Source organism: Lepisosteus platostomus, chromosome 1 (assembly GCF_059453375.1).
Source record: "Lepisosteus platostomus isolate fLepPlt1 chromosome 1, fLepPlt1.hap1, whole genome shotgun sequence".
NCBI lineage: Eukaryota > Metazoa > Chordata > Actinopteri > Semionotiformes > Lepisosteidae > Lepisosteus > Lepisosteus platostomus.
Genome location: NC_142611.1, coordinates 2,977,174 through 3,033,441, shown reverse-complemented (window position 1 = coordinate 3,033,441; position 56,268 = coordinate 2,977,174). Strand labels below are relative to the sequence as shown.

The 56,268-nt window shown below is 42.1% G+C and overlaps 3 protein-coding genes across 5 annotated transcripts; all 3 read left to right on the top strand.

Annotated features, from left to right (window-relative positions):
• The first annotated feature begins 3,076 nt into the window (after positions 1-3,076).
• Positions 3,077-9,812, top strand: tlr3 (toll-like receptor 3). 2 transcript variants are annotated; one of them, XM_088640821.1, is made up of 5 exons: positions 3,077-3,233; positions 4,443-4,910; positions 5,219-5,410; positions 6,201-8,041; positions 9,075-9,812. In XM_088640821.1, the coding sequence occupies exons 2-5, from the start codon at positions 4,476-4,478 to the stop codon at positions 9,301-9,303; spliced, it is 2,697 nt and encodes an 898-aa protein (XP_088496947.1). In that variant the 5' UTR covers positions 3,077-3,233; positions 4,443-4,475; the 3' UTR covers positions 9,304-9,812. The 2 variants fall into 2 exon arrangements, with proteins under 2 accessions (XP_088496947.1, XP_088497027.1); XM_088640901.1 differs by lacking the exon at positions 3,077-3,233 and having other exon boundaries at positions 4,555-4,690; positions 4,779-4,910.
• An 8,870-nt stretch (positions 9,813-18,682) lies between these two features.
• Positions 18,683-37,067, top strand: fam149a (family with sequence similarity 149 member A). Of its 2 annotated transcripts, none has more exons than XR_015940245.1 (15): positions 18,683-19,399; positions 23,366-23,476; positions 25,608-25,740; positions 25,830-25,972; positions 26,418-26,540; positions 27,330-27,497; positions 28,365-28,543; positions 29,322-29,470; positions 29,673-29,776; positions 30,240-30,524; positions 30,665-30,788; positions 30,971-31,099; positions 31,574-31,652; positions 32,805-33,121; positions 34,727-37,067. XR_015940245.1 is itself a non-coding variant. In XM_088640707.1 (15 exons), the coding sequence occupies exons 1-15, from the start codon at positions 19,284-19,286 to the stop codon at positions 34,801-34,803; spliced, it is 2,070 nt and encodes a 689-aa protein (XP_088496833.1). In that variant the 5' UTR covers positions 18,683-19,283; the 3' UTR covers positions 34,804-37,067. The 2 variants fall into 2 exon arrangements, 1 of the variants encoding a protein (XP_088496833.1); XM_088640707.1 differs by having other exon boundaries at positions 32,805-32,954.
• Positions 37,068-37,748: 681 nt separating this feature from the next.
• On the top strand, positions 37,749-49,888 carry LOC148677496 (cytochrome P450 4V2-like). Its single transcript, XM_088640319.1, has 11 exons — positions 37,749-38,219; positions 39,094-39,206; positions 39,679-39,764; positions 41,182-41,372; positions 41,657-41,726; positions 43,202-43,328; positions 43,719-43,910; positions 45,743-45,845; positions 45,961-46,095; positions 46,773-46,952; positions 48,712-49,888. The coding sequence occupies exons 1-11, from the start codon at positions 38,036-38,038 to the stop codon at positions 48,870-48,872; spliced, it is 1,542 nt and encodes a 513-aa protein (XP_088496445.1). The 5' UTR covers positions 37,749-38,035; the 3' UTR covers positions 48,873-49,888.
• Positions 49,889-56,268: the final 6,380 nt, after the last annotated feature.

Below are 56,268 nucleotides of genomic sequence, written 5' to 3'. Positions count from 1 at the left end.
AAACTTCTGTTGTGCTGTAGGAATTTCCTCAAGTCCACCCTTGAAAAAACAATTGATGGATACAGTGCAGTAAGACAGGTAGCCTTTTTGATTCTGACTACACATCCCTGCAGAGACTGCTGCGAGCAGTACCCTGCAGTAATGTACCTGCTGGTGCTACATGTACTGCAAGTGGGCACTTTCAGCTGACTCAGCTTAAACACATTTTTACACATCTGTCACGTATTTCTGAGTTAAGAGGATCAGAGCTTAGCAGTGGAGCTGAACAAATTTTTGATTCATTTTGCATTTAGCATAAGGAAACTGCTGATAACCCAGTAATAATGATATAATTAATTTGACATACTGTATATTACAGTGGGCTTACTCCAAAGTACTCCATGCATTCCAAATTTGTGGCACACCCTCTTCCCTGTGAAATTTGCATTATTCACATCTGAGAGATACCTCTGTACCCCAAGCTGAAACAGTAATAGATCTAGGAAATTGTTTATCCCCCTCTGTAATTTCACTTTTGAGTAATGTAAAATAATTATCCCTTTTATTATAGTTTTCATAGGGTGCGCTCCTGAAATTGTATTTGCCCTGACCTCTTTGTTGGTGATGGTTGTTGTGTTGTATGGTTGCTGCAAAACAGACTTCCCCTGCGGGGTGATGATAAAGTTTGAATGTGCAATTTGCAATTAAAGTCTTAATAAGTCACAGGAGACCACTTGTTTATTCTGATGTTTACACTGGACTGAGTAGAGATACAGTAGAGATACTGATGGAAAAAAGAAGCGCAACACCTCCTCCTCCACACTCTGGCCCTCCCGTCTGCGTGGAACAGGCTGAAGAGAGACTCATCCATGAAGAGGGCCTGATGCCACTGCTGACGAGTCCATCGCAGCCTCTGTCTGGCCCAAGCCAGTCAGGGTGACGTCTAGGAGGTGTGAGCAGAGGGCCTTTGACAGGTCGCCTTGCTCTAAGGCCAGCTGCATGGAGCCTCACTGTCCTGTCACTGATGGGGGCATTGTGTCTGCCAGCAGTTTCAGCAGCGGTACAGGTGGCAGATCTGAAACGATCTCTCAGATGGACCAGTCTGATGTGTCGGTCCTGCTCTGGTGTGGTCACTCGAGGGCGACCGGATCTTGGACGGTCATCTGTCCTGCCGATCTGCTGAAACCTTCTCTGCAGTCGGGACACAGTGGAGCGGATTACTCCATAGTGTCTGGCAACACTGGCACACGACATGCCTGCCTGCACCTTGCCAATGGCCCTCTTCCTTGTTTCTGTGGCGAAATGAGTACAGCTTTCCCCCTGCTCTTGCCGGGCTCCCAGCATGCACAGAGCCACTCTCTAGACAGCGCCAGCGCGTAACTCTGTCACACCCACAGAGCCTAAGAAAATACGTACTTTATATACCCGACTAAAGTGCTGATTCCGCTTTCACCTCTACAGCAGCGGGCTTAGATATGGCAAATGTTCAGTTCCTGTGCAGACAGTCAGGATCTGCTTGCTCACTGATCCTCTTTCACCCCGCATCGGATCAGCAGGGATCTGGCACTACTAACGATCCTGTGATCATTATTAATAACAGCTTTGCATGTTTTAAATCCGCATGCACTGGACAGTGAGAACTTTGAGCTCTACTCCTGTAAGAGCAGTTCTTCTTATCTCGGGTCCACTTTGTCATGTCAGTGTGTGCCAGAATGAGGAACTGTGGCTCGCTTGCTGGTGAGATCAGAGGTTGGCCCTAGTTCCTGCTGGCCCTGGTTATTTGCGACGCTGGTCTCGGCTTGGCTTGGCTGGAGAGTTTCCCGAGTTAGGGAGTCGGTTAAATGGAAGCCTAACGTACTGATAAACAACAAGTACGATAGAGATAACAAGCCTTAACAACATCCTCAGAACACTAACATATCGACAACACCTGTGGTTCTGAAAACGTTTGTTGGTTTATCGCGGTCTTTAGCACTAAGCAGAAAAAAATAAAGCTTAGTTGAGAAGACAAGGATACAGTAAATGGCAGTTATTTCGCTCGCCATATTTTGTTAGCCCTTGAAATCCCCAGAAAAGGGTGAAGGCGGAATCAGCAGACAGGACTGGAGACACAACTACAGTATTGCCGGCCTACTGTCCCATACAGTGTAACAAGAGCAAAGGGAATGTGACGAATTTTAGATGGATGCTTTAGAAGGTGTCGATGTGCATATGGTTACGAGAATTTCGCTTCTGAACATTTGCAAAACGGACGTAGAAAAGGGAAATTAAAAAAAAACGGACGGGACAATAGGAATTAGCCTATTTTCTAATGCACAGCTAAAATGTTTAATCATGTCTCTTAACTCTTATCCTAAGGTTGCGTATCGGGGTTCTTCAGCACTGCCGTTTAATTAGGGTGACCAAACTGTTTTTTGGTTTTCAAAAAAGAGGACGGGGGGATTTAATCGACACTCGACACATGCCTCCGAAGTAATGAATCTTTATTACTTTTTCTAATTAAAAAAATCTATTTAAATTCTCTAGTTTTTATTAAACTTCTTAGTAAACTTTTGAACAGTTGCAGGGTTGCTATTTCTCTTCCATAACGGCAAACAAGGGAAAAAAAACAAGAATATAGCCCTATTTTAAACTTAGTTGTTTTTTTTTTCATTTTAACACAACAAAAGTCTTAACATCTGAGGAAACAACGAAGCCGTCATAGCTTAGGAGAAGTCCTCATTGTTTGCGAAAATTAACAATTTTAACTAAACATTTTGAAATATAATGAAACAAGTTAAACATCGTTATTTCCCATGGCCATAAAACGGCCACACACACACAAACCCTTTTCAAGCTACTGTACGCTGCGTGTAAATTCTGAGTAACGACCAAAACAAAATCCCGGACAATTTTTTAACTTTTATAAATCCCTTTTATAAATATCGGACCGATATTTTAGGTCTAAAAAAGAGGATGTCTGGTCACCCTCGTTTAATACAATATTTTTAGACAATTTGTAGCGAAGCCACGGTACTCCGGTACTTCACAGGACCTGCGTAACTGAAGCGCATCCGAGATCGGGTACGAATATACAGCAACGCAGTGAAGTTTTTTAACTTTTGATATTTTACACTACATCATAGAAGCAGGGATCTCTGGTGCCCAAAAGTGCCAAGTCCGGCTCCGCCCGCTTTCTAAATACTGAGTCACAGGCGGTTGAAAGCTTGAAGCAAATTTCACTCGCAGGAGAAGAGTGATTCTCGTTTCCAGAGGTAAGTGCAGAGCTTCCTGTTTTTTGCTTTGGCATTCCAGAACAAGAGACGAAAAACGTGGAAGCGAGGGGTCGTGTTTGTTTTAATACGAAAATTGTTTTAGGCCTCGACTGGGATAACGAAAACAAATGTTTGTCGGCATACAGTAGCCTGCTCAGTTTGCATTTGTTACCCCAGGCTAAAAAGTTTCAGTGCGCCGCAGCTAAAGATATTAAAAGAAGAGCTGTTTTTTTTTACTTTCTCAGAATGGGGTGGGGATGCTTAAAAATGTAAAAAGAACCTATTTCGATTGCATTTGTTTTCAATAAAAAACGAAAATACCCAGCTTCGTAGGGTCATTTTGAACCGAGCTGAACTAGTTGTGTTGCTGTCGTTATTTTTTTTTGTGCAGTAGTATTAATACTGATTTTAGAAGTTTTGTGATGATGGGGGGGATTAACGATGTCTATTTTATTGTTTCTTTAAAACCCCAGACATTACGGCGCTGCGTCTGTTACAAAGTGTTTGGTCTGTTGCTTGCCGGGCAACAGAAAAATATTATGATGAAAACAAAAGCGTCCGGAAGCAATATTAGTGCTTTTGGATTCCGATGACGTACAGTATAATGAAGCATTGTTAAAAGCAGTCCTTTCTTGTACTAATTATTGTAAAGATTTACAGGAGGTTATTTCTGCCCTGGTGTCAATAACGTTGACTATATTCGTAACGTTTTTATTTGATATCATTGATTAGGTGCTACTCTGAAAATTCGCGAAAGTTAACAGCAGCTGTACACAGCGGTTAGGGCTGCTGCCACCTCACAGCTCTTGAGTTCTGCGTTTGACTGTGGTTTAGGAAACCTTGGGTTGAGCTCGCCTGTTCTCTCATGTATGTCCGAGTTTGGTTTCTTCCCTCCTCCCAAAGGCAGGTGGTGTTTCTAAAGTGTGCTTTGCAAAACACCGCTGTCACATTCCTGGCAGCAGTTCTGCCTTGCACTATAGGCTTCTAGGATAGACTCTGGGACCCTGCAACTCTGACCAGGAAGATACTGCTTTCTGATAATAGGTGGACACAAAGCAGATGAACATCACCCATTTGTAGCACCTGAAGTGGAACGACTGTCAATTTAAAAATGACTCTTGTGCATGGTATCCTGCACAGCACTACGTTTTTACCTCTACTAGTTCATTTGAGATGCATAATATTCGTGCTCTTACTGATATCTTTCAGGGTGAGCCTTTCGGAGATCACGGGAGAGGGAAGATGATTCTGTTTCTTGTGATTGTTGAGGTGGCGTTTTTCACACCAAAGGTTTGCCACGCGGACCAGAAAAAGACCCACTGCGAGATTAAAAATCGAAAGGCTGACTGCACTCATCTGAAACTTCAGAATGTCCCCTCTTATCTACCAGAGAACATCACGGCTCTCGACCTCTCTCACAACCAGCTGAAAACACTGCCCTCTTCGGCCCTGTCCCGGTACCACCAGTTGTATTATCTCGATGCTGGTTTTAACAGTATCCAGGCAATCGATCCCCAGCTGTGCCTTACACTTCCTCAACTGCAGGTCCTGAAGTTGTACCACAATGAAGTGCACGTCCTGACGGAGGCCATGCTGCAGAACTGCACCCACCTCACTGAACTGTACTTGGCGAGCAACAGGTTAAAACTGAAAGGCGAACCTTTTAAAAGTCTCCAGGTAGGAGACTCCATTATGGGATTTTTTTTGCTTGGCAAGACTTAAAACAGTACATTTTTTTTCCCCAAAAGGAGGGACCTACGTTTTCTTGAAATTCTGATTATCTGAACATATATTTAATATCCACAGTTTCACAAATCCAGGATCACAAACATTTCTTAAGCAAAACAGGTCACTTAAGTTTCATAATGGATTAAAAAGAATTGTTTTGAAAGTATTGAAAGTAACAAATATTGCCAAGGTAAAATCATACCCAAATTCACCAGCTGCATTTCACACTGTCTATTGTGATTCTCTTCTTCTGTTAGAGTTTGAAAAGGCTTGACGTGTCTCGCAATGACCTGACCTCTGCAAAGCTTGGCACACATCCTCAGCTCCTGAACCTTGAAGAGCTCATACTATCTGGGAACACAATCTCTGTTCTAAAGGCCGATGACTTCTCTTACCTCAGCAACGCCTCACTGAAGATCCTGAAACTATCTGCTCTCCCTCTTAAAAAGGTAGTGCTTTCTATCCTGTTGTGGGGTTCATATTTAGGCAGGTTGCAGTTAAGGTAGCGGTCAAAAGTAGAATTTTCATGTGGAACTGAGGGTTTTATGCAGTAATTGTGTTTGTGCATGTTCTGAATATGCATTGTATTACAGCAACAGTGTATAGAGATAACCTGCAAGAAATAAGTTGCAACTTTTAACAGTATATTAATTTTATTTGGCTTAGTATACCAGCCAGAAGCCTTTCAAATACACTATAGTGCATACTGATGCACCACACCTCTCCTGCATGGCCAGACAACTTTGTAGAACTGAAGGCTTCTCTGGGTTAGATTATACAGTACATGTATACATTAACAGATTATTCAAGAAAAAGGAAGTGGAATTTTACCAGGCAGGTATTTTAATGCACCTTCAATGTGATGTGCTGTTACCACTCATCTTCGGCAAGTGTTTTAAGTCAATTTTATCCATTCAGGTCAAACTCACTCTTCTTAGCCACTTCAAGGCATTCATTTACCTTCAAAGGTTAAAAAGATTATGAACAGGTTAGATTTTAAGAGTCAAGCAGGTGCTAATCCATTGCTAATCAGCTGGTCTCACTCTCATGAACACAAGTGAATACAATCATAAAATCATTTGGAGAGTACAGTATGTGCAAATGCAATGGAACCCAAGTCTGGTTTGGTCAGACGATTCTATGAGGTTTATCATGCAGGACGTGTTCCTTATTAGATAGAATAACCCTTGTTGGATTAAGATAGTTGTTTTTCTAACTACCGTGTTCTTCTTTTCTCAGTTTGAGCCGGGCTGCTTCCAGTGCATTGGAAGACTCAGTGTCCTTGTTATGGATGGCAGTAAACTGGGTCATCCCCTGATGGCCAAGCTGTGCTCTGAATTGTCGGAAACCAAGATTCGTAGCCTTTCGCTGCAGGACACCTCGCTATTGACCTTGCTGAACACCACTTTTAAAGGACTGCAGTCTACTAACCTTACGTCTATGGACCTCTCTAAAAACGAAATACCTGCAGTGCAGCGTTCTTCTTTTCAGTGGCTTCACAGTCTAGAAAATCTATCCCTTGCGGAGAATAACTTTAAACGTTTTACTAAGGACATGTTTATTGGTTTGGGTAGCCTAAAATTTTTAAATCTCACCAAGTCCCTTAAAAAGCACAAGTCGTCTTCTTATCCGGTGATTGATGACTTTGCTTTTCAGAATCTGTTGAACCTGGAGTTTCTAGCTATGGAAAGCAATGCATTCAGAGAAATCACAGGTAACACTTTCACAGGGTTAAAAAGCCTAAAGTATCTGAGTTTGAGCCACAGTTATTTTAACTTGAAAACTGTGACTAATGTGACATTTTCATCTCTGGCCCAGTCTCCCCTCAAGATCCTTGACCTCACGAAAACAGGAATCTCATACCTGGATGTTGGAGCTTTCTTTTGGCTTCGAAATTTAAGTAAAGTATACATGGGTCAAAACAAAATTTCACAGGTCTTAGGAGGAAGGGAATTTGAAGGACTTAACAACATAGAAGAAATTTTCTTGTCTTACAACAAAAAAATCACTTTGACCCCTTCGTCATTCAACTACACCCGCACTCTGAGAACCCTGATGCTTGGAAGCAATCTGATTGACAGTCTGGACCTGCATCCTTGTCCATTTCAGCCTTTAGGGAATCTCACTGTATTGGATCTCAGTAATAACAATTTAGCTAACATAAATGCTGGTCTGTTTAGTGGCCTTCATGATCTAAAGATTCTGAAGTTACAGCATAATAATTTAGCTCGCCTGTGGAAAAAGGCCAATCCTGGGGGACCTGTACTCTTTCTCAAGGACTTGCCTCAGCTTGAAGTACTTCAGCTGGACTCGAATGGATTTGATGAAATCCCTGTTGATGGCTTCAAAGGATTGTTTCACCTTCTGGAGCTCGACCTGGGTTTGAATTACCTGAATGTACTTCCGGACAACGTTTTTAATGACCTCACGTCCGTGAGAGTGCTGAAGCTGCAGAAGAATTTCATCACGTCTGTGAAAGAGACCGTGTTTGGGCCAGTCTTCCGCAATCTGAGCGTGCTGCATATAGAGAAGAATCCTTTCGATTGCACTTGCGATAGTGTCCTGTGGTTTGTCAACTGGCTCAATGTGACCAATGCCAGTGTTCCTCAGTTAAGCTCCCAATACGTTTGCAACACACCTCCTAAATACTACAACAGCTCACTTGTCCTGTTTGACACATCGCCCTGTCAGGACCAGGCCCCATTCAAACCCATGTTCGTTACCACCAGTAGCTTTTTGCTCACATTCATGGCAATGGCCCTTCTCATCCATTTCCAGGGGTGGAGAATCCAGTTTTTCTGGAATGTCCTGGGTAATCGGATTCTTGGGTACAAGGAAGTTGACTTGGGGGAAAACAGGTTTGAATATGATGCTTATATAGTCCACGCCCAAGAAGACTGGGAATGGGTGGAAAGGAATCTTACTCCCTTAGAAGAAAATCCTTTTACATTTTGCTTTGAGGATCGGGACTTTCTGCCTGGGACACCACACTTAGAAAATATTGTTGAGACAATTCGCCAGTGCAGAAAAATAGTATTTGTTGTAACCGAAGCTCTTTTAAAGGACCCTTTATGCAGAAGGTAAGTGACACCATGAATTTATTACTTCTGATCATTGACCACTGATATATAATTGTAAACAACAGCCTATAGGAGTAACTCATGCCAGTCATCTGAACTACACTAACATCAGTCAAGGTGGCTGACACAAAACCTCTGGACCACATTAACGTGAATCAGGGTGGTTAGTAAAAACTTCCTGAACCACTATCACATGAATCAGGATGGAGGACATAAAACATTGATTTGCTGTAAAAACAGGGCTCCACTTGCTGCAGGGTCCACTAGAGGTTCTGCTCCAGCATACCAAAGGAACAGAGGTGCTGCTCTCTTGATAAGTGGGGTATATCGGTTGCTTTCTAGGTCTTTTTTGCTTGAATTTCACCAGACTTGACATTTAACAGATCATTTGTTCCCAATGAAATCTTACACAGATGTGGGGACTTTGTGCTTCTTCAATGGTAAAAGCTGCTGGAGTGTATTACAGGCAGTCATGAACAATATTAATAATAATAATAATAATAATAATAATTGCTTACACTTACAGTATACAGTATAGTGCTTTTCTGGACACTCCACTCAGAGTGCTTTAGTGCGGACTCCCCTCCACCACCACCAATGTGCAGCCCCACCTGGATGATGCGACGGCAGCCATAGTGCGCCAGAATGCTCACCACACATCAGCTCTCAGTGGGGAGGAGAGCAGAGTGATGAAGCCAATTCATAGATGGATAGATGACTAATCAACTCATCAGAATGTCTCAAAAAGCATTTTGGCTGTGACTGTCGAAAGTGGTGCAACTGTTTTTCTGCTTGATGTCTGTTGACTGTTGGGTATACTTTTTCAATTTAGAAAACATGTTCGCAACGGTGAAGTTTCCAATGGTACCGTAATGAGACTTAAAAACTAAATAATTTAAAGGGCAGCATAAGATGAAGTTACACAGTGAAAAAAGGTCGTCAAAAAGATCATTATGACCCAGATTTGAAGCGTCTCCGTCTCTTAAGAAAACAGCTCTTGTCAGTGACGTCTGCCTGTGGTTTTTCTCCACAGGTTTACGGTTCATCATGCTTTACATCAGGTAATCGAGGAGAGCCGTGACTCGATTGTTTTGATCTTTCTGGACGACATCCCGGACCACAAATTAAATCACTGTCTGTATATCCGGCGGGGCATGCTGAATTCACGCTGCATTTTAAACTGGCCCCTACAGAGGACACGCATTCCAGCATTTCACCAGCATCTGAAGGTGGCACTGGGTCTGAGTAACAGAGTGCATTAACCCTTTTGTTTTCTGTGGTGTTGTGCTTCTCTTCATTTGGTCAAGAAGCTGGTGTTCTTGAGTTCACAAAGATGCTTGTGCTGTATGCAGAGAGAGGGAAAGTCAGCACACACCTGCTTTACACAACGCTTGTACTGTACGTGTTGTTCAAGTGCACTTCCATCTCAAGAACACGCCAAGCGTCAGGCTGCAGCCTGTTACAGAGCAAAGCTGAATAACATGTTTGGGGGTATTCTGCTGTGGCCAGAAAATCATTTCTGGGGAACTGTTTTAGAGTCCTGAACAGAAGTAATAAAGAAATAAATTATGCCGTAGAGATCCTTGCACCAACGGGGCTGTTCTGCCCTAATGGGACAAATAATTATGTCTGAGACCATTGTTCTAACAGTAATCCTGCTTAGGATTTGCTCCTGTGTCAAGTGGTCGTTTTCCTCAATATAGGACAATACCATTTGTGTTCTCAGTGTCAAAGAGATTGCAATGCAGAATAAAATGTGATGGAATGATGATCTAAGACTGATTTCCTTTTTTTCCCTCCATGCTTCTGTGCCTGAGACCAGTATTGGGACTGGGAAAGGAAGCTGAAACCTCACAGTCACAGCTTTTTGTTGGCATATTGAAGCTGCAGGATCTTGCTTGGAATGTGTGTGGATAAACCTGCAGCAGGATGCTGTACTGTATGGACGTGTGGTTGATGGTTCAAGCAGTTGATACGGCTATCGCCTGTGGGCAGCTGTGAGGTTCATACCATTGAGGCTCGAGGTGAAAGCAAATGAAATGCAAGCCTATGGAGGCCCGTTAAAAGGTGATACTGAAGTGCATATGAATTAGAAACACTCTTATACCTGAAAATGAGTCTTTTAACACAACCCCTTGACCTATTAAGTGTTTTCAGCAGTTGGAGCTGCATCATTTGGATGCAAATAAGCTCAGTATTTAAAAACCCTTTCTAAAATGCAGCAGCAGAGAAAAATGCAGCAATCGCTGTGCCATAATCAATCAGCCTGTGATGATAAAATTATGAATGTACTGTATACAGTATTTGTGAACAGACTCAACATATTGTAGGTAAGGCTTTCACTGGTATAATTGGTTGTAGCTGTCTGGACGGTTTATTTAAAATAGGAGGTTCAATTTACAGCTATGCTGATAACTGAAGATGTTAACCTGGTGAAAACATGATCTGTACAGAAAGGCTTACTTATCGGGTTTCCGGCTCCCTTTGTTTCCAGGTGACAGTTTTCTGTTCTATTTTAATACCAGGAAAGCCGAGACGGGCGACTGTTGCAAACTAGACATCAGTAGAAAAGACAGCAAATTGCAAACGGAGCTATTTAAAGGTCACTGTTCACTCCTATACTCTTTATACTGTATAACACGTGGACAGCTAACGTAATGGAGATATCTGCAGGGGTTACAATTACAGAAGGGAAAATAAAAATCAATATAGATTTAGTTATACATACTATATATTAATCTTTTTCAAAGACTTCGCTTTTGTTGCCATTTAACTGCGGACTTTTTCGGGATCACTTTTGAACCTGCCAGAGGGTTCTGTAATAGAAATTGAGCCATTCACGCCTTCATCCATTCAAGTACCCGCTGAGGTCGGAGACCGTTCTGCTCTGTGTTTTGACTTAAGGTACGTGAGCAATTCTTAAAAATGTGTTTAGAGTTACTATTGTGCTGGAAAACAATTTTCTCAGAAGCAAAAGAAGTCCTTTCTTTTGTAACGTGCTTTCTTTTTTTATCTTACAGTGTCATCTCCTGTTTGCGCACACGTCAAATAGCCTCACACCTTCCCCTTAGCGGTTCCCCGGTGTTTAATTCTTGATCTTGATCATCTTAAACTTATAGATGTACAGTATATATCATTTAAAATAATTCGGGTGGGCAGCTGCGTCAGCATGCGTAGGCTGTAAAGGAACAGGTAAAGGTTTATTCCTGCTGAAAAGAGAAGAAAGAAAACACAACATTTCGGCCGTGGAGCCTTCTTCAGGTGTGCGAGGAGAAGCACGTTAGAAAAGGAAAGACTTATTTTGCTTCTGAGAAAATTGTTTTCCAGCACAATAGTAAAACACCCGAAGAAGCCTCCACGCCCGAAACGTTGCGTTTCCTTTCTTCTCTTTTCAGCAGGGAATAAACCTATTACTCGTTCCTATATAATTTAAATATTAATACATCGCATAGAGAACATTACTGATTTTGTTGACTTGCTTTACACCAATATGCAATACTAACTATGATGGTTTATATTTTACTGACCCGTTTTTAGCGGTGTATGAAGTACGGACTCACTGTCGCCGGAATATGTCTGTGCTTCCCCACACCTTTTCGCGCGGATGAAGGGAAAAGAGCACCACGACGCGAGAAGGTCTAATCGGGACTTCAGCTTTTGTTGTGCATAGCAACGGGTCCTGCTCCTGCCACCCGACTGGAGTATGATGGCAAGCTCCTGTTCCTTCAAGACAGTTATTGCTTTGCTGTATAGACTGACAGACAGCTACAATTTCCTTATCAGATATAAATCGGTAATAGTATATGAGCGGCAAACCTGGAGCGGTGCGCGCAGTATCAGGTTAACACCTGGATACCCACAAGCTGTGAGGTTTGTAGCTGAAATACAACTACCGGGAGGTTTTTCTTTTTTTAGATGTTCCCTAGACAGAAACGAAAATAAATCGAAAAAGATGCGATATTGGTGGGTGCTTAAGGTTATTTTCTACTATTAGCACCATCATTTTTTTTTAATCACCGCATGGTTTTCGGTTCAAGTATGAAGATTGCAGTACTGGACCTGGGTACCATATTTGAAAAGATCTTCAAAACTTCACCACCGCCCGGTGCTTCAGAAACACCCAACGCCGCAAGACACTCGGTCCTGTCCGCAGTTCCTAAGGGGATGTCGCTGACTTCTTCGGTGTCCGCCGTGACAGTGAGGACGTCTCCCGTGTCTAGCCCGAGTCACACGTCGGCGGGCAGCCCAGCCGTGCCTGTGAGGACCCGGGCTCTCCCTCCTGCACACCCCGGTGGGTCGAGCTCGGGCGCTTTCACGCAGATCCCAGCCCACGTCCAGCCACCCCAAAGTCTGAAATCCTTGCATTTCAGTTCTGCCAAACGCAGCTCCGCAGTTTCCAGCGGCACTGTCGGCACAACGAGACCCACACCTACAGGTATCTTACCCGATTCATCGTCCTGGAAAGCTTCTAGCAAATTACAAGCGCTGATAGAGCGGGGGACCGGAGGACCGGAGCCCGAGGCCAGTCACAGTCAGAGGTGAGGTGTTCTTCTTTCAGGTTGTTTTCTGATGCTGCTGCAGCAGTGGTGGGAGTAGTGATAGTAATTGTTAAGAGGACAGTTCAAAGTAATTCTCCAAGATTTTGCACATCTGTTTCAAATCTTACAATGTCCCAGTCGTTTAAAAGAAACGAAGCTGATAAAAGCCTACGGATAGCTACTGTATCTATAAGCACGTCTTTCTTCAAAAGATGCCTTTAATCACCTATGCGTTAAACGCAAAACCGGGTTTCTATAAGCGCCGTGGTAGAAAAGAAACTGAACATCTAATGAGGTTCGTCTGTGTTTAATGATTGCATGACGCCTGGGCGGGTTTTCATCGTAACGCATTTTGATTAAAGAGGATTTTAATAATAATAAAAAAGTTTCTCAAACAACCTCTACGAAACACGTCTTCAAACCTAAGATTCAAGACCGCTCCGGTGCCGTGCAGTGAGAGAAGCTATTTTCTGCGGTGTTCTGTAATTTTCTTTTCGTAAGATGGATGGGGGCAGCTGACAGGGATCCGTTTCACATCCCGTTTTTCAACAACGGACTCCTGGTTGGGACCACACCACGCTCCCGATGCAAGGTCCTAGATTTATTCTGGCTACACAATCAGTACGCCCAACAACATTTGCTCAGGTCTCCAACCTCCTGTATATTTTATATTGTCTGGGCAGTTCCTTCCTTTAACACAGCTGACATTTGTACAGTATGCGAAATGACATTACATTCTACACAGGCACTCGAGATTTAGCTTACAACTGTACTGTTGATTTATTCAAATATGTCCTTTACTCGATCTTGGCACTGTGACCGCGGACTTCAATATTTAATTACATAATCCCCACAAAAGCCAGACTCAAGATAACTAATTAATAAAATGCTAATGTCGAAGAACCGGAGTGTATAGTCTTTCCTTGGGTACAAGCAGTATCTAATTGCTCCTTCTACACCTCCAATTTAATTATAACCTTTGTCAATTTTTAGTATTTTTTGTTTTGTTTATTGAACAGGAGCTGTAGTGCAAAACTGTTTTATCTTAATATTGTAAGATTTTAAAAGATTTAAGTCACACACAAGTATTTGGAAAATCCATTTTAAAACCTTCTTTAATAATTGAATCCTTGTAAAAATGTTTTAGACTAAAATATACTTATTTGACAAAGTAGGTTATCGGTTTATTGAACCCTCATGACTAGAGTTTGCTTGTGTTACGTTTCTGAAGTTGAACATCCACGTCCAAGACAAGATTATCCACTTTGCATGTAAACAATGCTTTCATGTCAGAATAACCCTAGATGTTGCATTTCGACGACTAAAATATTTGAAAGAAAAAAATATTTTTATTGTAAACTAATCACAAAAAAGAAAATGCCATGCATTGACAAATGATAATGACAATATTATAATTTAATGTGTGTGATTAGATGTTCCTTGTATGTTTCTCCTAGTACATTTTCTAAGGTGTTTCATATTAATCTTTTTTTATTTCATAACTTTAGTCTGGCACCTGACATTTTTATATTTCCTCAACACTGTATATGTATATGTATACAGTGTACGCTCTGTACAAACGTCATAACTGAGTTTTTGTATAATTTTAAATTTAGAATGATAGAAACGGAAATAGTGAGACATTATTTAGCCGCTCACAAACAAATGAACAATGTCATGGCACAATTTGTTCACAGTTGAGCTGCACATGTTTCAGAGTGGTGCTAGACTGACACCTGGTGGTTGCGTCTGCAAAGACAGGATGCGGGCACTTGTCCTTTCTCAAAGATCCTCTTTCTTCTGCCGTTCCCTCCCGGAGATCAGTACCCCATTCTTAACAAAGTCATCACATACCCAGCTGTAAGACAAAACGCCACGCAGGTGGGTGTCCTGGGACATGCTGTCAGAATTGTCTTTTTATTTGCATTTAGCTTGTACTGTATTTTGACCAGACGGAGGTAATTGTCTCAAAGAAGCAGGTTGGTTTGGACCACCTAGATGCACCTTAAGCTTTGGGAAATGTGCACTCAAACTACTTGTTTTCTGGAAGTTTCACCAGCACCGCTCTCTCTGCCTTCAAATGAGACGTGTCTTCGTCAGAGTTCTCTGCAGTTGAGTGCGGACGACAGCCTGTGCTGCCACTGTAGTTTCTGACAAGTGTCTGTGCCTCCTACAGCCTGAGTGTGTTTTTCATCGTGCTCGTTAGTTGGTCCTTACATTGAGCTGTACCCTAAAAGCTATCCTTACATCTCCATAACACAGGTCCTGTCATGCACACCGGAGCTCAAGGGTAAACTTGACATCATTGCACCCTGCTGAGGCTGTAGCCTAATGAAAGGAACAGAAAACTAGGGTGCATTGTGTACAGGAGCCCAAACCATATTTCTGAAGCTAACAAGCACTCTCCCTGTTTTTTTATGATGGCTTCATTTTGCTTTGACTCAAATGACAAACGCCCCCATCTCCAGCTTCTGATGCTTTGTTTCTAATTGCTTTTCGCAAGGTAATACGAAGGCACAGAGGGGAAAAATGCCGGTCTGTTTTGTATGTCTGTGTTCGTCCAGGCAACGCAATCTAAGCAGCATTTGGTTGCTGAAAAAAATTGGAAGATGGCATAAAGGTAACAAGACTTTGAGGATCATGTAATTAAAGAATGCCAGACATGAAGGAAAAGTTGTGTGTATGCTCATACCGTGAAATCACTGTCCCATTGTTTTCAGCATAAATGCCCATAGAAAAGTAGATCCATTTCAGTAGTGTGGACCTTTCTTTATCCTTGCTGTCAATATATTTTTTATGAGGCCCTGGATGCAATCCAGCAAATTTATTTGGTGTTCGCTCTTTCAGAGACACACGATCCCCCTTGTGTGCTGGGCTTCCTCATTAACTTCACAGGCCATTGAAACCTTCACTCAGATCCTAATTAGTTTTCTTCTTCCTCCTGAAAACCAGTTGATTAAAGCATTTTGCATTCGTTCAGGCTTATTCAATATTTAATGCAAAAAAAAAAAAAGCAGGAGATTCCCCCCTCTTGTTTAAGCACTAAAATGTATTTTGTTTAGGACCATTTATGCTATGGAAGGCTGTAGTCATGGATATCCACTGTATGTATTTCATATCTCTCGCTTGGCAGGAGATATGTTTACTCATACAACACAGTAACCATCTGTTCAAGTACATAACTGCGATACAAAGTCTGTTATATTTGCAAAGCGTGTGTTCATTGATAGAATAAGATGGTTTAGTTACTCTCAATGCCTGTTTCCTGTTACAGTTTTTTTTCCTGGCCCTTCAATCTTTTTACATGTACTGGAGGTTTTCCATGCTTAGTTGCACTTTTATTTTTTCCATTTCATTTGCTCTTGTGGGGCATGGGGATGAGGGCTGTGCTTCGTGATGTCAGGCTAGAGCCAGGCGCTTTTTCGTTTTGTGCTGTTTAAGACCCTGGCGAAAATGAGAGTTTTATTAGTTTGTGAGAGTGGTGCGGCTCTTGCCGACAGCTCTGCAAGATTGCAGGCACCCAGCAAAACCACGGTGGGGCGCTGTTGAGCTAAAACCACAGACACCGTGGCAAAGTGGCGAGAGAAGCAATCTAGCAGGTGTTCACCATTCTTCTGAGAATCCTGCTCAGGGTGAGCTAAGGACATTGCCCAGATCACGACAGGCATGGGCTGGACTGAAGGGCTACAAAGGGCCTCTTTTGCTTAAACCACAAGCTGGGTTTGCTCTGGATTGTTTCATTTCAAACCTGTGTGTTGCTTTCATGGCATTTTACCCGAGTGTGAAATGTACTGCTGGTTTCTATAACTAAATATAAAAGTTTAAAGGCACAAATGTAGCAAGAGAGCAAGGGATAACATAGCAGTGGAAAGGTACAAAAGTGCATGCCTTCTATTAATGTAAAAAAGCTTGCAACATGCTGATATACACCATATGTACACGTTTCTGTGTAATCTTTTTTTAATCTGTAGTTGAATCAGTGTGATGTTTCACAGGAATCAGTCATTGATTTGAAATTTGTAGGATGTAAATGGATGTAAATGAATAGTGTAAATGGCAAGAGAAGAACTGAAAAGGACTACACAAGTTCAAATCTGACCTCAATGATCGCTGTCACTTTGTCTCTCTTAATGGGTATAGGTCTGAAATTGGACTTAAGTCTGGTGTTCCTCAGGGCTCAGTACTGGACCCCTTGCTCTTCAGCATTTCTGAGTTCTATGTTAGAAAATCAAAGAAAAACACTAGCTTTAAGATGCATTAGCTTCCAATAAAAACAAACATGCAATTAACTTAGAGACAGTGAAGTTTTTTTATATTTATGGTTAGTGATGTACAGAGGTACAAAGATAAAACCGTGCTGGTGTCTATTTTTTAACAGTAATGAAAAGTCTTTTAAAAACAGTGACTTTATGAAGTCATAAAATCAACTGGCCTACTTGTGGAGACTCGCAGATAACAACTACCTGGTGACAGATTAACTGGCCTTGAGATATCTTTATACTCTACAGTATATATTCCCTGTCCGATAGTATGGTTATGTTGTTGTTTTGACATTACCAGAGCTGTGCCTGAGGATGATAAGTAGGTCAGGACAATGAGACTGGAAATGAAAAGCATTACAATGATTCGAAAATATGGAAATATCATTTGTATCTGTATTGATATGGAATGTCATTTGTGCTAGACTTTTGTGGTTTTAATTGATTGTGTGACTTTTTCATCATTGCTTTAAATCACAATATCACAGTGATTAGATGAGGTACAATTTGCATCCTTTGTCAAAGATTACTGACCGTTAGTTTTGATATGTTATATTCTAACCAATAGAACTTGGTTAGAATATAATAGAATAGCCAAATAGAAACCAATAGTTTTATTTTTTATTATAAATTTTAACTTTATTTTAAATGTTGAAGAAGCTGTTCATTTTCACCGTTGTTTGGGGGCTATTTTATTGTTATATTGCGGAGATATTCAAACAGATCTTTTGCTCTGTCAAAGGTAGTTTACTGTCCTTACAGAGCAAAGTCATAATGATCAGAGAAAATCTCTATGCTGCTATTAAGTGCCTTGAAAAGCTTAGCAGATCTGTGAAACTCATTATATGATATTAAAGGATACCATCAAGTGTTGCTGCTTAACACAACCTGGAAGTATGAGGTGAAATGAGCTCATAAATATCCCTGCAGTCTCTTACTTCACCGTGTGGGGAGATGTGTCTCCTGGGCTTTGGAGAAGGGACGAGTTGTCAATTCGCCTGGCTCAGCAGCCTCTAATCGTGATATTCTCAGTTGGTAGCCACTCAGTAGCTTCTTTTCTATAGGGCTGATATATAGATATAAAGAGAAAAACAAGGTATTGACCCCCATTGGATTTCTGTTCCTTTGAGACTGACATCATTCCTACGGCAGAGAGCCGATCTTTCTCAGCTTCCTTGGACTAGATCATATGCAAACATTGTTAATAAATATAGAGGGCTATTACAGTTCTTATTTGGTTGTTAAAAAAGGAGAAATAAAAGGAATGCTCAGAAAATGTGCATTTAAAAAGGCGTACACATTTTTATGTAGTTTAATTAACTACATGAACATCATTTATTTTAATATTTATATTTTATTGACATCTAAAAGAGCAAGGGTTTTGAATAATATATTCTATTCATTGCAGGAAAATGAACTTGTAAATCAATATCTTTTACAATCGTGACCCAAGAGAGAGGGAACGCTTCACACAGATGCTGTAGGAAAAACACTGGAAGCACCACACACACACACACAGGTGCACAGTGTTGTGAGCACTGCCACACAGACGCTCCTGATGCACAGATGCCCACAGGAGACGTCCACTCCCGAAGGAGAAAAGGAGATACAGCAATTGGTACAAGCCCACAATGGCAAACAGCAACCAGAACTCCAAAATCCTCACAATCGTATTTTCCTTTTCAGCTGTTCACTGCATGTAATGAGCAGAGCCTGAGGCTGAATTCGAGTCCAGTGTTTCCCTACGGGCATCCAAAGAGCCGTCTGCAATATAATTACTGTAGCGAAAACAACACTCCTCGCTGCCCTTTGATTGTTACCTGAGGAGAAAAGCCGATCAAACATGGACATAAGCTAATTGGATCTTACACCGAGAGAAGGGTTGTTTTTTCATGCTTTTTCAGTTCCGCCTGTAATTGCTTCCTGGTCCGTGGTGTCGAGAATCCCTTCCTGCTTATGCTGTTCAGCATTCCGCTTTCACAGATGAGCAGGTCACAGCAGCTTCTGCCAGCTCAGCTGTTGCTTTGGTGTGGACATTTTAGGTTGGTGGGTGGAGACAGGCTCCCAGGATGGTACTGAAACCCTACCTCATGCGCTGTGGCGTAGTCCAAGCACCAGTCCAGTGAGTCACAGTGGGCTGGCTCCCAGCTGCAGATGCTGGAGCGCAGCGGGGCCGCCCTCAGGAGCTAACGCAGACCGCAGTCGCAGGGATCTCCGAGAACTGGAGGTGATGAGCTGTCCGCTGCCGGCTTTCCCCCCCCGCAGCCTCTCCGTGTCTTCAGGTCTCTCAGAGGGAATCCACAGGCCCGTCCTGCAGGGCCTCTGCTCAGGCCAGCTGACTGCTGGCGAGCGTGGAATGGCAGTGGTGTGTAGGGCGCTGCGGTGCCGGGCAGCGGGGCGAATGACCGAGAGGGGCCCCTAGCCTCTCCTGGACCCTCTGCCCCGATGCGTCTCGCCGCCACCAGCCTGGTGTCCTGCCTCGTTCCTCAGGTCCGGCTGCCTCACAGCGACGGTACCGGGGCAGGGGAGGGCCACGCGGACCTTGGGCTCGTTGTCATCGGGTGAGTGGCTTTGATTCTGGGACGGCTGGACTGGCCCCCTGTACCCCAAACGTACATGACTGAAGATCATATTCGTCTCTTTCTTCCCAGTTAATATTATTTGCTCTGAGGTTCTCTGTGGAAGATTTTTCTTGAATTTAAACGTATCACGCAAGTATTACTCCTTTGACTTTTAATCACCTTAATGTGGCATCTGTTGCACATTCATCAATGTGATTATTGTCAGTAGGCTTTTACTTACTGAAGCTTTTATTCAAGGGATCTCATATCTGTACCTATTTATACAGATGGGCATTTTACTGGACCAGTTCGAGATAATTTCTCCACTCAGAGGTGAATGAATTGCACTTTGAGTTTCTTTTCAACAAGTCTTTGTAGTTTATCCCTGGTTATTTCTTTTAAAGTTATTTTTTTAACATATTTTAAAAAATATTTTAAAAAATGATCTGAAAACTCCTAACGTATTCTTACCAGGCTGTGATTAATTTTCAACTACTTTATGTATGCATTGGCTGACAAATAGGCGCCGTCCTTCGGATTAGACATAAAACCGAGGTCCTGACTCTCTGTGGTCATTAAAAATCCTAGGGCGTTTCTCAAAAAGAGTAGGGGTGTCCTGGCCAAATTTCCCATTGGCCCTTCACAATCATGGCCTCCTAATAACCCCCATCTCTGAACTGGCTTCATTATTCTTCTCTCCTCCCCACTGATAGCTGATGAGTGTTAAGCGTTCTGGCGCACTATGGCTGCTGTCGCATCATCCAGGTGGGGCTGCACACTGGTGGTGGTGGAGGGGATCCCCATTACCTGTAAAGCACTTTGAATGGAGTGTCCAGAAAAGCTCTATATAAGTGTAAACAATAATTATTATTATCTAAATGTCCAAAAATAGGTGCATAGGTCCAGAAAACACTGGCTGCTTCCCAGAACTTTTCAACAGTCGCAGGTGTTGTTATTTACATTATTCATCATCTGCACTTAATTGTGCTCCTGCCTTGTAATGTTTGAATTATTCATGGCGTAAGAGCCAGGTGGAGCATTTTCATTGAGTGAGTGAAAATCGACATTTGGCAGGAATAACAGTTTGTGCACTTAGGCAGTTCATTGTGTAAATTTCCAGTTAAATATCACTTTTTGCTTAAAGAGCATTTAGCCTGTAGAGGGGTAATGGGAGCCGGGCTAAATGAGCAGCACAGCGTTCTGCTGGTGTTAATCTCAGCAGTTCCCTTTAGTTTCTGTTGTTAGATAAACAACCAGACACATTGCCAGGTTTAACAGAAAGTCCTACACCGACAGACTTCAGAAGGGAACTTTTTAGTCTTCAGTCTTTAACCTTTCAGTGATCAGAGAAGACTAAAAGGAGACCTGCTTGACGTTTTCAAAGGCACTGATGAAGTTCACCCAGATTCAACAGTGAAACACCAGAACCAGAGGGCACAGCTGGAAATGATGGAGAATTTAAAACGGATAGCAGGGGCCACTTTTTTACCCACAAGTGGTAGAAATATGGAAGCTGCCCAGTCATGTTGTTGAACCTGATACCCGGGCTTCTTTCAGAAAGAAAGCTTTATACTTTCAAAGCAAATGGGCTGAATTGTTTGCAGTCTTTATTATGTTGTGCCTAAGATGAATTTCTGTACCTCAGGCACTATTGCTGTTTGGGATTTGCTGTTATTTTTGGTGTTTCTATACCAGTAGCACTATAATTGTGCGAGAATATTCAGAGTCACACAAGATATTTGTAAAACAACATTAACAGAGATAAAAAGGGTGTGTTCATACAGATTTACAGAATGTTTTCGTTTAACTAGAAGAAGAATCCTTGTCTGAAGCACTTTGACAGAGCAACACAGGAGATCATCCCAATTTTAACCTCTTCATTTGTTTCAGCCTTGTAAGAACTTCACGGTACTTTCACTTTTGGGAAAGAATCTTTCGAGCCTAAAAAAAGTCAACTCGTATTAACACACATTTCACTATCCAATTTTAGTAGAATGTAATGTCCAGCTTTAAAAATCTGAATCTTAATCATGACCATAATTTCTATTGCATGTGGTTTTTTGAAACCCTAATACCACCTGTGTGTTGCTTTCATATCATTTTACCCAAGTGTGAAATGTACTGCTGGTTTCTATAACTAAATATAAAAGGTTAAAGGCACAAATGTAGCAAGAGAGCAAGGGATAACATAGCAGTGGAAAGGTACAAAAGTGCATGCCTTCAATTAATGTAAAAAAGCTTGCAACATGCTCATATACACCATATGTACACGTTTCTGTGTAATCTTTTTTTAATCTGTAGTTGAATCAGTGTGACGTTTCACAGGAATCAGTCATTGATTTGAAATTTGTAGGATGTAATTGGATGTAAATGAATAGTGTAAATGGCAAGAGAAGAACTGAAAAGGACTACACAAGTGGGATAGGCTGTTTGAATTGATGTGCAGCTTTTTTCAGCAAAGATAGACACAGCTGTGTTTCACAGGGTTAACCAGCTATTGAAATCCAAGCTGCACTGTTGACTTTGCTCCTTTCTGAGAATTCAACCACTTGCAAACCTTTACTAACAGCATTTTCTGGAGTGCAGTAGTCCGTATTTCATAGGTTAGGTATATTAAACACTGTACAATGAGCAGTCTTTAGACACATATTTATATATACTGCAGCTCCACACATAAGGTCCATGATTTTAAGAAAGAGGTTTTTAATGGTTGTGAGTGAGCGTGTGTTTGTGCTCTGTTGTTGACTGGCGTCCTGTCCAGGGTGTATCCTGCCTTGCACCCATTCTTGCTGGGATAAGCTCTGGCTCCCCCGCAACCCTGTATGTGGATAGAAGTGGTTAGGAGATGGATGAGTGTGCCATTCATGCGCTGGGTAAACAAAGACTACAGTACATTGCATGCAAGTATAGTGAAAAAAAAGATTAGATAAAAAAGGTACAATAAAACAACTGAAAGTGCAACCTTCTCATGTGAGGTATTTGAAACAGGTTAATAATAATAATAATAATAATAATAATAATAATAATAATAATAATAATAATAATGTTTCTTTATTAGCCCTATACAATTTCTTGCATTAGGAATTCGTCTTTTCGCATACCCCAGCTTTTCTCCATGGAGACACAGACACACAGACAGGGAGAGAAGCTTGGGGTCAGAGCGCAGGGTCTGCCATTGTACGGCGCCCCTGGAGCAGTTTTTGAAGAATTCAATACCAGTATATTTGTATGCCTGTTTGCTACAACACAAATTCCTTGCATTTATATAGCACATTTCACCACAAATGATTCCACAGTCCTTTATACTACATATAGGAAGGGTCCCACATCACCAGTTGAATTAAGGTGGAAGTTTACATGATTAAAATGGCGTCATTAGGCTCGTATGACATTTCAACCCAACCTATTTCAGTGCTGAGGCTTGTACAATAGCCTATCCTGATCGAAAGCTGAGACTCGTATGATAGCCTATCCCTATCGAATACTGAGGCTTGAAAGGTGGACTAACCTGACATAATGCTGAGGTTTGTACAATAGCCTATCCCAACTGAATAATGAGGCAGGCACATATGATAGCCTATCCTGATTAAAAGCTGAGGCACGTAGGATAGCCTATCCTGAGGTTTGAACACTGAGGTTTGATAGGTGGACTATCCTGACCTATTGCTGAGACTTGTACTATGAGTTATCCCGCCTGAATGCTGAGACTTGTCCGATAGTCTGTTCTGACTGAACTCTGAGGCTTGTACGATGGCTTATCCCAAACGAATGCTGAGCCTCGTAACGATGGCCTATCCTGATCAAACACTGAGGCTTGTATGATAGTCTATCCGAAATGAATGCTGAGGCTGCTTGTACCTGATGGAACACTGGAATCACTACACCTCTTAACATTGAGAATTAAATCTGAAAAAAAAAACTAGTCTAACAAATCTTGTGTCTCTGCTATTTGTATTCTTATTTCAGAAAAAAACTATCAAAGGAAATTCCTGGGCCAAGTTATCCTGAGAAGAACATTAGCTGTCTCCCCGTTCTTATCACCAAGAGTGTCGTTGGAGCCATCGAGAGTTACCACAGGTATTCACGCCTACTTTGGAAAATCTCTTAAGATGTGGTGGTAATAAAAATGCTGCATAAAAATGTTTAGTTTTAAGTGTAGAAAAACATGCAGTGTAAAGAGGTCAAGAGTGAACGAATGTTTCAGAGGGATAATGACAACCAATTCATGTTCACCCTTGCAATTATACATCATAAGTCTTCCTGATGTTAGTTCTTGACAACTACATATATAACATACATAAACCTCTCTCTTCACGTTCATCTTATGCTTGGACCCTGTTCCCAGCAATTTTATTCTTACCTGCTTTTTACTGCTGCTGGGCCACAGCTCCTGACTCATCTCCTCCCTGTCTTCCACTGCTGCCCTTTCTGTTCTCGGAGACTAGCTGAACTGCAGCGGACTCCTCACACGCAAAGGAATAAATGAACAGGTTTGCAGAAATGTACGTAGATCACTTAACCTTGGGCTGAAGGAGGAGCTCAAAACAAAACATTTAACACCCTAGTTGAAGCACTCTGCTGGATCCTTTTAAATAATTCTGAACCCCTCTTTCTCCTTCATCTTCCTGAGGATTTGCCCAGCACACCCCCCAGGGAACATCACTCACTTTGATTTCCTTTTTCAAAGCCTGGGTGGTGCTTGTTGCCACGGTCAAGGCAACCGATGATCGGTTACGTTTTCCGCCTTCCAGGTTCACGTCCAAGCACTCGTCGTTGCCCAATTACCTCAGCTATGCTAATAGTAATATGAATCATCCCACGAGGTCGGGCATTCGTCTCAGGTCTTGTCTTACCTCGGCTGATCAGTCTCCTCCTCCCGTTACCCCGTGACCCTCACCCCACCTTGACCTGCATGGCAGATCCTCGACTGGGACGGCCCCACTTTTATAATGAGTTCCTGTCGTCTCCCAGAAGCCTTCAGCCATTGTAGGCACAGACCCTCCCACTGGCCTTGGATGCCGTTATCATGTTCTCAAACTCATTGGCTCGTAGCGCTCTGGCAGTCCTCTCTCATCTTCTGAGTATTGCTCAACATATTCAAATTCCACGCAACTGCCATGGCTCTCTTTGGGGCTACAATTGGCAACAAATATCCATTCCCATTCATTCAGACAGCTCTGCGGACATCCATATCACCAAACAGGGTATTGTTCTCCAAAATCCACATTCTCCGCACAACAATTCTCTGGCCAGTCATTTAGGATTGACGAAGCAGCTTTGTTTCGGGCATGGGTGGCATTAATGTGTACTGTCCATCAGAACCAATTCTGACTGCCTAAAATGAGAATTGACTTTCCATCTAATCCTCCACAGGAGTACAACCAGTCAGACCATGCAACCCAAGGCCATAAGGTTTCCTCATCTTTCCATTTCTGAATTGATGAATTTGGTGTCCTGCTTGATTCGTTTGGGGATCCTGGCTTCCCTGTCGTATGGACTGATGCTAAGCCATATCTCATTATATCTATTAATTAAGCCAAATCTCACTATACATAAGCACTCAAATCAACATCCCCCAGTGCATCTAATTCTTGGGTGGCGTTATTCTTCATGCAGTAAGGATAGTCAAGTGTGTGTGAAATTGTGTAGTTTAATCCTGTCCAGGAAGCTAGAGGTAGATGATACAGTAATTCAATCAGTTAGACTGGCAGAACAGGTGAGAGTGCACAGAGCTCACATCGGTCCCCCAAGAGGAGATGAGGAGACGAAAGAGAGAGAGACTATGTGGGGACAGTAGAGTCTCACTCTCTTCATTTCAATTGGCAAGAAATCAATATGGTGGAAACAGATTTTGGCTTAAACCGTAAAACCTGTGAAGTCTCACATTCTGCTTTTTCTTACCGAAGAGCCAGCTGCAGAATTGGATTGGATGATAGCATTTATTATTACTTAGTAATAAAAATTTTACGATGTTTTTGAAGATGAATCTATTACAGTGAGCCACTGTGTCAGTTAGTAGGCTGTAGAAGGAGTAAGTGGAGATTAACTTTTACTTTCTAGTATATCAAAAAACAAAGTGTCAAAATCTGAAGTATGAGTTACTTAATGTTAGGTAATTTGAATGCAAACGACTTTGTTCATATCATGAGAAGACATTAGCTAGGACATCTATTCTTTCAATAAATTTCTCCTGTGCTTGTTCCGTCAGTATCCGCACTTTGTCCCAGTCAACCAGTGGTCAGACAACACCGACGACTCCCAATAACTCGTGGTCGGGGATCCAGAGCTATGCAACAGGACTCTCAACAGAACAGAGCTCGGTCTTCTCCTGGAGAGACGATGTACGTGCAGCGGGCGAACAATTCAAACAGCCTAGTTTACACCGATGCTCTCCTCGGCTCGGCTTTTTACTGGAGCTCGTGTCTTCCAGGAGTTTGACAGAGTCAACACCCAGCGGGTCTGTCAGCTGTTCTGGGACATCGATGAGATGCTGTACGAAGGCAAGGTCGACGCCAGAACGCGGGGCTTGCGAGCCGAGTGCGGAGAGTGGAACCAAAACTCACCCCATCTTAGGTACGGTGGCCGTGGAACCCGCTCAGGGACTCCTGTGGCCGCTCGTTCTTGGGTGGTGTGTGCCGTCAGGCCTGGGATTTGAAACGTGGTCCCTCGCAAGCTGTGGGGCAAGTCCGCAACACCAAAATCTTGGCCCTCATGGCCCCCCATCCTGTGTGTATCGAAACTGAACTTCTTGACACTGTCGTGTATAGTTAATGACATTTTTAGCTTGGTCAACCGTTCCGTATTTAGTACTGTGGTACTTTCATTTGACTTCATTCGACAGTCTTTAAGAACTTTGATATCACTTCCAAGTCCATCTAAAGTCCATTTATTATTTCTAGGGACTTATTAACATGCAGAGTGTCAGTCTGTCTCGTGCTGTAACTCAGAAACATGCAACAGAAGACCAGTTTGTTTTTAACACCTTGCTTTCATGCCTCTTTTTGCTGGCTGCATACAGGATATTGGGAAGTCAGATAGCAGAGCCCAAAGACGAAGGATTTCGGCTCTTTCAGAGAAGAGCTTCTATTCCCGAGAGTGCACTCTTGCACCCTTGCCAGGACACCATGGCAGAAAACAAAGAGTAAGGCCCTGTGTTTTGTTACCGTTGCTGAAAATGCATTTGATGCTTATTCACAGATCGCTTAAAGTAAGAGAAAGTGGTGTTTCTTGCCTTATTGAAGTCAATTGTTTTACTCGGCTGCACTGTTTTATCCTCCAGTCTAAGCATCCTTCTCGCCTCTATATGCACTGGCTACATGTATGCGGAGAGGTAGCGGAGCGGTTCTGTCAGAGGAAGATCCAGGGCGAGTGCTGGGGTCAGCGAGAGGTTAAAAACCACCAGGCCTTTCCTCGGGGAACTGCAAGGACGATGGCTTATGATAATTTACAAAGAGGCCTTATATTTTTAAAGGCTTCATGTTCTGTGAACAGATTGCTTCTACAGTATGTCCTGTTGCTGGAGTTGTGTTACAAAATATCGAATTTCATGTTATTCACATGACATAATATTATGTAGTACGGTGTGTATGCTGCTGGCTTTTTTGGAGGATGTGAGAGATAAAGTTATACAATATTTATCAGTATTACCTTGCCTATAAATAATGTTGAAATATTCATACAGTATCATCTTTAACAATTAGTATTGAAAATAGTGTTTGCTTGAGCTGAGCTGGCTGAAGGCTTGGTGCCTGTTCTGTAGCAGAACTAGAGACCGATTTGCTAGAGTGGACAGGAAGAGTCCTGCGGCAAACCCACTGCTACAGATCCAAGTGATCCCATGACTATATCCCAGTTTTTTCCAGTAACTCAGATATGTTTAGGAAATACACTCACTCTGGAGAAAATCCTCTTTCCTGTCTTTTCTCCCTAGTATGTCTGTTGTGGGGAGGAAGCTGGTTCCTGTTACTTCACCACTACATGGTACGCTGGGCTGCAGACGGAGTCCTTCAGAGCCTTCTCCTTACGCCTTCCTTGAGGAAGAGACTTATGAAGCAGAAGGACAAATAGAGGAGTTCTTCGCCTACGACTTGAAAGAAGTGTAAGATAGTTGTTTATAGCTTCATACTCATGGATTTCCCATTAGGCACCGTAGGCACAGTCTCTAGGGCCTAGAGCAATTTTTGGGGCCTATGAAGGAGGGAAACACTAGTGACTAACGAAAAACGAGCTGAAACAACATGCTTGCGATTAACTCTAGATGCTCCAAATCAATAATCATGCGCTATCTAGCAGCTGTTCTAGAAACTAGAAGTATCGAAGTGATGGTCGCTCAACTCACTCCACCAATCGCATGCTCTAGCATTAGAACAGCTTAAATTGCATCATGTCCATTGACGTCATTCAATTGACGTTTACCCCTCTTTTTGCACATTTCGGAATAAAAGTGCCTAGGGAATACGAACACCAAAATCCGGCCCTGATGAAGTCACAAAAAACAGTGGGTGCGGACTTGTGCAGTGGGCCACCTCTCACTTGGAGGATTGCAAGTTTGCGTACGTACAGCAGTAATCAGAAGTGGCGCCGACGATGATGTATCTAACCCAACCAGCTAATTGTGCCCTGGCTCTTGGGGATCCTGGTGACCAATGGCTAATGGCCAGCTTAGTCTGGTGCTTTCTTGACCATAGAGCTAATCTAATGCTTTGTGCAAGTTTATTAGTCAAACCACACTGGAGCATCTTACATCACATTATCCCAAGTATTGTGTTACAATGAATTTTGCATTCCACAATGCACAGGCACATACACACATACTCTATATATGTACAATATCATACTAAATATGTTTGCAATATCAGTCACTATTGTATTTACAGCACTATGAACTGTTTTCCCATCTTGCTATGAACCATTAGAAACATATGAGATTTTGACCTGATACCATCAAATTGCTCTTTACTTCTAGGGAAGAAGATGGTTGGGAATTCAGGAAAGCTTTGAAGATTAACAGTGGTGTCCCTCCAGTTTCTCCCCATGCTTGCATTAAGGATGGAGTGATTGGAGAGCTGTTTGATGAAGTCTGGAAAGATGTTGTGCACTTTGTAATGGAGCTCATACAGAAACATTGGGAGAGTGATCTCACAGGTATTTATCTGGACATAGATTTACAGCTTAAAGAATGATTAATGGAATTTTAGGTTGTAGTTTCCTGTATGTCTGATAAATTATGTATACGGTAATACAGAAGGAAGAGGACAAGTTAAGAAATATGTGTAATACAATAATAGGAAGGCATTCTTTACAAGAGCATCCAGTTTCGGATTAATCTACTTCCATGTCCAACCTATGTGAATATATTGATACACATAGTCCTTTAACACACCTGAGGCTCATCAGTGCAAATAAAGTTCAAATAAACATGGGCAAAAGATCCAGTCTGACTTTCAAAATATTCAGTATTACTCCACTGTATGCTTTGTCCCCATTTTTGCTAGTGGTTTACAGGAACTGAAACAAAAAATATTTTTAGTAAATCTGCATTCATATATCATGCTTGTCCCCACTTAGAGCTTTTAATGTTTAAACATTTTTGGTACTTACAGTACCTTTTGAAAATGAAGAGTGAATTCTGCAATGCAGGATTTTACTGAAGCAAACTGGAGAAGCCCTGACTGATTTATTGAAAGAACGTCTGTTTAACATTTTAAAAGGTCACCAGTGAAAATCATCAAATGTTGATCATAATTTGCAACTACCGAGTTTCTTTTTTTTTTTAAACAAATGCTGAAATACACAATTGCCATTTAGTTCGTTTTGGGATTATGTTCAGCTTAATTTACGGGACCTCCATGCCATCCTGTTCAGGTGTCAATAGCCTGTATGGTTACGGCTTTTCTACCCTCTCCTCATTTCCACTGTCCAGCCCTTGCAGGGAAGGTCGTGGAGACGGCCGGCTTGCAGCACTGTGACAGAGACTTCTCCGAGTCTGTGTTCCGCACTCCGGTGAAGGCTTTCAGTGTTTCTCCCTCCAGGGGCTCGGAGACAAGGAGTATGCACACCTGCTCAGCGCAGGTAAGGATTCTTAAAAAGAAGAACCTAAAGAAATAGCTAAACAACTGAAACAATAAATATAAGAGTCTTTTAGCTTATTCTTTGGCACAGCTGATCTCAAAAAACGCCTGCTTTCCAGCAATCTCACCAGCCTTTAACATCAATATCCCTCTTTTATTTTGAAGAAACCTCTTTCATCTTCGCTCTGTTTCTGCTCTAATAGGCCCCTCGCATCCCAAGTGCCTTAAAAAGGAATTTGAATGGAGTCATGACCATTCAAGCCAAACCTCTCCAACACAGGCACCCTGGATTGGGGGAGAAGACACAGTAAGTTGGGTCACTAGAAAATAACAATCTAACAGTATGATCCTTTTAGAGTATGAAGATTTTACAGTAGAAAAACATTTCCATTGTTGGTGGCTCTTCCAAAAGGTAGTTTGGTGCTAAATCCAAAAAGTAAAACTAGACAAAATTATAGTATGTATAAAAATAAAATACCTCACCCACTGCCACTTCCTTCCTCAATTAACAGGAACTTAAATCAATACCCCTTCCGGTAGCTAATCTGTCTGACTGTACAGGCTCTGAGGCAAAACTGGAAATTCAGTAAAATACTGTAGTAAAGATTCTTGCAATTAAATTATAAAGACCGTGTCAATTCCACTCTTCAGCGAGTAGCATCCCAGCGTTACAGAGTTACAACTAAAAAAATAAAAATGATTGCAAAAGTGTAATAAATGATAGTGATAATCATAGTAATGTGGCTGCGTACTCTCGCACTGCTATACAGAAACGAGACAATGATGGCGGCAGAGGAATTATGCTGTCAGAGAAGGTCAAAGGAATCGATCTTTATCAAGCAGCAAGGCCCCTCACGACCTGTGCGTCTCGGCAGGTGTGAGCACCGTGACCCAGCCGGCACGGGCCAGGCAGCAGAGACCGGGCACGCCGTCCCCTCCCCCTCCAGAGCGCCGTGCGTGGGCTCGCGGAGGCCGGCAGCCCAGCGCAGGCTGCCTAGACCCCCGCCAGACTCGGTGGGCTTCCGCAGAAGCGCGGTCCTCAAGGGCACTAAGCTGTAAGCAGGTTCCTCAACAAACACCTCGCAGTCCTCGCACCCTTTTCACTTCTTCCCAGAATGTTGCTTAGTGCACGTCTTGGGCTGCTCCAGAAACCGCCCGTGACACGACTAATAAGTGTTCGACCTCACCGTTCCAGGTGCGCCCTCCCGGAGGGGTTGTCCTTGTCACCTGAATGTGCCAGGCGGAACAGGAAATTTCCACCCATTCATTCCGAAGTGCCAGAGCAGAGTGCTTCAGTGCCTGCTTCCAGACACCTGCAGGTTGGACTAATAAATGTGTGTGTATGTAGATACTGTATGCACATTGCTGTACAGTGTATGAACACGTGGCTGTGTGTAAAACAAAGCTTTCCTATACTGGCACGAGATTAAGAGTAATCCTGCAGATACTGGTACCTGTTCCTGCTCCAGCTGGAGCGCTAATCTCGTCTTGTCCACTCTAGAGGAGAGGGAGGGACCTGTCCAGCAGAGTGTCCAGCGCAGTGCAGGGAGACTCAGGCCCTCGTGCTCCCAGGGGGCAGGCCCTGCCTCTCGAACCTCTTTCCAGACCCAGAACGAGCTACACATTCAGGGTAGGCACTTCCAGTCTGCACTGCAGACAAACATGTTCTTTTAATGAGACTTCCCTTTTACTGAGTCAATATCGGTCGATTTTGTTAAGTCAAATTGATTGCATTAACAATAACGTTTAATGAGAAAGTGCCTTTCCAAACCCAAGGATGCTGTGCACAGTGATAACGAAAAAGAAAAAATGTACAAAATAAAAATATACAAGAGCATAGAGGGTTATATAGATGGAATGCATGGCAATCTGACATAGACCCTGGCAAAAACAAAAGTTTGAAGTTTGAAGTTTGCCTTAGAGAGAGAAAAGCATCTTAGAGCTGATAGCTAGTACAGTACTGGGCCAGATGAACAGAACTATTTATTTTAGGGTCTTTCTGTTTTCTGGCATACAGCATGTGTTATGTCAAGCACTGTGTACACGATGTAATGGTGAATAAACCATATCATCATAAAAACAAACGTCTCTCTTTCCCTTACAGTCAGATGCATCCTTTAAAAGACTGTTTACTCCTGTGGATTTTGTTTGTCAAACTCGGATTGGAAGAGGACCTTTTGCAGGTGACAGTTAAATTCACATTCCCTATCGGCTGTGAACTGTAGAGATGATCATTTAGTAGGTCTGAAAAAAAGAAGCAATTTGGAGTGAGTCTTCTCAGATTGCTTTATAATTGACCTCGCCTTACCCCTTTTGGAATTTGTACATTTCTGTCAATAGATGTAAAGTATATAAATCTCTTAGATATGAAAAGCAAAGTATTCTTCATTTAGAATTAAAAAATGTTTAAGTTGTTTAGGGTACAATTGGTATCAGTCTCCTTTATGGAGTGACTGTATTAAAATCAGAAACTGAATATGAATTTTACAGATTGCACAGTGAACAGTGAACTTTCCAAGAGGGGTGCCCAAAGGTTGCGGCTGTGTTTATAGTGGTCTTATTGCCATCGCCTGGGATAAGCGGTACCTGTCATAAATTTGCCAAACTGTGTGATCAGGAAATCAGTCTTGATCAAAATTTGTACATCCCTTCGGGACAGTATCTTTTGCAGCTCTGACATACTCTGAAAGCACAGGACTTTGCATTGTAAAAACACCAGTGTGAGACTATACATTAACACAGTTATAAACAGCAGTGTAATCTTCAGTGTAACCTGTTTAACCTTAAATTTTGTTTATAAACCTTTCATATATTTCTCCCTTTGAGATGATTTTCCTGCGGGCGACTACCTCGCTTCTCCTATCTGACATCTTAACGGGAATTAAAAGGTCAAAGTTTCCTAGTGTGAGTTCACACTCCCCCCAACCCACACCCCTTCACCAGAAAAAGGGCAAAACATCCTCCTCCACACGACCAAAGGGCGGTCGCCCGCGGTGTGCTTCCCACGATTCACGACTCGATCAGCCGATTAAGGGTCATGGTCGAAGGTCGTTTCTTAGAGCGATCGCGTTTTTTGTTTTTTGTTTTGGACTACGGTCCAAATGAAAGGTGTGTTGCAAGACGTCGCCTCCACACACTTAGCATGACAGACACATCAAGCATCAGAGTCAGGGACCTTCACAGATCCACGGCGGGGGACTGCCCTCTGCCCCTGTGTACGGTATAAAATGCGATAACATGCTGTGTATGCTGTAGCTCTGGGGACGTTTTCTAAGCCGCTGTCCTCTGCTTCTTCCTGTATGTGCCCCCCGCCGGCCCTGCTTGTGAACCGGCAGGAGGGGGCTCCCGCATCGGCGTGACTGGGGTCAGCGTGGGCATCTCCTGCTCCATGGCGAGCAGCCTCTCCGACTGCGCCGCCCCCCACAAGGGGCCCTGCAGCCACCCCCCCGGCGGGGGAGCGGCAGGGGAGTGCCAGCCGCCCTGGGGTAATTACAATCTCCGCGCTCCTATCACAGGGGTCGCTCCCTGCGTAGACAAACAGCCTCGTCCAAGTCCCGCACAGCCAAACCTGCTGCAGCTTCAGTAACCTGCCGCTTTCTGATGCAAGGTGGGCGAAAAACAAACTGCGTCACTGTCACCTGTGACTTCATCGGTAAGGCTGGACGGAAACCATTCCGCGCGAAGGGTCGTGGCCACATTTTAAATGGTAAATTTGTTGAATTGTAGCTCTGTAGGGACTGTCCATGAAAAACGTTCTCGCTGTCCAAAAACAGCAAATAAAAAAAAACATCAATATAGAAATCATAAAAATCGCCTTCTAAGAGTCCTTTTAAAAGCTGTGATGTGCATTGAAAGTTACAGTTACCAAAACAAATGCAGGGCCTGTGACTCTCTTACAGGCTTTATTATGATATTTATCAGTATTGGTTAGTTACACCAGCTGATGGACTGCCTTATTCTGCTGCTTGAATTATGTCTGACTGTGCCACTGTGCAGACCTTGCTTGTTGAGTCATTAAGCTTTTCCCACTCCCCTGTCGATGGAACAGAAACCCTGTTGAGGGTTTTAACTTTGTATTGTACAGTACAGGCTTGCTGGCCACATGGACTTTGCTGGGAACAGGCAAAGTAGTTTAGGGTCATTACCCTCTGAAACATCCACCCCTGCATGCAGAGCCTCTTATCTAATGCTGTAAAATATGCAATAGGAGCCCAACACAAGTAGTAATGTTTAATGCCATTAATAAAAGGATTGATCTTTAGTAGAATTGCAACCCCATAGCAAAATGTGAAATGTCTTAAATGTTCATGCGGCACAGTATTCGTTTCCAGTTTTCACCTTATACTGTAGGTCGTTCCATTATCGAAATTAAATAATGTTTATTGCATTGCTAGGGACCTAGTTTACACATGTATTGACCACAGTGTCACATGCTTCAGGCCCGCTGTTCAGTAAATAGGAACTAAAGAACAGGTACAAGCAAGAGGAGGCCCTTCAGCCCCTGTAACCTGTTCGACAATCAGTAAGTAATTGATGTGAGCATCCCAGGGTCAGGGCTTCACTTACATGACTGAGCAGCTTGTTCCAGACTCCCACGACCCTCTGGGTAAAGAACGAGGGAGAAGAGGAGCCCTCCTGTTCTTGGTTTTAAATACACTTCCATGGCGTTTCCACCTGTGTCCTGTGCTTCACGTCACACTGCTCATTCTGAGGAAATCCACTGGGTTTACTTTGTCCCTGCCTCTGAGGATTGTGAATGCTTGTATCAGGTGCCCTTGCCATCCCAAGTGTCCGAGACTCAAGAGATTCAGTTCTTTCGGCCCATCAGCGTCGGGGCATTCTCTGAAAGTCCCAGAACACATCTGGTGGCTCTTCTCTGAACTGATTCCACAGCAGCAACATCTTCTCTATAACAGTGACCAAATCTGTACACAATATGTACAGATGAGGCCTTCCTCAACAGTGCCTTACACAACTGCTATAAAGTAGTGTGGTAACTGTAATCGGATCACCTTGTTGTGTTTTTCAAGTCTATTGTGTCACTCATGGTTTGGGGTCTGACATGTCTTTAAAATCCTTAAAAGATTCACGGCAGCACAAAGCATGCTAAAACGTTTTTACAGGGGACTACGGTTTCAAAGCAGAGAAGCAGTCCTCCAGATCCGTTATAATTACAACTTTAGAAAAAAAACTCAAGTTATGATGGCAACAGTACTGTATATTTTTACCGTAGTGATACTTTTTTTTCCCCCTCCAGGTCCTCATCTTCAGCCTAGAGCTTTCAGTAGGAAACCAGCGACTGGCAGAAAGAAATTCCAGATGGGATCCTCATAAGAAATATTCATTTTAGGACACAGTAAGCAAAATGAACACTATTCCGGAGCACAGGGTCTTGAGAAGCACCGGATCATTGTAGGGAAACCCCTCAGGTGTGCTGCCATTCACTTACACAGCAGGCCGCACTGGTGATTGCAAGGCAGGACTAAGGAAACATGACACACTTTTCGGTTACAGCCGTGTCAGAAGGTCTGGAAAAATGTCGTTCCAAATATGACCCCTTCCTGTTGGTTGTTTTTTTTTTTCTCTGATGGACACTGCCTGCAAATCCTTGAGAACAAGGATTCACCACGATTCATCCACCTGGTGGTGGAGGGGATCCCCATTACCTGGTAAAGCGCTTTGAGTGGAGTGTCCAGAAAAGCGCTATATAAGTGTAAGCAATTAATTAATTATAATAATAATTATTATTAATGCCTGGAATCACACGTTAGTCAGGTCAGCTGTGGTCACCAGGCCTGCTCCGGACGCACAAGCACCAGTCATTGTGCCTCCTGGGGCCTCACTCACAGTGCCTCTGCTGTCTTTACCACCCCAGCACGCTGAGAGGAGGCCCAGTCACAGGGCGTACTGTCCAGCGCAGCCCTTCGAACAGACTGGGTCACTGCTATGGGACCTACCATTCGCTAATGTTTTGTTAAGAGCAGTGTGTATTTGATAAATCAATTTGTCTTATACTGTTTGATCGGGTGCAAACTATGCAAGCAATCAGATTTACCTCATAGTTTATGTGCAGCTGGGTAAAAAAAAAATTACAGAGTTAAGTAGAAACATGATGTTTGGAACCTGTGAATGCCACATCCTGTATTCACTACAGGATTTCCTGATATGATATGATTCCTTTGGCCGAATGAGAGTCAGTCACAAACACTGTGTATTTAATATAAACGTGATCAGCATGCGGTGGTTTAATTATGGATTACAGATTTTCTTTGTGAATAGTTTGTGTATTTACAGGGAGACAAAAGTGTATCTGTCTGATTTATACTTTTGATAAACGTACTGGGTGTTTGTACCAGTATTATGATTCACATCAGCTCAGATATTTGTTCCTTGAGGGTTTTTATTAATTGGAAGGGCTGCTTAGCATAAAATCTGCCTAATTAGTAGCACAACAACGGATAAGGGTTTGTCTAGTTGGTTGAGAGCAAAAGTGTGAGAAAATGAACAAGAGTGCAGTTCAACCAGACCACTTTTTGTTTAGGTACTGGGGCACCTGATTGATTTTTTTTTACAGTGTGCTCAGTAATACACAAGGGAACAAGGACAGAGGCCTTTCGAAAGGAGAAGTGTGTGGGACTGGACATACTGTACGTTTTGCTTTACACAATGAGTGGTGGGTGTCTGATCAGGCTAGTGAATCTGGAGCACCAGGATCATTCCACATAAGTTTGGCCTCTTTAAATACTTTTGCTGTGTAAGCCAATCCAAATAAAACCTAGACACCTGCAGCATGGCGTCAGGGTTCCTTAATGTAAAACCCATCTTTGATTGGACCTGAAGCAGTATGGCAGAGCCACACTAATCTATCAGTTTATCTTGTCAGTTTAAATTTAGCAATTTTTTTAAATGTTGAAGCTCAAGACGTCTTTATAATCTGTTATCATCGATTACTCAAATTTTTAATCTTGCATGTTTTTTTTGGTGAAATTTCCCATCCAGCCAGTGCTGTGCAGGATCACACGGGGTTGTGTTTCAGGAAACCAACAGTTGTCCCAAATTCCCAACCAAACTTGAGCCTGAAGCAATTTTATCAAACTGGAGTACTGAGGTAAATAAGTTGATTCACTCTCCTGAAATAGTTAGATTTACAATGACCTGGTGAAATCTCTGAGATTCGCTTTCTTTTCCTCAGTGAAGAAACAGAACTGCCCAAAGGAGAATACTGCTTTGAAGCCTTTGTAGTGTCTATGCGTTTATAAACTGATGTATGCTGTAATGCCCTTTCTTGTAATAATTACTGGGGACTGTTTTAGCTGTGACTTTAGTGGATGAAGTGAGGTGTAATTGTTAAGTATGATGACCTACTATTGGGAAAACAACAGTTATACAGTAGCACTCATTTGTTTTTACAAAATGAGAGTAATTTAGTTCCATGTGAATTGCCAAATGTCTTTTGTATTACTGTACATGTATGATCAGCATTTCTTATGTTCAAATATTTTGTATGTTTTGTATTATTTATCACAAGCCATAAAAGCAGTTTTGTATTATAATAATAAATAAAAGTCTGTTGAATATACACTATTTAATCCACATAACACTGTTTACCTGGATGATGTACTACTTTTGTTGCTGTTTATTAACACCACTACAGACAATATCAGCCTAATATCATTCACAGCACACGTCTCTTGAGGGGTCTGACGGTGCTGTAAACGTGTAAATCAAAAATTACATTGAAGTATACAAACATTAATGTATGTGCTAATGACAGTAATTATATTCTGCACTGTCTGTGATAGCTGATTTGATACGTGGATCGAATAACTATCAAAATATGCTGTAAAACATTAGAAATTCAAACTACTGTAGCTCCAGTAGGGAAGGCTGATGGTAGATTCGCTATTGAGCAACTAACGTGGAATTGGTTTTAAACGACAGGAGTTTTCGAATTACTAAAGAGACGCATGTATTAAGAACGCGGTACACGTGGGCTGCTACAGTATAATAAACCCAGAGGGTATGAAAGTGCGCCGCAATAAAAAATATATACAGTATATATCTCTAAATCATTGCTCCGACCAGCGCGCTTGTCCAAAATCCACCCACATACGCCCTGGCGCTTCAGGTGCGCTTTCGCACATGGCACAGGCGAGAGCTCGGAAACTTAGCCAGCACACACAGGGCAGGGCTGCGAGTAACCAATCGGATACAGCTCTGGCTCTTGTGGTTGGGGGCACCGGTGCCCCCCCCTGCACAACAAATCGGGTTTCGAAAAGAAACACAAAACTGGGCTTCTAAGCTGATACGGCCGGCGGCACGCTTTGCGCAGGGTAAACCCCTTTAGCCGAGCGCGCTGACGAATTCGATGACAGCGTAGCTGTACCGTAGCTCTGCACAAAAAAAAGGGCTAAGAACACGCAGATAAATGTCCGCATAGCTTCCTTACCCACGAAAGAGTTACTGTATAAAGCCCAGAGATTTCGGTCCTGGCCTCTCCCACATTTGCGTCGTGTGCAGAAACAGTTCCTGTAACTGTTCGTGGGGCGTCACTACCAGAACGGAGATGGCAGTCGAGATCAGCGGGCTGCTGCTCGGCTCCGCAGTGGGTACCCTCTTCCTAGCCCTTTTAACTTACAAGTTACTCGGCAGCTACGTGCGAAAATGGAGGCAGATGAAACCCATTCCTGGGTTTAGCCCTACTTACCCCATCGTAGGCAACGCACTTCATTTAAAAAGAAACGGAGGAGGTAAGGATACTGTAATTATACCGGTTTATTAATGGATAATACAGATAATGCATCGCGTTGATACGAAACAATTGTTCAGGCATTGTTGCTTTGCTACATTAGCTTCTTGAGGTCATGGACGAATTTGCATAGATCGTTAAAAGGCTAGCGTCTCTTTTTCTTAGACTTTATTGGCAAACTGTTTTATCACTGAACTATTCTCGTACTGCAACCAAACAGTCTCCAAAACAACTCTGATGTAATTTAATTTCAGTCACATTACAATAGGTTCACTTTTTTTCCACAGCTGTTTAGGGAATTGCTTGATTTGGAGTCTTATACCTGAACTTCACAACAGAAGCAGAGTCCCAACAAAGATACTGCATTTTAAAAAGTTTTCTGTTTTATCTGAGGAAAAAAGACTCACTGGGCCTGCATGCATCTTGTTAATAATCACATCATGAACACAGTCTCTCACAGCATCATGCTTCAGTGAAACCTGTCTGATCCTTTGAACCTTGTTCTTCAACGGAGAAGACTTGATATGCAAATATTCAAAATTCTCAAAAATTGAACATTTTTTTGCAGAAACTGTTTGTTGAAAGTGTTGAACTGGAGGCACTTCTTTACACAAAGCGTTGTGGGAGTGTGGAACAAGCTGCCTGGCCATGCTATTAAAGCCGATGAGTCCATGCTGTAAAAACAGCTGGATGAGATTCTAGGATCAATTAGTTACTAACAGTCAAACAGACTAGATGAACTGAAAGGTTTCCTCCCATATATACTGTACAGTAACATTTCTTACAGTGTTTTATTTAACAAAGTCGTTTATGAAATGCTTAAATGTTCACTATAAAGTTGCCGTTAAATCCGAGCAATATTTATTGTTCTTTAGATTTCTTTAGCCAGCTGATTGAATTTACAGCTGAACGCAGAAATGAACCCTTGCTGAAACTATGGATTGGGCCAATACCTTTTGTCATTCTGTACCACGCAGAAAATATAGAGGTACTGTAACAACTGTTTCCTTACAAATTGTTATGCAGAAGAACTGATTGCTGTTTGACTTACAGTAAATTTTTATTTTCTGTAATTTTATTTTCTGGATTTATTCTTCACTAATATAATTATTTATAGACTGTAAAAATCTTTAATGTGCTAAATAGTTTCCAGATTATGGAAGACTGAATTGTCACTAAGTGTGGTAAAAACAGATCAAAGATGACCCACTTTCAGGGTGAACTTTTATGCTTAGGAGGAGATGAAAATATGATATAGCAATATGAAGATAAAGATTATAATGATAATTATGTTTCAAGGGGCAAATTATGAACAGCTAATTACATACAAAGGGCGATAAAGAGATAGCTTGCCCTGCCTCGGTGTATAGTGTACCTCTGTCCTGATGAGCCTTATTTCTAAGTCAGGAATAGTTTGTGTCTGTACTTACTTTCAGTCCCTTCTCTGCTTCTCTTTCCAGATGATACTGAGCAGTTCAAGGCACATAGATAAAGCCTATGCTTACAAATTTTTACACCCCTGGCTTGGCACAGGCTTGTTAACGAGGTAAGTTGACACAAACGTGATTGCACGTAACAATGAGAGCAGTTGTGTAAAATGTTTGTTTTTATCATATGTAGAAACTATTTTATTACCTTGGCACCCACAGTACACACATTGTAAGCCACAAAAGGAATACAGTATACAGTATATACTATATAATGACTTAGGACTGGGGCTTCTTCCAGGGACGCGTGCCAGACATATTTAAAGAGTGAGATAAAAAAACTTGAAAGTCGTTCGTGTGCCAGCACCTTTAGTTTATAATGTACAATATGTTTACGAGGGCAGTCGATTCTCTGGAGTCACCTGGACAATCTTGCTGAAGTAATACTGTGTCTGGATAGATCCCAACTAGCCACTGATTTGTGAGTGTGAGAGCTGCCTGAAAAGAAAATGCAACACCGTTCCTGTTTTCCCTCCATCAACCAGTCTGTTTCCCATCCACTGGTCCTGGTGAGAGTCTCAGATTGTTTTGCTCTCCCTGCTGGGCTCCATTCTTCCTTTTCAGTGTCTCTTTAAGCTCTTGACATAATGGACAGTGAACTACAGTATAAAAGCTGATATCAAGAGAAAGTGCTGTAGACTCAAAGAACAACAAAGCTTTCAGTATTAAAGTAAACAGTAAGGTAAAGGAAAAACCTATAATGAAATTAATATAACACTGCAGGTTGCATAATGAAGCCTTTTCCCCTCATGCACAATAAGATACAGTAAAAGAACAATGTTATTCCACTCTCCTGTGCAATAAAGGATGAAGTGTTTGCTTTTGGGTCAGAACAGTTTGAATCGTACTGCTGAAAGGAAGGATAAAGACAACAGGGCTACCAAAGTAGCTGTTCATCTTTGAGGTCATCATTGATGAGGTCATCATTGACCTCGACAGCATTGAACACCTGCAGGATGAGATTTATCTGGCCTCAACACCGCTGAACATCCACGGATGGGATTCATCTGACCTCATTGGTACTACACACCCGCAGGATGAGATTTATCTGGCCTCGAACACCGCTGAACATCCACGGATGAGATTCATCTGACCTCATTGGTACCGCACACCTGCAGGATGAGATTCATCTGACTTCAACAGCACTGAAGAGGCAGGAAGAGCCAGACTGATCCGTGTTTTAAAAGAGCACATCCAGATACTGTCTAGCAAATTGTTACCACTTAATATAAAACAATGCTTAGAGCTAAACATGTGTGACTAGAGTACATAGAGTGTGCAGGAGAATAACCACAAAACATGTCCTCTGTTGCACTTTCACGGAGAACGTAAAGTATTTTTCATATAAATTGTTTTAAGTGTTTCCCTTCTTAGTTGTATTCCAGATTGTGCGAGTACTCTCAAAGCTGTAATGCTTCTGTCGAAGTATCAATCCACATATCTGTCAGTAGATGTTTATCTGCACTCTGTTTATAGCACTGGAGATAAATGGCGTTCAAGGAGAAAGTTGTTAACTCCAACATTTCACTTCTCAATCTTGACGGAGTTTCTAGAAGTGATGAATGAGCAGTCAGTTGTGTTGGTTAAGAAACTGGAGAAGCATGCTGGCCAGGGATATTTTAACTGCTTTAATCACATCACTCTCTGTGCATTGGATATTATATGTGGTAAGTTATAAATTATTTATGCTTTTTTCTTTTATCCAGCCTGACCTGCACAGGTCAGAGATACCTTTATTTTTTTACCCTTTGAAATATTTTAACATAAACATTATTACCCATTTATTTACCGGGGTTTGCTTGAGCAATCTGGGTATTCAGCTGTGTCCATTCACCACATTGCTTCTTTTCAAACCTCACTGATATAAAATGCCAAAAGCTATTGTGCAAGCTACTGTAAAACTAGCTCCCTATTCATTGTGTTTCTTTGAATTCATATTGGTTTCTTTCAGAAACTGCAATGGGCAAGACAGTCTGTGCACAGAGTAACTCTGACTCTGAGTACGTCCGAAGTGTTTACAAGTAAGTGCGATTAATGCTTAATGGAATAAAAGTTGATCAGATTTTTCAGGTTTATCGGACAGGAATGGTGTGCTGAGGACATTAATTGTGTTAACAGGTTCATGCTTTGGCTTTTTCACGCAGGCACATTGAGTAAATAAGAGTAGCTATCAATGTATGTTTAGTGAGCTGGGATTGTGTTTACTTTCAAAGTCCCCGTATTTAGAGGGAAGGCTTTGAAGAAGGCTCACAGACATGAAAATCTGAGACATTACCCTTGCATGCCACAACGAGTAGCTTAATTAGTTTAATTTCCTGAATGTAGTGAAACTAAGATGGCCTATTAAGACTGAAGATTTTTAGTTTTTCAATTTTAGTCTTTCAATTTGAGTTTTTCAAAAATTTAGTCTGTCAAACTAAATTCAAACAAAAAAATAAAAGTCTATTTATTTTGATGATTTATATTATACAGTGTACAATAAGTAAGCCATGCTGCGTGTCACGGTTATAGTCCCCCCTCCTTAAGGGTGCTCCAGCCCTTTCACTCAAGACCTTATTCTGTGCACCTGTTTCCCATTCCCAGCCCACCTTAAAAGCCAGGCGCTGACGCTCATCCGGGCTCTGCATCTGATTTCCATATCGTGCGAGTCCGGGACCTGGAAGCGCCTGGTCCCGTTAAGGTTTTAACCCCTGTTCCTGTTCCTTGTCCCCTGTCCGCCGGTTCCGACCCGGCCTTCGTGGTTTTAACTTCGTGTTTGATGGATCTCCTGGTTTTGGACTTTCTCGTGTGTTTTTGGATACTCTATGGATTACTCTTTGGGATTGTTCGCCTCGGCCACACCTCCCCCGTGCACCAGCGCACCTTGGACACGCCCCCCTGTCTTCAGCCCCGTATTCCTGCATGACGTTTCCCTAGTGTTCCCCCACTTCTTCGGATTGTGTCGTCCGCATAGGGTCCGGAAAGAACTGTTCGTTACACTGCGGCAGTATGATGCATTTTCTTTTTTAAATGTTTTTTTGTAATTCAGAGTTGTGGTAGTTCTTGTTGTGTGCTCATGCTTTCTGATGAGCTCCAAGGTCAATGTGGGAGCAGTATCTTGGTTTGGTAGGTAAGCTCAGATGTATTAGGCAGTGTTTAGAGTCCAGATTCCATCTAGAAGCAAGAGAAAGCCGTAAAAATCGAGATAAATAAAAGCAGATGTCACACATAACCATTTAAGTCATCGTCACACGGTTAACTCATGTCAAAACGAAGCTTTGTTTTCTTCCACAACGCTTTTTCCAGTTATTTAGTGGTTGGTCACTTTTTTTTTATTTGCTAAACAGGGCAGGATGAGCAGCTGCTCCCTTAATCTACTGTAACATTGACATTCAATTTTGACAGTATTAACAGTGTGTTTCACGTACAGATTATTAGAATGCGTGCATGTTTTTGTAAAGCCTCAGCTTCTGTTTGGCACGTCAGGAACTAACCCAAGGACACTCTGTTCGTGCAGGATGAGCGACATCATTCACCGCAGACAGAAGATGCCATGGTTATGGTTAGATTTTGTCTATTACATGTTTGGTGAAGGAAAGGAGCATGACAGGAACCTGGAAATTTTACATTCCTTCACAAAGAGTGTAAGTGAAAGCCTTCTAATACCTTAATTCGGGGAGTTTATCATGCATCACACTGCTTTGCATGCACTCTCTATTATTAACCATAATCAAAAGATGTTACAGTTTCATTTTACATGTATTCAAGACCTGCCCCTATGTACAGTGTGATCCACACCTCCTAGGTACTGTGCATGCTTTTTTGTGGACAATTATTTAATGTTTAATTTTTTGTACAGGTGTACATGATTATTTTCCAACATATTTTAAAATGCACAGTTGCCCTAGCCCATTGTATGCAGGGTAACATTGTTAAACCAGGGGGAAATTGCCAAGCAGCAGGCAAACGTGTACCTACCTATTAGAGTGCTGCAGTGAATGCATGTCAGCACTGTTAGATTCTTCACTCTACAGGTGATTGCAGAGAGGGCACGCAGCTTAGAAAACCCTGAGGAGGAACCCAAAACCTCTGACAGCGAGCGAGGTCAGAAATCGGGAAGGAAAAGGAGAGCTTTCCTAGACCTGCTCCTGAGCACCACTGATGAGCATGGAAAGAGGCTGAGCCATGATGATATCCAAGAGGAAGTCGACACTTTCATGTTTGAGGTTAGAAGCCATATAGAAATACAGCTTCGCTACAGCAGGTGTCCCTCTGATTCAGAGACCATGAGGTGCTGCAAAATCCCATCCTGGTGCAGTGTGCACACACGAATCTCTATAGTGATGTCGACTGTACATCTTGAGGAGCACTGAGAGAGAAGCCAACCCCTAAAAACAAGTCATAGTCGCAGACGAAAACATTTGTGCAGTTAGCAATACTGAATGTGTGACTGCTGCACATGTCCAAGCACAAAATGTGCAGACCTAAACACAGTGACCTGTAATCTGGGCTTGTACAGTACATAACGCATTAATGTGGTTCGAGGGGTTTGAACTCATTAAAATTCACGGTGGTTTATAATAATAATTGCTTACACTTCTATAGCGCTTTTCTGGACACTCCACTCAAAGTGCTTTACAGGTAATGGGGACCCCCTCCACCACCACCAGTGTGCAGCCCCACCTGGATGATGCCATAGTGCGCCAGTGCACTCACCACACACCAGCTTTTTCAGTGGCGAGGAGAACAGAGTGATGAAGCCAATTCATAGAAAGGGGATTATTAGGAGGCCATGATTGGTAAGGGCCAATGGGAAATTTGGCCAGGACACCGGGGTTACACCCCTACTCTTTTCAAGAAACATCCTGGGATTTTTAATGACCGCAGAGTCAGGACCTCGGTTTTATATCTCATCAGAAGGATGGTGCCTTTACTGTATATAGTAGAGTGTCCTCGTTACTATACTGGGGCATTAGGACCCACACAGACTGCAGGGTGAGTGCCACTATCACCTCTTCCAGAAGCAACCTTAATTTTTCCCAGAAGTCTCCCCTCCAGGTACTGACCAGGCTCACACCTGCTGAGCTTCAGTGGGCTGCCAGCTGTGAGTTGCAGGCTGACATGGCTGCTGGCTTAAAAGAGTACAGCGAAAGGAGACTTTATTTTGGAAAAATCGTCTCTGAAACACACAAAGACTTGCTGTTCAAAAACAGCCATTATCACCATACAAGTCTTTTTTATAGAAAACCAAATATAAACTGCACTGTTGTGAGCATTATTACTTAATTAATCTCCAGTGTGACTATTTTCAAGTGATTAAAGGCAATTAACAGCCTTTAGTGGTAGGTAGGCTGAGTTTTGAGTCATTTCCTGACCCATCCTGTTACAGCAAAATAAAAAAAAGCAGTAACACATTTCATTAAGAGTCAATGCTATTAAAAACAATTATATTTAAGTTTCAGTTGTATTTTTCCTTTGTTTTAATACAAACTAGTCAGTATACAGAGCTCTGTACATTTTTGTTCTGTAAATTCTGCTATATTTTTATGATATGTAAGTATCTAAAATTAAAAAAAATTAAATTTAATTTAATTAAAAATTAAAACTAAAATTAAAATCTGCACTTGTCCCTTGTTTCATTCTTATACATCTACGAAGTGTTATACTGTAGAGGCTTTGTTATTTTTCAAATGTGAACATGTTCTTCAGTAAAGGGTCAAGAATATGGCTGAATAAGAATATTGTGAAGGCAATTGTTTATTAGTTCATGGCTGTAAGAGGCACAAAGCTCACTACATGTTAGTTGTAATGTAATGTTAGTTGCCAGGGTTACAAATGTGCTGGTAATAGCGAGCTCTTGCATGGTTAATCTACCCTAAGTTTCTTGGAGTCGTGAATATCACCACTCGGTCGGTTGCTGGATATATTGTATTTGTTCTAAAAAAACATACATTCGAAGTCAAATGAAGCAGCCACTTTTGTCTTAACCTCTGTGCCACGAGTCATACTGCATGTGTATGAGACGTCTTTTAGCACCATCACTCTCCTCTGGCTTCAGGGTCACGACACAACAGCAGCTGCGATGAACTGGGTCCTGTACTTGCTGGGCTGTCATCCAGAGGAGCAGAGGAAGGTCCAGGAGGAGCTGGATGAGGTTTTTGGTGCGTTGCCGGCTTCTGTGCCCGTGATCGCCCCACGGAGAGATCGTTTTAAGGCCCTTGTGAGGGTGCAGCTCATTATATTTCTCTGTGTTCTCTCACGACGCGCTTGCCTTAGGAGCCTCTGACCGCCACGTCACAGCGGATGACCTGAAGAAGCTGCGGTACCTTGAGTGTGCCATAAAGGAGTCCCTGCGCTTGTTCCCCTCTGTTCCTTTCTTCGCCCGCAGCATTTGTGAAGACTGTCACATCAGTAGGTACCAGCACTGCGATCTGGCGGCGGTACAGTATTTCCACAGGCCGTCGTATAACCTCCTGCACAGAAACTGGGCTGCTGCCGCAGTGAAGGAAGAAGGGGGGGATTTTTTAATGTCGCAAAGGTCACATGAAGACAATTTTCTGTGCTTCACAGGGGGGTCTTTCATTTGAACAATGTTCTCGATTTTGCACAGTCCTTGTAGATCAGGGCAGCTAAAAGTGATCAAAACAGTTAAGTAAAAGGGAACAAAGGAAAAAAGCAAGGTGATATGCAATACAGTCAGACGGAGTCAGTTTATTGTTAAATGCATATTTGAGTTGAAAATGTTTGAAATAATTTTGCAATGTGAAGTTCACAAGGCTTACTGACTGAACCGGCCTTTGAGATGTTCTTCATTTTGCAGGTCAACAACACATTTACATTACATCCACTAGTGTAAGGATACAGATTAAAACTAAAGCTATTTAATTTGGAAACTGCAAAGTCTTGTCAATTTCTGCATTAAGGATGTGCAGTGCTATCCTTATGTGAATTCGAAAAGCCAGTGTTTCATAAATGAAGTAATTCCAGGTATAGTAGCAACATTCTTAGCTGTTGCTTTCTGTGTGTTGTGAGGTGCTGATTCGATCGTTTCCCTTTTATTTTGTAACTTGAATTTCTGTTCTGCACAGATGGCTTTAAAGTGCCCAAAGGAGCCAATGCTGTGATCATCCCATTTTCTCTCCACCGCGACCCTCGCTACTTCCCAGATCCTGAAGAATTCCACCCAGAGAGGTTTCTCCCGGAGAATTCTTCCAACAGGCATCCCTATGCGTTTATCCCATTCTCTGCAGGCCTGAGGAACTGCATCGGTATGTACAAATGTCCCTAAGGAATAATGTGTACCTGTTTTTGAAAGCCGTTCTCCTGCTGTTTGGGTATCTTGTTGTCTATTGCCTCTGTTGATGTGTTGCTGCTGACCACAGCTCTTGTCACAATGATTAAGGGCCATCTCATGATCTGTCGGATACTTTCTGTACGTGCCCTAATTTAAAAATCACATGCACAGTAAGACATTTGGTTATTTAAGGCTACAAGGAAAGGTAGACTATAGGCTATAGCCTAGTTATGCTAACATGGTTCTGCTCAGCAAGGGGAAAGTCAGGGAGTCGTCTGAACATGTAAGGTAAAAAGTGACCAATCTCAAGAAATCTAGGAATGGTTTCACAAAATATGTCAGGTATCCTAATTCAACTGTGAACTCAATTACTAAGTGTCCATTACTAATAGGATGGTTGATATCCTAAGAGGAGGAGGACTTAGGAAAGTGATGAGCAGTCTGTCAGGTCTGGGAGCTCGACTTGAAAACAAGGACAACTGAGAAACTCGAAAACACTGGCATCTTCATGATGCAGGGCCTCCGTGATTATCATTCGAGATTGATTTCAGGAATCTGGCGACAGTGGCAGAGTTCCCTGGGGAACAGGAAAAGGAATGATGAATTAGCTTAATAATAACTTATTGACTCCCACGTCCAATAGGACCACATGATGTGATTACATGAAGCACAAATGGAGTTTTTCATGCTGTGCGACAGCCTCACCAGGAGTGTGCTTAACACAGACAGCCGCAGCTCATTTTGAGAAAGGAGCAGAAACTGTTTTTTTCTGCTTCAGGGTTGGTTTGTATCCTCTGGTCGTGGTGGCCTAATTATAACAGAGGAAAAGACAGATTCTAGAGTTAACAAGAAATGATCGTCATAAACTGATGCCTTGGTGTAATACATGATAATACAAAATCTGCATCGATTTCAATGCATCTAAAAGAGCTGAGGATCACAAGTGTAAATGGCCCAGCTGGGAGGAGCTGAGGAGGGTCTTCATGGAGGAGTGATCGAATGTCCCGTTACACTAGTTTAAGACACTAAATGGCTACAGGAAGCTTCTCCCTCAGCCGGAGAAACAAAACACGAGCCCCAGGGATTAAAAAAGTTGAACACAATGCATTTAAAACAATAAATTGTAAATTGTTATCGACAGATTGGTCTGTTTAACACCCAGGAGCTTAATTCAGAAGTTAGTCAGAAGAAATTAAACATGATCTCTTGACCATGTGTTTGCTTAGTCTTTGAAGTTCCCTTCCAGAAGAATGGAGGCACTTTGTTTATCCTACAACTTTATTAAATCACTGCAACTCAGAAAAACATTTGAAATCCTGATTTATTTTTAAATGGTATCTTTGTTTATCTATAGCAACCAATCAGAATATTATCAGACTTTTATATTTAATCTATTACCAAAGTATGAACAAGAAGACCCTGAATACATTTATTACACATAAAAGACTGACTAATTCAACCCTTTATAATTTATAGTTATCATACGTAGATATATTAAAGCCATTAATATCACCAGAAACTCTACTGTTCCCCTCTTTATAATTACACTTTGCCCATGTAAGTACCTGGCTGTTGTTCTTATCAAGGTCCTGTGGATATCTTGATGATTTCCTGTGGCGATTTTCACTGCCATTTGGAAATACTGCATCCTACTGGATTTCTCAAATTTTAGAAACACAAAAATCAAGAAGCAGGCAAAAAAAAAAACATCCTGTGTGTGTCTCTGGGCGTAGGTCAGCGCTTTGCCTTGATGGAGGAGAAGGTTGTCCTCTCTGCAGTGCTACGCCGTTTCCAGATCGAGTCCTCCCAGAAACGAGAGGAACTGCAACTTCTGGGAGAGCTCATCCTTCGTCCGGAGAAGGGAATTTGGATTAAGCTTCAAAAGAGAAGATAGGAACTGTACAATGATGGTTGGGGAATAAAACTAAATTCCTCCTAGTATATAAACCTCGTTAGTGCTCTTTATTTCTTTAACTAAAACAATGTTCTATTTCTGCGTGGTGGTTAAATAAATTAGGATAGTATTTTTAGAATGATGTAAAATGGCCTGAAGTAGAGAAATGCCACATTTTTAGGGTGCACTATGGCTAATTAAAAAAATAACTAACATTAACAGATTGATCGGTTACTATTATTTAACATGTAAAACATATTAAAAGGCAGAAATCTACTGAGAGACAATGTGTGTAGGTTAAAAGACAAATACAGCAGCGATTTGGAGTGTTCGCTGGATGTTATTTTGAAACAAAAAAAAAGAGTTGCGCGTTATTTTTTTCCCCAAGTCAGTTTGCTCTAGATTGGCCCTGCAATTTAGATAAATAACTCTGTGGAAAGTGGCGATGAGTCATACATTTTATTTACATTTCAGCGTGTTCACAGCTGCAGGTGGAGCACGCCTAGTCATGGGCGGCACGCTGCGGTTTGTGTTTCCTATGGAGTCTGGTTGCTCCACCCCCTCCTGCTGGTGAGGTCTGATTGGCTGTTCTTGATTGACTCACTACACACAGGTGTCTCGTCCGAGAGGAGGGCAGACCCAGGGTACAGCGTCGTTCTGATGACGGGTGAACATCTACAGTAGCTTTAGAAGCTCAGCATGGCTGCTTTTTAATTCTAGTCATTTCACAGATTGTGAACTAGACATATTAGACGTAAACGGAGAAAAAATCCACCCTCTTTCAATCAAACAGTACTTGTAATTTTGCAAAAACATATTATTTACGCACAGTATACTTTGTTATACGAACAAATATATTATACAAACAGTATATTTTGTAAAAACTGTATTGACTGGTAATTTTGTTCTTTTATCATGGAGTTATTTGTACGTTCAGATTGATCTGTGCTGGTAATAGCTACTAACAGTATCTTGACATAATACAGCACTGTGTAAAATAAAATCCTTTTAACATATTCTCTGTGATCTTCTTGCATATCTGTCCAGTAGTGGAAAAATACATTTGGAGTGCATAAGACAATTAGGAGGTGCAATTAATATTTTAATAACTGAAAAAAATGGATGCTTTAAATAGGATTCATTTATTTGTCCTTTCCAATTGCCTGTAACCTTATGTTCAGGATTAAAATAACACGTTCTCCCTGTTCATCTGCAGATATATGGCCATGACAGATTAACTCAAAGATATTTTCCGTTGCACAAAGCACCATCATTAGCTGGAGAGAAAGAAAAGATCCACAGAAGTGAAGCGGAGGTACTGAGGAATTCAGCTTGAGATAGTACAGTCCTGTAAACTCTCAGGAAAGCTTGTAGCATCACAGAGCTGCCACTCCTCTTTCTTACGTTGTACTATAGGTGCCTGAGGGGCACTATCTGAATTCCCTGGCACTGCCCCTTCATGTCATCATTAATAGAACTTCATGGCTGACATGAAGAGATGATGGAATTTCAACAGCAGTTTTAGATCAGCAGCTTCAGGTTTTTCTTTCTCTTACTCGTGACACAAGAAACCCCTCCACCCTTTTTCGAACCCCTGCATCCAGCGCAGGGTAGTCGGGGAACGGGAGTCTAATGACTCCCTGGACCGCAGTGAAAAGTAAGAAATTTTGGCAACGGGGAAAAAAAAAAAAGTCGGGAAGAAATAGGTCTTGAACATGGGCATCCAGATATGTACAGTATGCATTCCTGAATCCGGTAAGAACAGAAGAAAAGTCACAACAACATGAGGTCATTCACCCCATCATGCTTGTTTGCTTGCTACTAGCTGATTGAGGAAGGTGATGTTGTCCATAATGTAGCTGGGCAGCCTGTCTCAGTCTCTCAGGAACCTTGGGTAACGAAGAGGCGCCTGTTCTCGGTTCTCAAGGCACTTTGACAGTTTCATTGGTGCCCTGTGGTTAGGGTTTCTGCAGAAGTTATCTGGGTTGACTTTGTGCTCTTGAGGATATGGGATACTTGTATCAATACCCCTCCTAAATCTTCTCTGTCCAAAACTGATATGTATAGTTCTTTTATATTAAAAACAAACAGTAGGCTCCTTTTCTGGCAACAGATGTATTTTTTTTAGGTGGCCTGTAACCTCTGCCTATAACTGCAGTTCACTTTGTTCTCCCACTAGTGCCGAAAGGCAATAACAGGTCTCGTTATGTGAAAGGAACAGAATAAGTAACTGCACCACGATTCCAGAAGCAGAAGCTGTTGGGTGAATGTCTTCCTACCAATAGCTGCTATTCCACACGCAAGAGTGAGGAGTACAGCATAACCTTCAATACGGTTTACGTTCAGGTGCCTGGACAACCGATGAATACAAACAAGGAGGCATCAGGCAGACTGCACCAGGTTTCTTCATCTTTGAGATTACATTTTGAGGTTTAGGTTTCATTTATTTATAGTGCTTGACTGGCTCTTCTGTATGTTTAAGACTAGAGGGCCTGATTTCGAGCGTGGAAGTGTGTGGAAGGAATTTCGGCAGGGTGTTGTAACAAGTGACACCCACAAGAGGCCACCCAAGGGTAACCTTGGAAAGCTGGTTTGCAGTGAAACCCTACAGCCTCGAGTGAGCTGAAATGCCAGCAGGCACTGAGGGGGTTCAGGGCTCATATAACTAATTATCTAAGCAGGGAGGAATCTCCCCTTTTATAAGCTCAGGGGTTCTAGAAGGACAAAGCTGGGCTGGAATACTGTAGGGGTGTTTGGCTAACAGAAGGAGGTATCCATAACCAGGCTTACCGGGGTAAACAGGGTGATGACTGCACATCCAATACTGGGATCTTTCACAGTGTGAAATAGAGAGCTCGTTGAAGCATCCTCAATAATAATCCAGACCTGTTATGGAGCATTTCAGAATCATTAGCTAATAGTATCAGTTCTTAACCACAATGGGGCACCCTCGTACTGTACTTACATCTCAGTATGAGAATGTCTGAACAAAATAAAATTAGTGACAATCTGTATCAGTTTCATAGTTCACATATCAGTAGGAACACTTTTAGCGTGTGATCAGGTTCCACTCTTGACAGCTCAGTGTTAACTCCGGCCACCATGCATAAGAACAGCAAATACACCTGGTAGTCTATACAAGAACTGTCATGTGTGTCTGAAAAGAAGGCACTGACAAAAAGAGGTTGTTCTATATAATGCAGACAAACACTCAAATGGGCTAGAAAGGACAAGACAAGGTTTATGTACATTATTCCATGCAATACTACTGGACTGTACATGCAATACTGTTAAGGTCTCCTTCAATTAAATTAAAATTGCAGCATAAAGGGCAAATTATGAGATTTAGTTGTCTTCATTAGAAGTAATGTACAGAACACAAATGTGCCATTTGTTTTCCATGAGCCTCTGTCTTCCACCAGTCTGAGCAGACCACTAGGTGACCTTTCTGTAAATTGCTGTAATTGCTGAAGGAGCAAAAGTGAAATAATATTCATTATTCATTCAGAAAATAATTACACAGCGAACTCAAATTTTACAAGTGCAAAAAAAAAATTCGAAGCATCAACTGGTCCCTGCCTGAATTCCTCTATTTTATTTCCCTGTAGTCTTTGTTGTTGATATGCTCCCCCCAGACGCAGGGACCGGGTGAAAAGAAGCTCACAGTGGGCTTGGATACACAGATACTGGATGGGGAAGCATTTTCCTGTGTTGCAGACTCAGTTCAATCTCTCCATTTCAAGCCCATACAGCACAGGAAAAAAACAACCAGAAAACTGTGAGCTACAGTATAAGAATTTAAACGTTTCCAGAAATTATAGCTTTAAAGTAGGGATACGGCTCTCTCAAGGAGAGGGGACAGAGCCTGGTGGGTCTTGTTCGCGGCGGCGGTGACGTGAGCCCAGGCCGTCGATCTGGGAGACACCAGCAGTGTCGCGGACGCTGTTCCGGACCCTGTCCGTTCTCGGACGAGGCTCTTGGTTTACTGGTCGATCCTCCTGTGGTCGTGAGCGCTGAGTAACAAGCATAAGGCAAACCTGGCCGGGTCAGATGGAGGAACTGAGGTTGCTTCTCAGGTGGCAGGATGACGGGGCTGTCCTGCAGAACCTCGGAGTCTTGTCTAGCACAAGAATTTATAATAATAATAATAATAATAATAATAATAATAATAATTCCTGACACTTACAGTACCTGTATATAGCGCTTCATAGGTAATGGGGATCCCCTCCACCACCACCAGTGTGCAGCCCCACCTGGATGATGCAACAGCCGTAGTGCTCCAGTACACCCCCACACACCAGCTGTCAGTGGGGTGGAGAGCAGAGGGATGAAGCCAGTTCTGAGGTGGAGATTATGAGGAGGCCATGATGGGTAAAGTCCAGGGGGAAATTGGCCAGGACACCGCCGGGTTACGGGTTACACCCCTACTCTTTTCGAGAAACGCCCTGGGATTTTTAATGACCACAGAGAGGCAGGACGTCAGTTTTCGAAGAAGCACTTTTTATATCTCTTGCACTGAAACTTGCAATGCGATTCTCTTTTTTTGGTTTCATTTGGACTAGAGCTGCCAAGGATATGGAGATTAGGAACACCCCCTTTTCTGCATTTAATGTGTTGCTGTTGTGCAGCAGTGCCCAGCAGAAACCTATTTACCACCCTATAATGGCGCTGCTGACAGTTTCAGGGAGCAACAGGCGGTCCCTCAAGGGGCTATGTGAGATCATATAGAAAAAAAAAACATTTCATCACATCTGTAACGTTTTCCCTTGATAGGCTGTGAAATTTACACTTCACTTTAGGGTCAGTGAACACTGCCTATGAAGGAAATAAATAATATTTAACACACAAATCGGTGAGCACTCCAGGGTAAGCAAGCTGCACTGGTTTGTCATTGTGTGAAGGCTACTGCTTTTTTTTAATTCTGTAAACACCTGCACAAATGTGCAGAATAAAATGAGTAAAACCCGGCTATCTCCACTAGCCATGTAAATGACACTGCGTCTCTCACCAGTCTTTGTCAGATGAGATTTCAGAGATGCCTGTTTGTTATGCTGGGTAGCGACACAATTGTGCACATCTGCACCCTGCTGTCCAACCTTGCTGTCCAACCCTCCAGAATACTAACAGGGGATTGTGCCTGCTGCTCAGTTGTGCCAGTTACAGTCATCACACATGATGGTTAGGTTTTGCATACCACAAACAAAAGAGGGCTTTCACAGTAGCCCTACCTTAATCCATTTTTGGAAATAGTTCTGGGTTTCAACACATAGAATCTTATGCAGAAAGAAAATATAATATAACGTGAATACTGTATAGAATAAAGCTATGCATGCTCCAGCAGGACTAAGCGGTTCTGATAGACATTTGAAGCATGCAGTCTCTGTAAAAAGGGGACCTAGATTAGCATTTGTTACATATGCTAATTCCATGCTTTAACCAATGGAGTCACAGGCTCCTTGATGATCAAAGCAAGCAGTGGGGCCCAGAGGACAAAGCTGCTTTGAGATCGTTGACTGTTTCTCCAAGGGGAAACTCTTTTCTGGGGTGGAATGGGCTGTAAAGTCAATTTGCCTTTGGAAAAAGATAGATATAAATATATATTGAGGCAGGAGATCGCCCTTCATGTCAAACCTATTTTGTGGCTTGCCGCTAAAAAAACAAATTAGACCTTTAAACGCAAAGACTTCGCCAAACCAAGGATGTGAAGTAACGCGGGCATGCCAGAGAGGACACCTCACACGGTCCACGCGCTCCATGCAGGGCCTGGAGTGATGTTATATTCGCAGGCACTGCTGGAATTTGATTCTAGTCAGCCATTCCAGCTTGGCAGGATTAGGAGAGATTACCCAGGGTTTTAAGTGTCCTGTTCTTCAAAGCACACACTTCATCAAACACTCCTTCTTTACCTGTAGCTTCAGGATGGAGGGATCAATTGTATCCGAAAGATAAAGAATTCTGTCTAATCCTCCCTTCCTAAAATAAGCACATGGGTTGCAAATCAAGTGAGGATTGAGGTGCGTTTTTTTCTGAAGTACAGAAAGAAGTACTGTACAGACATGAGTTGTTTCAAAGCTAAACTGTTACGGTCAATAAGAAAACCATCTTGCAATCAGGTAAAAAAAAGGAGAAATAATCATGAAAGAGAGACTCTTGCCAGAAAGAAACTCAGTTCAGATTAGTCACCCTGCAGAAAAGAGAAGCAATAAGCATATACAGTTCTGTACATTACATGATAACATCACTGTACTTGATTAAGTTTATAATGGACAAATGTATACTCAACATACAAACAATTAGTTGATTTTATTTTCTTCTATTTTTGTATGGTTCTTTTTAGAAATCACCATCACTATGGAACTTTAGGATATTGGGGGGATTTTTAGGTGCTGAAAAGTATGGTGTGACATACACCAGTATCCAGTATTTTGCTTGTTTGGGGGGTACACTGCTACTGAATGAGTGACGCTATTGCGTATCGATGCTTGGTGATGTCCATATTGTGGGCTTCAACTCATCTGACTGAAGCCCTGATCAGCTTGCTTAGTTTGATACAGGATCCACATCTTTAAAAAATGGCAGAATTGAAAACTAAAATAAAAGTATTGCTTTTGATGGTATGAAATATCAGGGTGTGGGGAAAAATGTTATTTATTAAGATGTTATTTTTATTTCTGGGATTCTGGAGTGCTGGAAACAAATCTAGCCAAATGGAAAGCATAGTTATCTGTGAGCTTGTGTCTCTAGCAGAAGTAATGATGACCCGCATATGAAATGCCTGATTTGCTTCAAAAGCACTTCCAACCTTAAATATTTATATTGACTGCATTTAAGAAATACAAACTATTATTCGTGTGGTGCAACTGTAGTTTTAACACTAATCACTTTCATTAGATTGAGGTCAGCCTAACTTCAGTTTCCCAAAACAGGAAGAATCCTTAATATTTCACAAGATGTGATTTATCAAAAGTAGTTCAAGTACTGAAACAGATTTTCGTGTGCCTAGAAAAGGGGATGTATATTAGACGTCTCATGAACCAATGGAGTTGGTTGTTTACCTGTAGTACCGAAACGAGGCTGTGCTAGTGAATTAGATAATTGTAGCACATCTCTTCATTTCAATTGTACATGTATCTCTACAGTATATATCCGAACAGTTTTTGCCTATTAATTGCTTTCCCATTTTAAGAATTTATTCTTAAGATTGAAAGAATCTTAATTCTATAAAAAGGAATAATAAACACGATCAGTTGTATATGTTTATAGAATTGTTTTTTAAAATGCTTGTATTACGGTGCTGGAGCTTTTTATGTCTGCAGGAGAATGCTGCTACATGTCCCTTGTTCTTACTGGCAGGCACGACAGTGACTCTCCTGGCCCCTTGGGTTGTTATTACTTT

Coding starts and splice junctions, on each gene's coding strand:
- LOC148677496 (XM_088640319.1), top strand. CDS start 38,036: ATGGCAGTCGAGATCAGCGGGCTGCTGCTCGGCTCCGCAGTGGGTACC. Junction 41,727..43,201: donor TACGTCCGAAGTGTTTACAA/GTAAGTGCGATT, acceptor CTGTTCGTGCAG/GATGAGCGACATCATTCACC. Junction 46,096..46,772: donor TTGTGAAGACTGTCACATCA/GTAGGTACCAGC, acceptor TGTTCTGCACAG/ATGGCTTTAAAGTGCCCAAA.
- tlr3 (XM_088640821.1), top strand. CDS start 4,476: ATGATTCTGTTTCTTGTGATTGTTGAGGTGGCGTTTTTCACACCAAAG. Junction 4,911..5,218: donor AACCTTTTAAAAGTCTCCAG/GTAGGAGACTCC, acceptor TTCTTCTGTTAG/AGTTTGAAAAGGCTTGACGT. Junction 8,042..9,074: donor AAGGACCCTTTATGCAGAAG/GTAAGTGACACC, acceptor TTTTCTCCACAG/GTTTACGGTTCATCATGCTT.
- fam149a (XM_088640707.1), top strand. CDS start 19,284: ATGCGTCTCGCCGCCACCAGCCTGGTGTCCTGCCTCGTTCCTCAGGTC. Junction 30,525..30,664: donor GTCCTCAAGGGCACTAAGCT/GTAAGCAGGTTC, acceptor TCACCGTTCCAG/GTGCGCCCTCCCGGAGGGGT. Junction 31,653..32,804: donor TGGAAGAGGACCTTTTGCAG/GTGACAGTTAAA, acceptor GTGAACCGGCAG/GAGGGGGCTCCCGCATCGGC.